Source organism: Schistocerca nitens, chromosome 2, assembly GCF_023898315.1.
Source record: "Schistocerca nitens isolate TAMUIC-IGC-003100 chromosome 2, iqSchNite1.1, whole genome shotgun sequence".
NCBI classification, from domain to species: domain Eukaryota; kingdom Metazoa; phylum Arthropoda; class Insecta; order Orthoptera; family Acrididae; genus Schistocerca; species Schistocerca nitens.
The window spans coordinates 881219955-881292043 of NC_064615.1; the positions used below are offsets into that span (position 1 = coordinate 881219955).

General features: G+C 41.9%; 1 protein-coding gene across 1 annotated transcript; it reads left to right on the top strand.

Moving 5' to 3' along the window:
- The first annotated feature begins 25642 nt into the window (after positions 1 to 25642).
- On the top strand, positions 25643 to 41497 carry LOC126237184 (dehydrogenase/reductase SDR family member 11-like). The gene is made up of 6 exons (XM_049947060.1): positions 25643 to 25826; positions 29973 to 30135; positions 32926 to 33055; positions 37185 to 37314; positions 39772 to 39915; positions 41387 to 41497. Exons 1-6 carry the CDS (start codon positions 25689 to 25691, stop codon positions 41429 to 41431), a joined length of 750 nt encoding a protein of 249 aa, XP_049803017.1. The 5' UTR covers positions 25643 to 25688; the 3' UTR covers positions 41432 to 41497.
- Positions 41498 to 72089: the final 30592 nt, after the last annotated feature.

The window sequence follows — 72089 nt, forward strand, 5'->3', positions numbered from 1 at the left end:
GTTCGTAGGTGTGTTTCAACATCTGAAAGATGATGTCTACTAAAATCTCGTGCCTATCTCATAACAGTGGAGCTAGTCACCTTTGAGATGGGACATGGTAAGTTGTTGATAGTTAAGAATGCCCTTAAGACGTCAAAGATGTCATTGTCAATATCTCACTGAGTTTGAACGAAGGCGGGAAATAGGGCTACGAGAACCTCTATGTTCATTCTGCGTTATTGCAGAGAACTTGACAAGAATATAGCCACTGCACACGATTGTTGGCAGCGGTGGTCACGAGAAGGTACGGTCGCAAGAAGATCGGACTCCACACGGCCACGTGCTACCAATGAGAGGATAGATTATCATGTTCGCATGATGGCGCATCGTGCATTCCACTGTCTTGAACTACTGGCGTTTACGGCTTCAGTAGTGTCAAGCGAGAGCTCATTGGAGGGCAGGGTGGAGGTCTGCTGTGTTTTCTGTTGAAAGCTGGTTCTTCCTTGGCGCCAATGATGGCCGTGTATTGATTGTGAGGTCAGTTGAGGCCCCATAACCAACCTCTCTGCATAGTACACACAAAATCTACACCTGGTGGTATGATCTGGACTGCGATTTCCTGTGACACTGGAGCACTCTAAAGGTTATCCTATGCACTTTGACTGCAAAACTGAATAGCATTCCAAGGGGTAAAGGGCACGACAAGACGAAATGTGTCTGGAATATGGTAGCTCAAAAGTTAGCGGATGTACTGGTGAACCATGCACGATGTCTGTTGAAGTGAGAGAGGAGACTCCCTCCTCACAAGTGCCATCATGTTCCACACCACACAAGGTACTGCGTTGGATATGATGCATTCTCAGCTGGTAATGAGGCGCTGATCTGTTTAGAGTCGTAACTTACAAGACAAAGGGCCTGGATGGGGACTTGGAGTTGTTGCTTGTGTGTGTGAAATCTTATGGGACTTAACTGCTAAGGTCATCAGTCCCTAAGCTTACACACTGCTTAACCTGAATTATCCTAAGGACAAACACACGCACACATGCCCGAGGGAGGACTCGAACCTCCGCCGGGACCAGCCGCACAGTCCATGACTGCAGCGCCTGACACCGCTCGGCTAATCCCGCTCGGCGAATTGTTGCTTATGTGGGACCATGTATCGTTATGCGATGAGCTATGAGTGATACTGGCGCTGAGTTACATGTGATCAGCCAGCCTGGGCAGATGCCTTGGGCGCATGAACAGAAGCAGAGGCTACAGAATTACGAGTCATGGTGCATGATCAGGTGTTGGCAGTAGCAGGTGGGCTGCTGGGGAGACAAACATCTTTTCTCTCAGGTGAGTGTCGTCATGGGAAAACACAGTGCTCGTCTTGGATTGTACGCTTACCACAAGTACTTATTTTTGTTCACATGGAAATGGACCATATTGTATTTCCTGCCAATTTATACTTACTACAACACCCCTACTTCCACAGTGGTATCATACGAGTGGGGAATGGGGGGAAAGACCACTAGCACTACTGGTCTATTTTGTGTTTCCTGCTATTTTATACAGAGGGAAATTTGGCCTATTGGGAGAAATCTCACAACAATGTATGACGTCATAGGGTATTGGGAATCTAATGACATCATTAATAATGTAATAGAGGAAGTGGGTGGTGGCATTCTTTGCTCCAAAATTCTCCTAGACAACCTACTCTTGGCTTCTAAGTCGAGCGTCGCCTTTCGACAGCCAAAGAGTTTAGAGTTCAGGTTAAGGTGGAGTAGTTGTAGAAAATGTACTTTGGGAAGAATCATTTTCATCTGTTGTGAACAAATTGGAGGAAGTCAGGAGGAGGCTGAAGAGAATGAAAATGATGACAGATGTGGCACAGCTAGTTGCTGGGGTTTGACAGCTCTTTGTACGGCGTTTATGATTACAGTGTATCGATAACAGAAAACGCCTACTGTCTACAGAGAATGTGCTTTCCTGTCGTCAATAATTTTTCATTTGACCTTCCATATGCTGTAATTATTAATCTGAGACAGTACTGTAACTATATCAAAATCTGATGGCCGAAGAATGGTTGTGGCCTGGTAGAAAAGTCTGTTTTTGTGACATCTCGTGCTTGATACATTATATGCCATGATTCAAATATCCCAACCAGTAGCGAACATTACAACCATGCCTGTCCATCTAGGTTTCGTGAAATCTCCAGAACTAGTTTCAAACTATCCACTCATTGGTTGTTTGGGACCTTGTATGGCACTCACTTGCTGGTGAATTTCTTCTGTATTATGACCATATGTTTGAATAGAAAAAATAACATCTCGAAGTCCACACCAAGCTTTCCAAGCAACTGAAAAAAGGCACACGTCATCCCCATTTCCTACCCATTTCCTAGAGGGTCAGCCGGCCGCGGTGGCCGAGCGGTTCTAGGCGCTTCAGTCCGGAACCGAGCGACTGCTACGGTCGTAGGTTCGAATCCTGCCTCGGGCATGGATGCGTGTGATGTCCGTAGGTTAGTTAGGTTTAAGTAGTTCTAAGTTCTAGGGGACTGATGACTTCAGATGTGAAGTCCCATAGTGTTCATTTGAACCACTTTTTTGAACCCAGAGGGGCCGTCTCACAGATGCACAGTCTGCTGTAGAATTATGAAACTCATTTCATGCTAGCCTGTTATGAGCTCTTTTTGTAATGAATATCTCTATAGGAGTCCACTTGTTTTCCATAGACAGAGATCTTGTGAAAATCAGATAGCTGTGTTCGTCCATAAGGTCAAGATGGACGCAAATAACAATGCTATGTTACTTGGCTTCGCGAAGGCAAGTAGTACGATTTCACCCTGTTACTTAGGCAACAAAACACCAGCTTACCGATTATTGACCAACTTAATAAATATCCAGCAGATACAAAGTGTAAACTTCTTTTTAATGGGACAAAATCGTCAGATGTAACAGTAAGATTGTTTTAATGGGTTTTACTGCAGGGTAGGAGTGGATGAATGGTTCTCTGCTGGAGGCTGGCGTTGGAGCGGGCGAAGGAGGCAGCCAGTCAGTTGATAGAAAACTTTATTGAGGAACACAGACAGACATGGTTCAATGGTTCAGCAGACGTCGGGGGGGGGGGGGGGGGGTGACCCTCGAACCCCAGCACTGAGGTACGGGCGTGTCGATGCAGGTGTCTTCCTAGCGCAGTAGCGGCGACCCGGCTGCCACAGCATTCTGGCGGATGGTGCCTGCAGGGTGGCGAGGCAATGTCTCTGTGGACAATCTGACCAGTGCCACCAACACAGACGACCCAGCTGAGACGATTGCCGACAGACGGGTCATCGAGGTTTAAATCATGTCTCACACACTGATAGTTGCAGAGGACCCCCGGTATTGAGGCCACTTCGAGACATCTGAAGCGGGGTGATGCCGTGATGTGGCGTAGCTCACGGGACAGGAGTCCGCGTGACGTGCCTCACGTGGAAGCGCTTGTTGAGGAAGCCATGTCTGCTGACAATGGTGAGCTGGTAAGGCTTTGGCTGGTAACTGCGGCCTGGTTTTGGCTGCTTGGCTGCAGTCCCGGTTGCTAGAGTCTTGGCTGTTACATTATCGAGGTCTCCCAGGGCTGAAACTTTTCGTTTTATAAATAAATAATGTGCTGTATTGTGTTGGAAATTCCAGGAAGCTTTTAGTGGGAGATTCTGTTTTCCAGGTCTAACTAGGTCCCCACCGACAGATTATTCAATTTTCTTCAGGGATGTAGTCTGCATTTTTCGGTACAAGGATGCGTGGACTACTGAGGCCCCTGAAAGACTAATGATAGAACTGTTACCAAAATTAATTTATTTCTGGTAAAGTGATCTTCAGAACAGTTAAAAGTACTGTAATGGGTAATCATCAAAATCTTCAACACCAAACGCTGATTTATGTAGAACCCACAGATAAACCGAAAATACAGCGATGGGGTTGTCGTTGCTGTCAGGACAGCTAGGCATAGTGGTGTGCTGTGTCAAGTGACACATTTGTTTTGCCTTTGGCCAGAGAGTTTCCGCGGCTTTTCGTGGCAGTGTGCCGTCAGAGGGTAGACTGTCTGCGTAGATACTGATGTGAGAGCTGCTGGGGTCGAGGTGCAAAGACTGAGGAGTCAATGGTATCAGCTGATTGGACTGCAAAGGAGCACAGAGCCTGCTACAAGCTGGTGTGCCGAGAGCTGGGACTGGGGCTCCACTAACAGTTGACGTGAGGTGCTTTGCTGAGTGTAGGCAGAAGGGCAGTTGGTGTCTTTTCCAGGTGAGAGGACAGACATTCCTTAGCATACTCAAACAGGGGCTTCCATACTACACGAGGAGCATTAACAATGCGCTTTGATGACTGACTGTGGGATATTGGAAGGATAAGTTAATTAAAGCAGTTTTAGTACACAGTACAAACGGTGTGCACTGAATGTAAAAAATGACGAGCCATGTTCCACACACAAGGACTGTGTGCAAACTGTGATCTTGAGGTCGCTGTGTTTGCTTTCATGTTAGGTTTGTTTCTTTTCCTGAAATGAGAGCTGTGTTCATCTCGTCTGTTATTATTACACTGTGAGCGTAACTAGAATTGCATATGCTATTGAACGAAGAATAGTTTACTAGCTTTACGAAACGGACATCTCGGAATGCACGAGGGATTCATATGAATGGGTATCGACGGAGATATATGGCAATGGTGGGAGCATGCAAAAAAAAAGGCAAGCATTGCTAGCTCCTAAAACGTTAGAATCTCCACTGGAGATACTATACATCGATTTAGTGGGTCCATTTCCCAGGTCAAGGACAGGAAACACGTGGATACTGGCTGAAGAGAATTTTCGGTCGTTGCAGAGTGTTAGATTCTGCTGCAGCATTTACCTCGAGAGTCTTCAAGGAGCCTGTTCTTGGATTGGCAATCAGGTGTTCTATAGCATGGCGTAAAACATAAACCCATCGTCTGTGGAAAGAGCGAACCAAAATTTAAGGGTGATCTTGATTGCTTATCATCATTCTGACCAAACACGTTGGGACAAATTTTAATATTTGCTTTAACACAGCCAGGCACGAAACTCGTAAGGACTGCTTGCGGCATTAATGTTTTCATTCAGAACTAGCTCCCCATTGTCTATGTTGTGGTCGATTGAGGATTTATCGCACAGTAAGTTATCCCCTAAGGAGACAAGGAAAAGGTGGTGTAGGGCCTGAAAAAATATTTTTGCGGCCCATGAGCAAGGCTAAGGATTACGATCGCAGAAAGCGCCCTAAACCGTTTAGAGTGGGGGATTGGGTATCTGCGAGGAAGATGCATCTGATGGGAAAGCTCCTGCCATGCATTACGGGACCTTTTGAAATTTTTAGGGCTCTGATTTCAGTCTCTGTTTTAATTAAGGACACTTCTATGACTGGGAATGTATGGCTCAGAGCCCACGACTTAAAGCGGGTTATTTAATTTACGTTGCAATATGTGCAGCTCTGTGATATTACCACAGCTTGTTTATATAGTTTGTACTGTTTCAATATATGGGTGCTCCCTTCAGCCAATTGGTGTACTACAACACAAGAGTTTCGGAGGACAAATGGCATGTTAATGACTCTCCTGGTTGAGAGAATGACGATTCCATGCTAAAAATGGACAGCGGCTGCAATATTACAAGAGGAGCACTAATGGTGTGCTTTCGTGACTAGCTATGGAATATTGATTCATATGCTGTTCATATATTACTTAGTGTAGAGTGAAAGGCGCAGGCGATGGGCATAGAGTATAACGATTTGTCAGGCATTTGGCACACAGGACAATGTGTACAGTGTGTTGCTTAGAGACTGGGTGAGAGTTTCTCTCGAAGTGAGAGCTATGTTAACTTGTCATTATTATCATTACCATTATTATTTCTTTCCTTTCTCAGACGTTATGTCTGGTTAAAAATGGAAAGTGACGCGGACCTTGATGAAGCGTCAGTTCCTTTTAACTGTACGGAATATCTTACATTGCATTTAGGGACTTTCGGGTAATTGAACACGTATCAATAATTACAGATTTCTGTAGTTGTATATATACGTTGGGATGTAGCTGTATTGCGTTGATGTACTGGTGGATATAGTGTGGTATGACTCCTGTAGTTGATAGTATAATTGGTATAATGTCAACTTTATCCTGATGCCACATGTCCTTAACTTCCTCAGCCAGCTGGATGTATTTTCAACTTTTTCTCCTGTTTTCTTCTGTATATTTGTATGGGGTATTGGGTATACTTGTATATTGGGTATGGATATTTCGATTAGTTGTGTTGATTTCTTCTTTTTATTGGTGAGTATGATGTCAGCTTTGTTATGTGGTGTTGTTTTATGTGTTATTATGGTTCTGTTCCAGTATAATTTGTATTCATCATTCTCCAGTACATTTTGTGGTGCATACTTGTATGTGGGAACGTGTTGTTTTATTAGTTTATGTTGTTTGGCAAGTTGTTGATGTGATATTTTTGCTACATTGTCATGTCTTCTGGTGTATTCTGTATTTGCTACTATTGTACATCCGCTTGTGATGTGATCTACTGTTTCTATTTGTTGTTTCCAAAGTCTGCATTTATCTGTTGTGGTATTGGGATCTTTAATAATATGCTTGCTGTAATATCCAGAGTTTATTGTTTGATCCTGTATTGCAATCATGAATCCTTCCATCTCACCGTATATATTTCCGTTTCTTAGCCATGTGTTGGATGCGTCTCGATCGATGTGTGGCTGTGTTAGATGATACGGGTGCTTGCCATGTAGTGTTTTCTTTTTCCAATTTACTTTCTTTGTATTTGTTGATGTTATGTGATCTAAAGGGTTGTAGGAGTGATTATGAAATTGCAGTGGTGTAGCCGATGTATTTATATGAGTGATTGCTTTGTGTATTTTGCTAGTTTCTGCACGTTCTAGAAAGAATTTCCTTAAATTGTCTACCTGTCCATAATGTAGGTTTTTTATGTCGATAAATCCCCTTCCTCCTTCCTTTCTGCTTAATGTGAATCTTTCTGTTGCTGAATGTATGTGATGTATTCTATATTTGTGGCATTATGATCGTGTAAGTGTATTGAGTGCTTCTAGGTCTGTGTTACTCCATTTCACTAGTCCAAATGAATAGGTCAATATTGGTATAGCATACGTATTTATAGCTTTTGTCTTGTTTCTTGCTGTCAATTCTGTTTTCAGTATTTTTGTTAGTCTTTATCTATATTTTTTTTAGTTCTTCTTTGATATTTGTATTATCTATTCCTATTATTTGTCTGTATCCTAGATATTTATAGGCATCTGTTTTTTCCATCGCTTCTATGTAGTCGCTGTGGTTATCCAATATGTAATCTTCCTGTTTAGTGTATTTTCCCTTAACTATGCTATTTTTCTTACATTTGTCTGTTCCAAAAGCCATATTTATATCATTGCTGAATACTTCTGTTATCTTTAGTAATTGGTTGAGTTGTTGATTTGTTGCTGCCAGTAGTTTGAGATCATGTTCCAGTAATATTATATCCATAATTTGTATTATTTAGCATGTTGGATAGTGGGTTAAGAGCAAGGCAGAACCAGAAAGGACTTAAAGAGTGTCCTTGCTATATTCCATGCTTAATCTGTATTGGCTGTGATGTGATATTATTTGAATTTGTTTGGATAGTACGTGTGGTTTTCCAATTTTTCATTACTATGTTTAGGTACTGTATCAATTTAGGATCTACTTTGTATATTTCCAATATTTGTAGTAACCATGAGTGGGATACACTATCAAATGCCTTTTGGTAATCAATGTATGTGTAGTGTAGCGACCTTCGTTTAGTTTTAGCTTGATATGTCACTTCCGCATCTATTGTCAGTTGCTCTTTGCAACCTCGTGCTCCTTTGCAACAGCATTTTTGTTCTTCATTTATAATTTTGTTCTGTGTTGTATGTGTCATTAATTTGTGTGTAATGACTGAAGTTAATATTTTGTATATTGTTGGTAGGCATGTTATGGGGCGATATTTAGCTGGGTTTGCTGTGTCTGCTTGATCTTTGGGTTCCAGATAAGTTATTCCATGTGTAAGTGTATCAGGGAATGTGTATGGGTCAGCTATGTAAATGTTCAATAATTTAGTTAGATGTGAAAGTGTTGAGGTGAACTTCTTTAGCCAGAAATTTGCTATTTTATCTTTTCCAGGGGCTTTCCAATTGTGAGTAGAATTAATTGCTTGGGTGACTTCAGGTTACAAAATTATCACTTCAGGCATTTGTGGTATCATCTTGTATGTGTCTGTTTCTGCTTGTATCCAGCGTGCATGCCTGTTATGGTGTACCGGGTTTGAGCATATGTTGCTCCAGAAGTGTTCCATGTCTGTTATGTTTGGTGGATTGTCTATTTTAATGTGTGTGTTATCTATTGTCTGGTAAAATTTCTTTTGGTTTTTTTGAATGTTTGGTTTTGTTTCCTTCTATTTTCACTTTTCTTGTATCTTCTAAGTCGTTTGGCCAATGCTTGTAGTTTCTGCTTCTTTTCATCTAATTGCTCTATCACTTCTTGTTGTGAGATTTTACCTAACGTTTTTCGTTTTTTTGTCTGATATTTCATTTCTTATAAATTGTGTTAGCTGTCTGATGTCTTTTCTCAGTTTTTCTATTCTGATCTGTAGCCTGTGTTGCCATGCTGGTTTTGTGGGTTTCTTCTGTGTGTTGGTTGGTTCTCATCTCTGCCTAGTGTGTATATTTAGTGTAGTGAGTGCTCCTGTATAAATCAGTAGTTGTAACTCTTCCATAGTTGTATTTTCATTTATTTTGTTGTGTATGATTGTGTTGATAGTTGTTATTGTTGTTTCGACTTGTGGGTTATTTGGTGGTCTATGCAAGAATGGTCTAATGTCTGTATTTGTGTCTTTGTATTTTATATGTCACTTGAAATTTTTCTTCTATATCTAACATGTGTGTCACTTCGTGTTCTATTTGTGCTTGTTCTGGTGGCTGTCTTAAGATTTCGTTTTCCTCTGATTCTTTAATTGATGCATGTTGTTCTTTGTTTGTTTGCTCTGGGATGTTTGAGTCCATTACTGAATTTTCTTCTTCTGATTGCACATTATTTTGTTCTAGTATTTGTTGCACTTGTTGTTTGATGTTTTCTAATTCTGACTGGGGTATCCTATTATTTTTGATTATTACACGGATCTGATTAGCTAGTCGTTGTTCTGTTAAAAATTTTAATTATGGGTACCTGGTAATAAATGTTGTGTGTATCCAGTTGTGTTGGTTCCTAGGCTTGGTGCTTGGTAATAACACAACGTGAGGTGTTGGTTAACTTCATCTGACCATCTCATCCTCTGTCTTTGTTTTCCTTCTAGAGTGGTTGCAGGAAGCATATCCTGCAAAACACCTCTATTTGGATTTAAATCATTTTGCATGTGGCTAGCAGTGTCGTTACCATTGTGGACAGGCATAGGGCTCAAGTGTCGTCCCCAACCATGACAGCGCTTGTCCGAGGCTTCCTTAGTTCTGTCCTGAACCAACTAATCACACTAAAAGGGGGGTTAGCCCTATTAGTGGTTTGTTCATTTCGTCGCCTTTTACGACCAGCAGAACATACCGGAAGCATCTTCTTTTCCCGGGCCTCCACGGATTTCATTATTATTATTATTATTTTCCTTTCTCAGACGTTATGTCTGGTTAAAAATAGAAAGTGACACGGACCTTGATCAAGCGTCACTTCCTTTTAACTGTGCGGTATATGTTACATTGCATTTAGGAACTTTCGGGTAATTGAACATGTATCAATAATTACAGATTTCTGTAGTTGTATATATACATTTGGATGTAGCTGTATTGCGTTGATGTACTGGTGGATATAGTGTGGTATGACTCCTGTAGTTGATAGTATAATTGGTATAATGTCAACTTTATCCTGATGCCACATGTCCTTGACTTCCTCAGCCAGATGGATGTATTTTTCAATTTTTTCTGCTGTTTTATTCTGTATATTTGTTGTATTGGGTATGGATATTTCGATTAGTTGTGTTGATTTCTTCTTTTTATTGGTGAGTATGATGTCAGCTTTGTTATGTGGTGTTGTTTTATGTGTTATTATGGTTCTGTTCCAGTGTAATTTGTATTCATAATTCTCCAGTACATTTTGTGGTGCATACTTGTATGTGGGAACATGTTGTTTTATTAGTTTATGTTGTAGGGCAAGTTGTTGATGTATTATTTTTGCTACATTGTCATGTCTTCTGGGGTATTCTGTATTTGCTAGTATTGTACATCCGCTTGTTATGTGATCTACTGTTTCTATTTGTTGTTTGCCAAGTCTGCATTTATCTGTTGTGGTTTTGGGATCTTTAATAATATGCTTGCTGTAATATCTGGTGTTTACTGTTTGATCCTGTATTGCAATCATGAATCATTCCGTCTCACTGTATATATTGCCTTTTGTTAGCCATGTGTTGGACGCGTCTTGATCGATGTGTGACTATGTTAGATGATATGGGTGCTTGCCATGTAGTGTTTTCTTTTTCCTATTTACTTTCTTCATATCTGTTGATGTTATGTGATCTAAAGGGTTGTAGGAGTGGTTATGAAATTGCAGTGGTGTAGCTGATGTATTTATATGAGTGATTGCTTTGTGTATTTTGCTAGTTTCTGCACGTTCTAGAAAGAATTTTCTTAAATTGTCTACCTGTCCATAATGTAGGTTTTTTATGTCGATAAATCCCATTCCTCCTTCCTTTCTGCTTAATGTGAATCTTTCTGTTGTTGAATGTATGTGATGTATTCCATATTTGTGGCATTATGATCGTGTAAGTGTATTGAGTGCTTCTAGGTCTGTGTTACCCCATTTCACTATTCCAAATGAGTAGGTCAATATTGGTATAGCATAAGTATTTATAGCTTTTGTCTTGTTTCTTGCTGTCAATTCTGTTTTCAGTATTTTTGTTAGTCTTTGTCTACATTTTTCTTTTAGTTCTTCTTTAATATTTATATTATCTATTCCTATTATTTGTCTGTATCCTAGATATTTATAGGCATCTGTTTTTTCCATCGCTTCTATGTAGTCGCTGTGGTTATCCAATATGTAATCTTCCTGTTTAGTGTGTTTTCCCTTAACTATGCTATTTTTCTTACATTTGTCTGTTCCAAAAGCCATATTTATATCATTGCTGAATACTTCTGTTATCTTTAGTAGTTGGTTGAGTTGTTGATTTGTTGCTGCCAGTAGTTTTAGATCATCCATGTATAGCAAATGTGTGATTTTGTGTTGGTATGTTCCAGTAATATTGTATCCATAATTTGTATTGTTTAGCATGTTGGATAGTGGGTTCAGAGCAGGGCAGTACCAGAAAGGACTTAAAGAGTGTCCTTGCTATATTCCATGCTTAAATCTGTATTGGCTGTGATGTGATATTATTTGAATTTGTTTGGATATTACATGTGGTTTTCCAATTTTTCATTACTATGTTTAGGTACTGTATCAATTTAGGATCTACTTTGTATATTTCCAATATTTGTAGTAACCATGAGTGGGATACACTATCAAATGCCTTTTGGTAATCAATGTATGTGTAGCGTAGCGACCTTTGTTTAGTTTTAGCTTGATATGTCACTTCCGCATCTATTATCAGTTGCTCTTTGCATCCTCGTGCTCCTTTACAACAGCATTTTTGTTCTTCATTTATAATTTTGTTCTGTGTTGTATGTGTCATTAATTTGTGTGTAATGACTGAAGTTAATATTTTGTATATTGTTGGTAGGCATGTTATGGGGCGATATTTAGCTGGGTTTGCTGTGTCTGCTTGATCTTTGGGTTCCAGATAAGTTATTCCATGTGTAAGTGTATCAGGGGATGTGTATGGGTCTGCAATGTAACTGTTCAATAATTTAGTTAGATGTGAATGTGTTGAGGTGAACTTCTTTAGCCAGAAATTTGCTATTTTATCTTTTCCAGGGGCTTCCAATTGTGAGTAGAATTAATTGCTTAGGTGAATTCAGGTTGTAAAATTACCACTTCAGGCATTTGTTGTATCATCTTGTATGTGTCTGTTTCTGCTTGTATCCACCGTGCATGTCTGTTATGCTGTACCGGGTTTGAGCATATGTTGCTCTAGAAGTGTTCCATGTCTGTTATGTTTGGTGGATTGTCTATTTTAATGTGTGTGTTATCTATTGTCTAGTAATTTTTTTTTGTTTTTGTTGTATGTTTGGTTTTGTTTCCTTCTATTTTCAATTTTTTTGCATCTTCTAAGTCGTTTGGCTAATGCTTGTAGTTTCTGCTTCTTTTCATCTAATTGCTCTAATGCTTTTTGTTGTGAGATTTTACCTAACCTTTTTTGTTTTTTGTCTGATATTTCAGTTAATTGTGTTAGCTGTCCGATGTCTTTTCTCAGTTTTTCTATTCTGATCTGTAGCCTGTGTTGCCATGCTGGTTTTGTGGGTTTCTTCTGTGGGTTGGTTGGTTCTCATCTCTGCCTAGTGTGTATATTTACTGTGGTGAGTGCTCCTATATAAACCAGTAGTTGTAACTCTTCCATAGTTGTATTTTCATTTATTTTGTTGTATATGATTGTGTTGATAGTTGTTATTGTTGTTTCGACTTGTGGGTTATTTGGTGGTGTATGCAAGAATGGTTTAATGTCTGTATTTGTGTCTTTGTATTTTATATGTCACCTGAAATTTTTCTTCTATATCTAACATGTGTGTCACTTCGTGTTCTATTTGTGCTTGTTCTGGTGGCTGTCTTAAGATTTCGATTTCCTCTGATTGTTTAATTGATGCATGTTGTTCTTTGTTTGTTTGCTCTGGGATGTTTGAGTCCGTTACTGTATTTTCTTCTTCTTCTGACTGTACATTATTTTGTTCCAGTATTTGTTGTACTTGTTGTTTGATGTTTTCTAATTCTGACTGGGGTATCCTGTTATTTTTGATTATTACGCGGATCTGATTAGCTAGTCGTTGTTCTGTTAAAAATTTTAATTCTGGGTATCTGGTAATAAATGTTGTGTATACTTGTGATCTGTATCCAGTTGTGTTGGTTCCTAAGTTTGTTGCTTGGTAATAACAGAACATCAGGTGTCGGTTAACTTCATCAGACCATCTCATTCTCTCTCTGTCTTTGTTTTCCTTCGAGGGTGGTTGCAGGAAGCATGTCCTGCAAAACACCTCTATTTGGATTTAAATCTTTTTTCCGTGTGGCTAGCAGTGTCATTACCATTATGGACGGGCATAGGGTTCAAGCGTCGTCCCCGACCATGACAGCGCTTGTCCGAGGCTTCATTAGTTCTGTCCTGAACCAACTAATCACACTAAAAGGGGGGTTAGCCCTATTAGTGGTTTGTTCTTTTCGTCGCCTTTTACGACTGGCAGAACATACCGGAGGCCTATTCTTTTCCCGGGCCTCCACTGGTTATTATTATTATTATTATTATTATTGTACAGAGAGTAGTATAGTAGTTTTCTGTAGTTAGTATTTTAGTTGGTTAGTGTTGCTAATAGTGAGGAGCTGGTGAAGGTAGCTAGTATTTAGTTTAAATGTAAGTCTATGAACCCCTGAAACTTCCTTGCAGATTAAAACTTCGTGCCGGACCGAGACTCGAACTCGGACACCTTCGCTTTCGCAGGCAAGTACTCTACCAGTACCCTTTCTTCCAGGAGTGCTAGTTCTAAAAGTTTTGCCGGAGAGCTTCTGTGAAGTTTGGAAGATTGGAGCCAGGTACTGGCGGAAGTAAAGCTGTGAGATGGGTCGTGAGTCGTGCTTTTTGAGGGCTGATGTTCTGATTTATTGTTTATAGTAGGTTTCCTATTTGCAAGCTATTTTCATTTTGTGGTTATTGTGTATTCTGACCTGTTCGTGTTCATTTTCTTGCCCCAAATTTAGTGTTACTGGGGCGCTGTTAATTTCATATTTTTTATTATTCTGAAATATTCGTTTATTGTCTCGTTCTGATGCCCATATTTCAGAAACTATAGCTGGATTACATATTTAAATACAGTTTGTCAAACTGCTATGTTGTGAATTGTGTTGTCGGTTTCATAAAAATTGTTTGTCACAGTAAGCCCGTACCTGTACAACCCCCATCTGAATTCCACTCCCCCTTTCACTCAAAACTTACGCTGCAGTGGCATTGTGTTCCTCCTCCACTGCATTCAATGAACCCATACACGAGGCCAATTCCTAATTAGTAACCCTATCCATAGCGTTGGTTATAACTGTTAATATGTAACTATCACCGACGGGAAAACAAAACCGGGACGGAACCGAGATGTACTGAATGCAGGTAGAGGGCGAAGAATAAAGTGAGAGTAACTGCTGTCAACAGAAAATACCGCGAGTGAATTGATTTGGTGCCTTCCGTGGTTACTCTTCCATATTCCTGAAATATGAAGTTTAAGTGGTGCATCATGTGTGACTCTAAACTTACTTGCATATGTATTAAAAGAGGACAGAGCGTGGTTGGAATGATCGGTTGAAATGGAGTTGTAACAAGGTAACAGTGATCGCGTGCATGGCAGCAATGTGGGGAATCAATCAAATGGAACACAGCGCCATCAGCTACCACGTTACTGTGAATGATGAGTTTAAATGTAGAGGTCGTCAGTCACCTTCGGACAGCAGTTTGGAAATGCTCCACAACGCCTTAAACTCTTCCAGTTTCCTTATTTTGTGACTGTCTTTTATTTCAAGTACTGAGTGTGTATGTGTCGTGGAAGCAGCAGCAACAACATGATTTATACCGTACGATATCTAGTTTTCTGTGAGAGCCAGTGGATCAAAACGTGTTAATGTCAGTTTAGAACCTGACACACACCTCGAAGTTGTGGCAGAAAAAAAACAAAATCTATGGCTGTGTACAAAGCGTGCTACAGCAGAGAAAGCGGTATATCAAACAACAAGACAGGGACCCTCTCTTGCGACTGATAATCTGTGAGAGATGGTCCTCGTACAGTACAGGTGATGAAACTTTATCTGTGAAAGCGACGTCGATCACTAGCCGCCTGTTGCTATGGATAAATACCTGCATATTTGATAGGATCGCCACATATGCTCGATGCTGGCACACAGACGGTATTTGTTTTCGATATATCAGAAGAGAGAGTTGTGGTAAGAATCTTTCGGATGAAGTTAGCGAAGCTTTTATTGTTCGTAATTTTTCTCTGTTGGACGGTACAGGATAACAGCGATAGAATGTTTGGGTGTTAGATGAGAATGGATCCTGAGGGACTCGGATCTGCTTCGGACTGCAGTACCTGTATGATGTTGAGTCTTCCAAATTTTCGCAATAAGAGACACCACATCACTGTTGGTACTATCTACCTCGTGTTGTATGAACAGGCTTCGTTTGGCGCTGACCTTACACATCGTACACGGTTGGCGTAGCTACGACAACATGTTCCCGTTTCCAACCAGCATTAACTCAGCTATCTTTGTTTCTACACAGTTTGCACCATGTGGTAGATACAGCTCTCTCCGACTTCTTGGTTAAATTTATCTCACTATCAACTGCGGTGTGTATTACAGTACATCATCTGATATCAACGGTGTCTTTCCCATCCAGACCGTTCACTGGGTATGCTGATGATTACCACATAATGACTGACTGACACCATTCAGTTGAGATGGAGGAGCCTTGGTGGAACGCCAGTTATCTGCTACTTGTCACTGGGATTAAATATAGAGGTCATCACCTTCTTACAGTTGTCTTGTAGCGTTCATCAATGCTACAGACTCGTCCTATTTCCATATGCTGCGATGCCCTCCACATTTCTTTATTTTTATAATTTTTTTTTGCCAATAAGATAAGAGTACCTCTTTTTGTTTGTACTACCTCACGCGTGTTGTGAATAGCACATTCTGACAATGGTCAACACCGGAACAGTAATCATGTACATGACTGCATAATGAAGGAAAAATGCTTTTCGAAATGGAACACCGGGACATCCGCTGCCCTGTCGATGGGGAAGTTCATATTAACTGTACAGGTCATCACACCTCGCAGTTGAGCGCCCCACAAACCAATCATCACAGGTCATCCCCTTCGAAAAGCTGTTGGAAGCGCTCTACAATACCGCAAACTCTTCCAGTTTCCATATGTTGCTATGTGTTCCACATTTTTTGTCAATGAGAAACATCGCCTCTGTGTTTTATTTCTACCAGGCTCTGTTGTGGTAGTTGTAAGTTCATACCATGCAATGTTCAATTTTCTGTGAGAGCCAGAGGATCAGAATGTGTTAATGCCAGTTTAACAGCAGCTGACACGGACCTCTAAGTCATGGTAGAAAAAAACAAAGTGTATGGCGGTTAGCACTGATTGGGTGTGTTACAGCCGAAAAAACAATGTATTAAACTGCTTATGAAGGGTCAATACAGGAACCCTCTTGTGTGACTGATAGTCTGTTGGATATGGTCCTCCTACAGTACAGGTGATGAAACATTACACTGGTCTGTGAAAGCAACTTCGATCACGAACCACCTGCTCCAGTGAACCAATACCTGTATATTTAATAAGATAGCTTCTTATGGTCAACGCGGGAAAGCAGACTGTATTTGTTTCAGATGTATCAAAAGACAGGGACGTGGTAATAGGGACGTGGTAATATCTTATCGAGTTCTCTAACACATGACGTTAGCAAAGTTTTTATAGTTCACAGGTATTCTCTTTCAGCTGGCAAAAAATACTGAGGTGGGTGAGAATGTTTAGGTGATAGACATGAATGCACCTTGAAAGACGCATATCTCCTTCAGACTGCAGTACCTGTATGTGGTTTAGAGATGTGTTGCAATGCAGTAGCAAAATCCCCGTCCTTGCTCCATGCCATATATGATGTGCAGTCTGCCTAATTTTCCCGACAAGAAACACCACCGTAACTGCTCGTACTATCATTTCTGTTACCTCGTATTGCTGGAGAAAGCTTCATTTGGCGCTGGCCTTACATACTGTACAGGTCGGCGGAGCATATTCTCATTTCCACCAAGTAGTCAAAACGCTCTCCTGTGGCATTAACTTAGCTTGTCCTGTTTCTCCACGAGATGCCGAAGGTCTTAGATACATCGCTCTCTGACTTCGTTCAGGTCCGACTTAAACTGGGACGATCATGTGGACGAAACTGCAGGAATGGTGGGGTAGAGACTACGGAGCAGTTACAAGATGCACAGGGGCTGTCTAAAAAACAGTGCTGGAGTTTTTGCTATACGGGATCGTTAGCAGATAGGTTCGAAAAAGGTGACTCATTTCAACATATGAAAGTGGCATGAGCATGATTCACCAATGGCTGTAATCATTAAAAGACGTCTCTACAGAATCAAACGCAAGTATGTGGTAGAATGGGTAGACTTGGTTTCAAATCCCAGACAACATTTCTACCTGAAAGCATAACGCTATCAGCGACTTGCGTGTGCGCCTTAGAGTCAAGACCACTTTCTATGGAGGGTGACAGTAGCATAGTTGCTACGATTGTGTTTTTAATAGTGCAGTCCTCACGTGAAATACATGGTGTGGGCTGTAGAATGCCTCTGCGGCAGCTTCCAATGTCGGTTCTCAATAGTGTTCCTTGAAAAGAACATCGTCTTTCCTCCACGGATTCCCATTTGACCTACCTGGTGAGTGTAATCCGACAACCGAAAAAAAAAAAATAGTCGCCTTGGAAACTGACTCATGAGCAATTTAATTACTTAGCCTATCAAATTTATTTCAATGACATGCCACCTGGTGGGTGGAGGAGATGGCTAGGGCACAACAGAAATTCTTGACAGGCATTTCTTTTTTTCTGTTAACGAAATTTCAATCTCCCACCTACACAGGACGAGACAGGCTCTCACGATTTTTATCGTAAATGCTAGTATGATATAGCATCGCATTGGTAAAACGGGACCTGACAGACTGTAGAAAACAGCTACATCCTCTTGAATTATAGCTTGTTGTCTAATGTAAAATGAATGTGTTTGTTCAGACATGTGAGCCAATGGCATGAAAGATTGTCTGAAATGTTTGTAAGACACACATGCATGACAGTTTACTTACAGACACTGAACACGAGAGATGCTCTCAGGCTGTGAAATATGCTCAACAAGCTGAAAGAAATTGCTTAATATAGATTTCTTTTTTTTTTCTTTGTGGTTTAAATTCTCGCTTTTTCTTTACGCTGGTGATGGTTGCGAGATAACGAGTACATTCTGCGGTGATCGGTAATTTTCGCAGCAAAATAGTCGAAGCACTTTCTTTTTAATTTTACGCGGCGCGGACATGTCTCTGCTGATCATTTGTGATCGAAGGCAGTGCATTTCGTTGAACGTCACAAAACAATGAGACGTTAATTGTATGCTGCAGTCGAACATAACAACTATACCTTTTTTGCTCATAAAACTAAAAGAAAATGGACTACCTATTTTCATGGAAAAAAGACATTTTAAGTCGTTATAACTGTGCTTTCCTCTTTTAATGGTTGTTTTATTATAGGAGTCGTGTTGATGCTACTGTTCAGTGCTTGGAATAGCTTGGCGGGAGTTCTCTAAGAGGTCGCGGCTGGCCCTTTAGATAAACAACCTGTGGTCGGGATAGCCCCTATTTATCACAGTTTTGCTCTGAGGGATGCCGTCATTGTACTCTATTGTATGTGTAGCTGACTGCCTGCAGTGTACTCGCCAGAGCAGATTGTTCAGATAGCTCTGAGCACTATGGAGCGGTCACGCGGTTCCAGACTGAAGCGCCTAGAACCGCACGGCCACGCCGGCCGGCTTTAAACGTCTTATAGCCCTTTTTGCAGCCTGGTGGACACAGCACTAGATATCCAATAGTAAACCGTCCAAGAGCGAGGCTGTAACTCGGTTTTGTTTTTTGGTCACATAGCCGCGTTCGCACATGAGTCACTGACTTGGTATCTGATGATGGCTGCCTGCTGAAACGTATTGTGTCCTTGGAAGCAAATTAGTTAAAGATGAAACTTAGACGGAAGTTGTAATAAAAGATACATATTTATACTCCAATAATTGAGGTAACAGTACAACATAGGAAAGTGTAATGATGAGCCCTCCTTACGAACGGTATTGCAGCAGCTGACTGATCCAACATCATAATGACTACATATTGATATTAAAGCTCCAGTTAGCGTAGCACTCTAAAGCTAACGAGAGGATGAGTAGAAAAACAAATAAGATAGCATGTATAAGATAAAGAAGGCTGTCTTGATCGTACTCTAGATAAAGCCGCTCACATCAAGACCTTACAAAATATTGTGCAAGGTACTGCATGTAATACCATTGTCCGATATATTAAAATCAGAATGATCACTTTTATTTTTAACCTAGTAGGTTAAACTTGACCCTGATCGTATTTCCGGGACTGAGCCAAGTCAGAAATGTATTTCAAAGAAAAGTGACTGAATTGAACGTTCTTCTGGCCTCAAGGGAAACTTAGAAGGAAAATTGAACATCTGGATAAAGCTAGGAAAAGGCTAAATAAACATTGCATTGAGATTAGTGAAGTGAGTCGTAAGACACAAAATATTCGTGCTCGTAACAGTGAATGACAACGTCGTTAACTGAAGACGAAAAGGAGTGTAAAGCAGATATAAACACAAAGTATGTTAGTACAAGGTGCTTTGTGACACAACTGTTCTTGTGGGAACCATCACTGCACCGTGTAGGATGTCTAAAGATAATGTCGTTAAAGGTAGAGAAAATATACCGTTGTCGAGGAATCGAATAGCTATTAAAATACTATAAAATTTGTTTCTTGGGAAAGTGGATTAGATATTGTTTCTCCGATCAACAAGCATAGAGATTGTTGAATGCAGCTCTCTATTGCCGTTGGTACTCAGCCGCCTTTTTCATTTTAGCATAACTGCTACATCGCACGTCAAAAATGGTTCAATGGCTCTGAGCACTATGGGACTTAACATCTGAGGTCATCAGTCCCCTAGAACTTAGAACTACTTAAACTTAACTAACTTAAGGACATCACACACTTCCATGCCCGAGGCGGGATTCGAACCTGCGACCGTAGCGGTCGCTCGGTGCCAGACTGAAGCGCCTAGAACCGCTCGCCCACAGCGGTCGGCCATCGCCGGTAACGAATCTGCCTTATATTGTGTGTTTACACAGAACCGCCCCTTATTCTTATAGGAGACAGTAGGGGTCAAAATTAGAAAAAAAAATCAACAGTAGAGAATATGTCCGGAAACAATGCTTGCTGACACGCAAAGCACTGTACTTGTGTCCAGAGCGGCCCTCACTCATTAAGCGCCCTGTTTTCTTGTACGATCTTAAGGCGAGTGTCAAGAACTGCATTTGACAATGGAATGCGAAGCAATTCTCAGAAAACTCGTATATTAAACATAAATCCATTGACATGGATATCTTGGAATAAAGTTTCTGTTAATTCCGTATTTGTTAACAAATAGAAATATTAATTAATACATACGAATAGCAATTTTTCATAAATATAACATCTATTGATTTTTTAGTTAGCTACTAACCGTGGAATGGTATGGATTTTTGTTCGGAGAGTGACAAAATACTGAGTCAACACTTTAAAAAAAATAATAATAAATTTGCATTTTAAAAATGTCAAAAGACAAGTCACAAGACAACAAAATCGATAGTAATTACTACAATGAAAATGGCAACATTTACCAAAATCTTTGAAGTTTGTAGACAACCCCTTCATGTAAGAAAACCAATGTTAGCGAGCGATCTTGATTTTAAAAAATTACTGTAGCATTTAAAGGAAGATCAACGATGGAAAACGTATGGCAGTCTTCACTCGTCAGGTGTAAAATAAAAGCACGTTAATTCAAAAAATTAGTTTCTTTTAAATGGGTGAATACAGAAATGACAATTTTTCAGAACTCTCAGCATTAAAATATAAAATTCCTTTTGCCCTTTGCAAACAGGTTCATAATTTTTACAGTTAGGCTTAAAACACTTTGACATGAACTGTTAACACCGAATGCTAATCCACATAAAAATCTACGGCAAATTAAACGCTCAACGGAGGAAGGTAAGCAGCGTTAAATGCGAGAACACAAATTGAATTTTGGTCAGCGAAGATGACATTTCGCCGGCCGGGGTGGCCGAGCGGTTCTAGGCGCTACAGTCTGGAGCCGCGCGACCGCTACGGTCGCAGTTTCGAATCCTGCCTCGGGCATGGATGTGTGTGATGTCCTTAGGTTAGTTAGGTTTAAGTAGTTCTAAGTTCTAGGGGACTGATGACCTCAGCAGTTAAGTCCCATAGTGCTCAGAGCCATTTGAACCATTTGCAGATGACATTTCGTGAATGGCAACAGCCTTTTACGTTCTTTAGCTACGCGTAACAAAGCTGCTGGTCGTTTTCTCTCTACACTTTTGTTTAGCTGCAAGTTCGTCCCAAAAGCACGGCATCCACGACAAAGGAAGCAAAAATGTAAGAAAGGCTCCGTAGAGACAAACGCACGACCGTGAAGGCAGATGGAAGCAATGACTCTTCAGCTGTCGCATGGACACTGTTTCCTTTGTACGCCCATCCGTAGCTGCATATAAATACTGGCGCAGCAGCATCCACAAGCAAGGCAGCCAAAAGGAGAAGCGTGCCGTTTTCGAAGTCGCAAACTCACGATTGTATAAGCTGAAGAAAGCAATAATTCTCCAACTGTCGTATGCCCTCTTTTTCCACATCCACCGATAACACGACGAATTGGACTTCCGTATTCGATGAGCGACCACAGTTTCTAAACAGAATGCCCGACCCATGTGGACCAGAAAGGGCGCGAGTTGTTAAGTGAGATCGGCGAGCGACTCCGCAGCCTCTGGTGATACGCCGAGCAAACTGTCTCTTGGAAACGCCGAGCAAAGAAGTTTTATATTCTGGAAGAATAAACACGTGCACGGCCTAAATTGCACGAAAATAAATTCCAATTTGATAGACGCGCAAAATACTTTATTGAGAAAAATGAAAAATTTGTATACTTCAGTAACACTTATCAATCTCCAAAAATACCTCAAGTGTCACTTGACGGAGCCGGCCGAAGTGGCCGTGCGGTTAAAGGCGCTGCAGTCTGGAACCGCAAGACCGCTACGGTCGCAGGTTCGAATCCTGCCTCGGGCATGGATGTTTGTGATGTCCTTAGGTTAGTTAGGTTTAACTAGTTCTAAGTTCTAGGGGACTAATGACCTCAGCAGTTGAGTCCCATAGTGCTCAGAGCCATTTGAACCAAGCCATTTGTCACTTGACACTGATGCAGAAATGTGTGGGTTACGAGGAGCTGTTCTGCCACTGTGCCCCCATTCTTTATAGCTCTCTATGCATAGACATTGTGCTAGCTGGACTCATGGTAGGGTTTTGGAACCTACGAAAGATTCCTTCCTTTGATTTAGTGCTATTGTTTACAACAACCTTCCGTATTCCTCGACGGTCACTGTCCATCTGAACATGAGGTTTTGCCAGATCGTGGTTTAGCTGTCTGTTATTCCTTCGAGTTATCACTTCAGTCACATTACCAACAGTCGACTTGGGCACCTTAAGAGTGGTTGAACTGTTTCTGATGGCTTTATTACCCATGTGAAATCCAGTAACTAGTTCACTTTCGAAGTGACTGAGTTCTGCTGACCGACCGACTCTGCTGTCACTGCGTCTCTGCCGACAACACAGCACTCCACTCCTTCTTTTATAATGGCGGGTCTAACTCTCATGACATCCAGTGGTCAGTTTTTCGTTGATTGTGGTGTCCGTATTCTTTTGATCACGTAGCATAGTATTCTATTCTACGACGTTAATCGACTGCACGCCGGATTACATCCTGAGGTGCAGAGGTTGAACCAGCGACTTGCTGATCGTGGTAGACCTCGCATAGTTCGCAGGGTTGCCGAGCGACTGTTGCAACGAGCTGAAGATGATCTTGAGACAAGTGTGCGGTGATTTGCAGCTGTTCAAGGCATAAAACGCGCTCTTGCGTGGCCCTTTCTGCACAAAGAGTTAATTTATTGATATCAGTTACAACGTTTTTGGGCTTCTAGGCTACAAGACCATTGCGCTAGATTACAATTCTGTCAATGTACTGTAAGAAATGTGGTGCTACAGAAGAATGCTGAAGATTAGATGGGTAGATTATATAACTAATTAGGAGGTATTGAATAGGATTGGGGAGAAGAGAAGTTTGTGGCACAACTTGACTAGAAGAAGGGATCGGTTGGTAGGACATGTTCTGAGGCATCAAGGGATCACCAATTTAGTACTGGAGGGCAGCAATTAGGGTAAAAATCGTAGAGGGAGGGTAAAAATCGTAGAGGGAGACCAAGAGATGAATACACTAAACAGATTCAGAAGGATGTAGGTTGCAGTAGGTACTGGGAGATGAAGAAGTTTGCACGGGATAGAGTAGCATGGAGAGCTGCATCAAACCAGTCTCAGGACTGAAGACCACAACAACAATAACAACTGTAAGAAGAAGCGATGGACAACCAGTACACAGCTGATATTTTGCGTATAAGGTGGATTTCGAACAGAGTGGGACATTATAGTTGCACAAAAGCCACATGTAGTCACATAATAATCCCCTTGCGATCGTGGAAGGAAGACACCAGCTTACCCTTAGTATCAACGTGTGTACAGCAATGGTGTCTTTGCAGAAAGAGAAGTTGTGTAGTTTATTCACGACTGGGTAACAATCCAATTTCTAAGCCTCGTAGACGGCACTCGCAACAACGCTTAACGAGTTGCAGATATCTCGAGAATGAATGTCCAGCAGCATGAACGTCCTAAAACATCCGACCTCGTTCATAGGGCTAAGACTTTAAGGACAGTGACGTATGACACTCCCAATGACAAAATGAAGACGTTACCGGAGCTTGTTGCTCCATGTGTATCGAACAGAATCTGAGGCCAGACACAGTGTAAGCTTTCTATGACATTTATATACATTTGAAATACTGAATATTGTTTTTGAAAAACTTTCTGCTTGTTTGCCACATCCTTAAGATATCGCATTCAGCTGCTGAGCAACACTGACTGTTGGATGGCCCTGTATTGCCCTAGCGATCAGCGACGTGAAACAAAACTTTAATCATATGCTAAAACTGAAATAATGACAATCAATGTAATTAAATCTCAAAATAGACTAATTGTGCATTCAGTGAACTTTAACCCAAACTAACTGCTGAAGTACGTTATGAAAATGACTACACGAAGTGCTACGTCTCATTTGAAATATCCACCAAATAAAATATTGCTCAGCTCGATAGAACAAAAAACTCTTTAAGACTACCTATAGTGTTACCCGTAAATTAACCTCCTTACTTAGCACAACACCTGAAAATTCTACGTACTGTTTGCACATAAGAATGCAAAGTGAGATCTGCCCTGAAAAAAAAGTGACTTGCCCCATGATGAGCATGCTGTTTTGTGTCTAGTGTAATGACGTTCTCGAAAGCAAAGTGAAATCCGCGAATGTATCAGCTAAAGAAAAATGATCTACTCCTTAGCAAATTTTTCTTTCCTTGTCAAAAACAGCCGGAGCTGCGTGTGGTGTAAAGTGCAATGCACACACGTCAAAATGTTTAAAACTTTACTAAGAATGATGGAGAAGGGTTTACTTTAAAGAAAAGCATTTTTGAAAAGTTAGACTCTCATTATTGCCCAAAAAGACTCTGCAACAGTTTCAAAATTCACTCATAACAAGAATTACAGACATTTGCGTTATTTGTGACAGAATGAAAACAAAGTGATGAAATTAGCACTAATCATGAATATTATTGGTTATTTAAGGGACAAAGATTTCCTTCAATCAATAGTTCCGACAAACAGACATTTCATTGTTGTGCGTGAAATGGTTACCTTGAAATATTACTACAAAAATCTTCTCCATCCATACAGTCAAGAAAACAGCTTTATAAACAAGTTTTCAATTCTATAATAAAGTATTGAAGACAATTTCTCCCAGACTCACGAACACCAGATCTTCTTCTCTCAAACTCATCTGTTCGATACTGTGCCAGTAATAAGAATGTCCTAACGATGTACAACTGACTAGCGACAAAGCGACATTGAACACAGTCAAGGATCTTATAGAGTACCCATCCAGTGCACTCATGCATGTTTCTCCCACTACAGTAGAGGGGAAATATTTACAACGGCTGAAAATGTATGGAAGCCTTACAAGGTGTTTTCATGCGAATTCAAGGTACTTTGATACAGCGAGCTGCAGGACGTCTGCACCACGCGTAGTGTCAATAGAAGGTTATTATAGGACAGAATGGCCCATTCAACAAGTATTGCTTTCGAGTCTCATTTTTATAGGACTTTTGCTCGTATTTTCGATATTACACTACAAAAACTGTTTGTTTGTTGTTTTATTTTCCAATAGAAAATTAGCAAAATAAATACCAGAAGAATTCCGGGTTTGCCAGCTAGTAAGATATATAAGTTCAGCACAAATTTAGTTTAGAAAGAAACTATTGATCACACGGAAGTAGCTTGCTGACTTGTGTAAATAACTGAGCGCCGTAACTCCTTTAGTTGCCAAGAGCAATTACTTTGTCGATAAAGGCAAATGATGCAAACTTCAGTTATTATGTCAGGCGGCGGTACCGATGGACTTCGCACCTGGCTTATCTTACTACGTGGTCACGTGACGGCGGCGTAATCTGCTGTAGTGGGAGCCGTAGTAGTGTGAAGCGTCTGCGCTCCGCCGCCAGCCCTATAAATAGCATCCGTTGATGCTAGAGGAAACACTCAGCACCAGACAGCAGTAGCAGCAGTAGACACCAGCATCAGACATGGGCATCGAGAAGTACGCTGGCCGCGTGGCCCTGGTTACTGGCGCCAGTTCCGGCATGGGCGCCGCTATCGCTCAGGAGCTGCTCAAGCACGGCATCCACGTGGTCGGCCTCGCCAGGAGGGTGGAACTGATCAAGGTCGGTCTGTGAAACACTCCTAACTAGATTTAGGCCCTTCCTGCAGAATACGAGGGACAGTTCAGCAGATCCTTTCGGAAGGCATTCTCACATATTTTTGGATAGGAGGGGCTATTACTGTATAGACAAATTTCCGTATATTGTCACGGTAAATCCACAGCTTATTCTCCAGCGTTTCAGGAAAAGACGCGACAGTTCATCACTCTCAAGAAGCGTGTAGCATACACTTTACACAGAGTCGACAGTAATGGACGATCACCCACCGCAAGGTCCAGAAAATGTGTTGACATGGTGCATGTGACAGTTTTACAAAATGGCTCTGAGCACTATGGGACTCAACTGCTGAGGTCATCAGTCCCCTAGAACTTAGAACTAGTTAAACCTAACTAACCTAAGGACATCACAAACATCCATGCCCGAGGCAGGATTCGAACCTGCGACCGTAGCGGTCTTGCGGTTCCAGACTGCAGCGCCTTTAACCGCACGGCCACTTCGGCCGGCGTGACAGTTTTACAGCTTCCCCAGAGAGGACCAGTTACTGTTTATATTATCACTACCTTAACTCAGTAGGAGGAAGGCTGCGCTAATGAGTTGCATATGCGCTCTCCCACCGTGCCACTGTAGAAGATATTGTTACTGATAACCCAGACAAATTTAGACACTTCATCACCACAAATAGATATTTATTCCTTTAGCTATTCGGCAAGAGACTTGGCAACTCATTATTCCTGAGACTTGTATAGCAAATACGAGCACGCTGTCCTCGGCACTGAACGATCGCCGAATCTTGCCTGTGTTGTCATGTCGCATCTACCTAATGTTCTAGTTCCTCGAGAGATGCCTATTTACCTAAATGTTTGTATTTACAGTACCTTACGTTTCTCACATGAAAAGAAATAAAATTTATCTATGTTGTGTAGTCAGATAAAATAAACTTAACCTTTTATAAACTCACTGTAACATTAGTTTCAATTCCTAGAAAATAACGTTTTTAGTTTCCATTTAGAAGTAAGATTAAATAACCGCTTGCATACACTCACTCTTCAGTAAGCAACTTAAAATTACCTGGGGGAGTAACATGGCGGTCTCTGACCCACTCTTCTTGAGCATCCAAAACGTACACCAGATCCCAGAAAATCAGGCTACCGATCTTAACAACCATGTATGGCGGGGAGAAATTGCTCCAATAATTCGTGTTACACTAACTCCTGACTACACTCAAGTTATCACTTAATCTAAATTCTCGACATGTAACTGACGAGGAACTTCAATACTGCAACGTTCATCGGACCGTTATCTGTTTAAAATGTGTATAAATGATCTACTAGAATGCGTCAGATGCAATTCAAGACTAGTTGCAGGCGATTTGATTGTCTCTAACAAAGTTACAGCGCCAGAGAACAGTAGCGATTTGCAGAAGGACTTGCAACAGGACTGATCGATGTTACCGGGTCCGGCAGTTGATCCTGAACATAAATAAATGTAGCACTTCGCGCATACACAGGAAAAGAAAGCCACTAACGTACAACTACACTATTGATGAGAAACTGCTAGAAAATGTAGCTACCGTAAAATAACTAGGAGTAACTATCCAGAGCGATGTTTAGTGGAATGATAGCATAAAACAAATAAAAGATACCATACTGACATTCATAGGAAGCATCTTAGGGAAATATAGGTCGTCCACGAAGGAAATCTTCGACCTATTCTTGAGTATTGTTCATCAATATATGGTCCTTACCAGGTAGGACTGATAGAAGACATGGAGATGATGGAACGGAGAGCTGACCGTTTCGTCGTGGGATCGTTAAGTCGGGGCGAGAGGGCTACTGGGATGCTAAACAGTTGGCAGACGTTAGAAGAGAGATGTTGTGAATTACGGAGAAGTTCAGGTAAAAATATAGATAAAGCGCTTTCCGGGAAGACTTGGACGACATATACATCTCGCATGATGACCACGGCGAGAAAATTCGAGAAATTAGAGCTAATTTAGAGGCTTACCGACAACCATTCTTCCTTTGCGCCATTCGCGGTAGCAGAATGTGACTTGGTTAACGGACACACTACTGTTACTTCGCCAGGTTTCTGTTTGAATTCCTGAACAGCGCAGAGGCAACTGCCACAGCAGTACGGAGAGTTGAACAGCCCAACGATTTACCCATTGTTCTTTCCAAGGCCACTCTACATCTACATCTACATCTACATTCATACTCCGCAAGCCACCCAACGGTGTGTGGCGGAGGGCACTTTACGTGCCACTGTCATTACCTCCCTTTCCTATTCCAGTCGCGTATGGTTCGCGGGAAGAACGACTGTCTGAAAGCCTCCGTGCGCGCTCTAATCTCTCTAATTTTACATTCGTGATCTCCTCGGGAGGTATAAGTAGGGGGAAGCAATATACTCGATACCTCATCCAGAAACGCACCCTCTCGAAACCTGGCGAGCAAGCTACACCGCGATGCAGAGCGCCTCTCTTGCAGAGTCTGCCACTTGAGTTTGCTAAACATCTCCGTAACGCTATCACGGTTACCAAATAACCCTGTGACGAAACGCGCCGCTCTTCTTTGGATCTTCTCTATCTCCTCCGTCAACCCGATCTGGTACGGATCCCACACTGATGAGCAATACTCAAGTATAGGTCGAACGAGTGTTTTGTAAGCCACCTCCTTTGTTGATGGACTACATTTTCTAAGCACTCTCCCAATGAATCTCAACCTGGCACCTGCCTTACCAACAATTAATTTTATATGATCATTCCACTTCAAATCGTTCCGCACGCATACTCCCAGATATTTTACAGAAGTAACTGCTACCAGTGTTTGTTCCGCTATCATATAATCATACAATAAAGGATCCTTCTTTCTATGTATTCGCAATACATTACATTTGTCTATGTTAAGGGACAGTTGCCACTCCCTGCACCAAGTGCCTATCCGCTGCAGATCTTCCTGCATTTCGCTACAATTTTCTAATGCTGCAACTTCTCTGTATACTACAGCATCATCCGCGAAAAGCCGCATGGAACTTCCGACACTATCTACTAGGTCATTTATATATATTGTGAAAAGCAATGGTCCCATAACACTCCCCTGTGGCACGCCAGAGGTTACCTTAACGTCTGTAGATGTCTCTCAATTGATAACAACATGCTGTGTTCTGTTTGCTAAAAACTCTTCAATCCAGCCACACAGCTGGTCTGATATTCCGTAGGCTCTTACTTTGTTTATCAGGCGACAGTGCGGAACTGTATCGAACGCCTTCCGGAAGTCAAGAAAAATAGCATCTACCTGGGAGCCTGTATCTAATATTTTCTGGATCTCATGAACAAATAACGCGAGTTGGGTCTCACACGATCGCTGTTTCCGGAATCCATGTTGATTCCTACATAGTAGATTCTGGGTTTCCAAAAACGACATGATACTCGAGCAAAAAACATGTTCTAAAATTCTACAACAGATCGACGTCAGAGATATAGGTCTATAGTTTTGCGCATCTGATCGACGACCCTTCTTGAAGACTGGGACTACCTGTGCTCTTTTCCAATCATTTGGAACCCTCCGTTCCTCTAGAGACTTGCGGTACACGGCTGTTAGAAGGGGGGCAAGTTCTTTCGCGTACTCTGTGTAGAATCGAATTGGTATCCCGTCAGGTCCAGTGGACTTTCCTCTGTTGAGTGATTTCAGTTGCTTTTCTATTCCTTGGACACTTATTTCGATGTCAGCCATTTTTTCGTTTGTGCGAGGATTTAGAGAAGACGCTCTTCAGGGAGACGTGGGAAAAGAAGAAAGCATCCTCGCAGCTTTCAAATGGATTAGGGAGAACCTCAAAGGTGTCGACATCCTCGTCAACAGCGCCGGTGCCGACTACGACACTGATTTTATATGTATGTATGCAAACGGAAAATCAAATATCTCACATTCCTATTCGTCTACTTGATTCTCAGTTAAAATCGGGACCCCACGCAGCTGCAGACAGCCTGCAGTGGTACTGATTCCCTCGCAACAACGGACCAACGCTCGTGCCGTACATGAAACAACCTGTCTAACCATTCTGTGATAGAGCAACATATCGGTGTCGAGTTTCATATCGCTGTTGACATTATTATCTTATGAAGCACTTAAAAGCATTCTTTCTGTTTTTCCTTAGGCTCTTGAAGTGAAGGGGGCGCCGGGCAAACTGTACGCTCTTCAGGGAGACGTGGGAAAAGAAGAAAGCATCCTCGCAGCTTTCAAATGGATTAGGGAGAACCTCAAAGGTGTCGACATCCTCGTCAACAGCGCCGGTGCCGACTACGACACTGATTTTATATGTATGTATGCAAACGGAAAATCAAATATCTCACATTTTAATGAATTTACGTTGAATTAACGTGTAAATGATCAGAAATGTGAAGGAATGCATTATCGAACGTTCTGGAACATAAAACTGTTGCCGGATCAAGCCTCGAAGTCGGGACCTTCGCCTCTCGCGCGCAAGTGCTCTACAAACTGTGCTACATAGATTTACCTACGACACCTGATTCTATCTTGGGTAGCTAATTAACAAGGCACTTGCCCCAGAAAAGCGAACGTCCCGAGTTCAAATCTGGGTCGGGCATATAGTTTTAACCCGCCAGGATGTTTCATATTAGCGCACATACAACCACAGTGTGAAAATTCTTTCTCAACTGATTATCAGCTAGAGTAAAAATTTACTGAAATTACAGCACATCTGTACATTTTGCTGTCAACAAAGAAATTCAGCGAAATACTTCAAGACAAAGCAGCCGAGTCACACTTGCGTAGGTACTGCGACCAGAATTAATGCCTACTGGTCCGGCACTTTGGCTGTGGTGAGTGCAGCCTGAAGGTCTCTCGACCACACGCATGTGGCAAATGGTGGGCTACCTTTCTGAGCTGTTATTCCACAAGAACACAATAGATGTTTGATACAATTTACTTGATTAACAGGACAATTTCCTCTATTGTGGTGTTTGACAACTGTGATGACAGTCACATTCTCATACGTGTTTGAAATAAAAGTTGCTGGCGAGCTATAAATTATAAATGGGAGATTGAGCATCCTTAATGATATCTACCAAAGATGGCACAAAGGCCAAAAAGAAGATAGGACTCTGTTAGTTTCAGGAGATTACTGCACGTTGACATCAAACATTGGAGGTGGTCACAGTAATGTGACTGGACCGTGTATAAATGTCAACTTTTTACCTTGGTTACAGTGTCAATATTTTTATGATGTCGTCATAAAATAAAAATAGCGTAAGCAGTTGAATATCCTTTCCTAAAGCCCATTTGTTCTTCAGAAACGATTATTTACGTACAGTCTACGGTGTGTAGCTCTGGTGTACAGCATTTAAGGTGTGTCAGTTAACTTGTTCCCGTGTAGTTTTGTTATAGAGTGACATTACTTTCTCATTTACCCAGAAATGAGGATACTCTGTGCATCTAGCAGAGATTAAAAATATGAAGTAACGTTACCCCCTAGTTAATTATACATTAATTCCATCTGTAACAATTTATTTCCACTTTATGTGACATATATCGGCCGTAAATTCTCCTTTATTAATTTTATTCAGCCATTTTGATTCCCCATACGTTTTCCCTTGAATCACTTGTACGTTTTCATCATGCCGTAAAGAAGCACGCTGATGAACCAAAACGTTATGGCCACTGGCCACAGCGTGACTGAATGCAGCCCCGTGAGGTTCCGAGGATGAAGGAGAGTAGATAAATGGAACAGCGGAGATCGCACAATCATTCTAGCGACGAGACAGGCCGCAAATGTAGAAACCCAGACTGTGAGGTGGGGCAGGTTGCTACGGCGAGGCGCGTGGGAATGAGCTTCTCGGAAACGGCGGAACTGGTCGGCTGCTGGTATGGTACTGTCGTGAACCCTGTGGAAGGCGGCTGGAGGACGGCGAAACCACGAGCAGGCGACGGGATACTGCAGGTTCACGCCTCGTCACAGACAGCGGACGTCGGAGGCTTGCTCGCCCCGAATAGGACAGGCGGCGATTTGCAGAAGATCTGACAACAGAGTACAATGCTGGTCTGGAACAAGTGTTTTGTTATACACCATTCATGGTACATTTCTGAACATGACGCTTCACAGCAGACGCCCCATACAGATTGCCATTGACCTAAAGACGTCGTCAGTTTGGACTACAGTGGGCACAGGAACGCCGAGATTCGATCATGAGTCTCTGGAAACGTGAGACCTGGCCAGACGATTCACATTTCTTGTTACACCAGATCCATGTTCATGTCCAGTCAAGTCATCATCTAGGCGTACGTCAGTTCGAGACCTATGTAGGTAATCTAAGACACAGTGACAGCTGGACCACGCAAACGTTATTGCGCATCATCTGCATCCGTTCATGCTTGATGCCTTCTTTTAAGGCGAAGGCGTTTTCCAGCAGGATAACAGTCCTTATAAAAAGACCAGATTCGTGCTACAGTGGTTCGAGGAGCCTAGGACTGAAGTAAATACGGCAAGAGGTATTTAGTGCTATTAAATTTACACTGAGTATTTAAACAACACTTAAGTAATTGTAATAATAAATGAACAATAATTGTAAAAATAAATGAACAATTTCAGAATATTTGGGCCTTAAATCACTGTTTAAACGTAGGGTCCCAGAGACTCCACATTATACGTTACAGAAAAGTTGCCTCGAGAATTAAGGGCTAATTTTTATTACATTTACGCTGTCGAAATCTATCATAAATGTAGATATTGAGTAAAAAAATATGGTAGCATTTGTATTAACGAAAACGCCTTCATTGTTTACAGTTACAAAGCGAAACTGTGGTTAATATACAGTATAAATTTCATATCGCTGTTCTAAACAGCCTCTGAGGTAACGAATCATGGTCAACGTAAAATCAAAGTGGGCACGACACGTACCAGGTCTCCTCTTAACTTATTTTCTTGATCGATTTATTTTTAAGCATAAATCCCCATATTATCATCTGTGAAAGGTGAAATGTATTTTTATTACCTGTCTCTTTCTCTAAAACTGCTGCGTCAAAATTGCACTTTAAGTTGTCTAACTATATTTAGAAAATTGACTGATGCTCATCTGTGTTGACTTACACAGCCGGTAAAACGGAACACTGGAGGCAGATGTTTGAGGTGAACGAGCTTGGTCTGGCCATCTGCAGCAGGGAGGCGGTCCAGGACATGATGAGGAGGGGCGTCGACGACGGCTTCATCATCCACATCAGCAGGTAGGAGCCAGCGCCTACGTGGCGAGGCTTGTAAAGGCGACAACAGACACATGTACAAACTTCTGTGAATAATTCAGTAAGTAGGTACTGTACTAGTGATTGTTGTGGGACTGACTCTAATAGTGATTCATCTGTCACTCCATCAGTCCTTTACGCCGTTGTTGACATTTAGAGATGTACTATTTCCCTTCTCTTAATGGCAGCTCTCTTGGACATTAACGTTTTCCAAAATTCTTGGTAGCTACAGAACGAATGTTTACTGATGTAGTCACTTCGCACCCTCGATAATGATTATAAACATTGCTACACTCTTTGTTTCTCATATGACGTTGGCGTACGTGGCATTATACATTTTGACATACAGTACCGCTGTCAATTACATGGTATGATATTTCACACAAGGAAAAAGATCTTTTTCGACCACATTTATTTATTGACGCCAAATTTAATTGCTTTCGATTTCAGTGCCAAGTGGTTCGAACTTCAGGCTCCTTACACGGATGCAAAACCTGTCACAAGTTCTACGACTCGCTACCCACACGATGATTACATTAGAAAACGTAGTTACCACGACTTCCTGATCGCTCGAACAACATTTTAGGCCGAGAAGGTCTGCTGTTATTTCCTGGACTTATTCTTCGTTTCCAGGAAGTAAAAATACACTGTTTGACAATAGCTAAGAAACAACCTCACTTGCTAAGAAATAACTGTCTGTTCCTACAGCACAACCGACCAATGACAGTAAAAGGAAACGTGGACGTGTTAACTGTATGCGAAGCCTGTGTACGAGCGCTCTGTATGCATTCGACAGTTGTTGTGGAGAAGGCTTCTCAGGAAACGATCAGTGCGACGTTCCGCGGTACGGCAACACATCTGCAGGATACCATCTGAGTGCTTACGATCGTGAACGAACAGTCGGACAGCTCGAAGCCGGTCACAGATTTACTATAATAATGGGTATGTCAAAAAGTGTCATCCCGCGATTGAAAAACTGGCCAAATGACAGAAGGTCTCGCACACTGAAGGTTCCGTTCGATCTTAATTATGTATATGGACAGTCCATCAGTTCCGTGAATCGAGAATCTCTACCATTTTTGCCTGTTATCGACATTGATATTGGCAGGATATCTGTGGCAGATATTCGAGAATGTTTGAAATTCAATAATATGGATGTCACCTAAAGTCATGCGACAGGCAGACGACCTTTACTACAATAATCAGTAGTTTTCCGTTCAGGCTTACTGCGTCGCAATTATAAATGTTAGATATCAGGCTAGGAATGACTTTACTGCTCGTATAACTCCTTTCGGCATTTATCCATCATCAGATATTCTGTAGCGATTAGTGCCCGTAGATATAGCGTTTCAAATTGTATGTGGAAGAAATATTCGGAGAGTAGCCAGAAATCGTCAAAAATGGACAAGGTCTTGGGACCATGGGATCCTTGAGAGTTTACCTACATATTTTGGGTTTGGGTGAGCCCCTCGTTCAACCATAATATACCGCAAATCTCTCGAACTAATAACTTTGACCGGTGACTGGGTTAAAGGAGAGATGATACACCAAATTAGGGTCAAACATCAGTGACATCCAAGTGTTGCAGAATATGAGAGCATATTTAGCACATCATTGTGTTTCTATTATGGTAGTTATAAGGCTGTATTTCAGAATATGAACTTTATTTCTGTGTCACAATTATCTATGAACTTTTGCTTAAAAAATAAGGGACATGACAGTCAGTCTTCCTTCTTCTTCCTCGAGCCTCACTGTTAGAATGGTATACCATTCTGGTATCATGATTTCTGTTTTAAGTCATTTACAACATTATTTTGATAGATGAGTGCACTACCCTGTCATTTCCTTAAAATGATATATTTCGTATAATTTTTGGCATTTTAAATTAGTTGGGGGGGGGGGTATAGTTAGTTTGGTGACGCAATAATCACTCGCCATAAGTGAGTTATCGTTTTCACATTTCGACATTTGTATGTTGAACCTGCAGTCTATACTTTCAACGAAGTCTAAATGTAATTATTATTATTATTATTATTATTATTATTATTATTACTCCTACTACTGTAGAGACTACTGCTTTGCATTGACAACCATGAAATGGTCTTGTGCTGAGGACTTTTGGGCCTATAGCAAAACCCACGTGAGTAAAGAAATAATATTTTGCAAATTCATTTTATACCTCAAAAACAATGTAAGCTTCAATACCTTCTTCCTAATTTTTATAACAGTACGTTTTGATTTCTTGTTGGCAATGTGATTTGTGAAACTTCCTGGCAGATTAAAACTGTGTGCGCGACCGAGACTCGAACTCGGGACCTTTGCCTTTCGCGGGCAAGTGCTCTACCATCTGAGCTACCGAAGCACGACTCATGGCCGGTACTCACAGCTTTATTTCTGCCAGTATCTCGTCTCCTACGTTCCAAACTTTACAGAAGCTCTCCTGCGAACCTTGCAGAACTAGCACTCCTGAAAGAAAGGATACTGCGGGGACATTGCTTAGCCACAGCCTGGGGGATGTTTCCAGAATGAGATTTTCACTCTGCAGCGGAGTGTGCGCTGATATGAAACTTCCTGGCAGATTAAAACTGTGTGCCCGACCGAGACTCGAACTCGGGACCTTTGCCTTTCGCGGGCAAGTGCTCTACCATCTGAGCTACCGAAGCACAATTCACGCCCGGTACTCACAGCTTTACTTCTGCCAGTATCTCGTCTCCTACGTTCCAAACTAGCTAAGCCATGTCTCCGCAGTATCCTTTCTTTCAGGAGTGCTAGTTCTGCAAGGTTCGCAGGAGAGCTTCTGTAAAGTTTGGAACGTAGGAGACGAGATACTGGCAGAAGTAAAGCTGTGAGTACCGGGCGTGAGTCGAGCTTCGGTAGCTCAGATGGTAGAGCACTTGCCCGCGAAGGGCAAAGGTCCCGAGTTCGAGTCTCGGTCGGGCACACAGTTTTAATCTGCCAGGAAGTTTCATATCAGCGCACACTCCGCTGCAGAGTGAAAATCTCATTCTGGACATGTGATTTGTATTTCCATCTTTAGCAGTGTACCTTCTTATTTAAAATTAATATCACAAAAATGCGCACTGGAGGGAGAGGATACATTAAAGTTCTGATATCAAACGTTACGAGGTATCAAGAACAGAATGACTTCCTCCGTTCTAATCATCATGGACTCCGGAACATCGGTCATGAGAACCCAACTCGCACTTTGGTCATACGGCATCGCGGAAATCAAGGATCGAGACGACGAGAGGGGTGCTATTTTTACTGTCTTCTGGAATGTATTTCACTTTGTATCACACCAACGCTTATTAAAGGAAGGACGATAACATGGAGTATCGAAAGGCATTTGTGTTTGGATTTATAATATTTAGGTAAGGAGGTTCAACATGTTGGGTCGAGAGTCATCGACAGATTTCAGTAACTTCAGACTTGCCCAGAATAGTGTATTAAGATCCTTGCTATTCGTGTTATTTATTGATGATCTGGGAGACGTTATGATAAACAAGTACTTTCTGCAGATGAGGTAGTTATCTGCAATGAAGTACTATCTGAAAAGAAACTGCAGAAATGTCTAGACAGATATCGATAAGATATCAAAGAAATATCATGAATGGTTACTTGCCTTAAATATTCAAAAATATGAAACTGTGCGCTTTATAAAACACAAAATCAAAGTATCCTATGAGTACAATTACTACGAGTCACAGCTGGAAATGTCAACTCATACAAATAGTTTGTCGTAGCATTTTGTCACGATATGAAGAGTAGCAGATAAAGCACGTGGCAGACTTCGGTTTCTTGGTAGGACGATGAAGCAACGGAATTGTTAGGCACGTGAAGACAGACACAAACTGTCCCGCGAAAGCCTGTCTACAATATTTCAAGAGCCAGTGTTGAGGAGTCTAGGGATACATTAACACCCTCGACGTATTGTTCTTTTAGGGACTGCTAGGACAAGGTTCAATTAATTACAGCTCGTGTAGAGACAGTTTAGTAGTCAATCTTGCCGCCCTCCTTTGCTCTGCCATTAATTTCACAGCACTTTGCAGAATTTGAATTTGATACGGAGCAACTTGAGCTTCGGCGACGCTGTATGAGTGACTTTCCTTTCCAGCATTTCGGCCCATGAACCGACGCTGAGTGACGGCCTCGGGATGCACTCAGCTAACAAGTCAGCTGTGAGGGTCATGGCTGAAGGACTCAGGAAGGACCTCGTCGCCAGAAAGAGCAACATTCGTGTTGGGGTAAGACAACATATCTCATCCTGTCAGTGACATATACGTATGTAGGAATCCTTTGATTAATGTGTTGTTACTGTGCTTTTCAGTCCGAGGATTGGTTCTGTGCAGTTATCCACGCTAACCTATCCTGAGCACTTCTCTGAATAACTACTGCAACCAGCATCCATCTGAGGACTATTGTTGCAATCAATCTTTGCTCTCCCTCTACAATTTTTACCAACACACACTTTCCTCCATAATGCGTCTGAGGATGTTTCTGACCAATCATTCCGTTCTTTTAGTCAACCTGTCATACATTTCGTTTTTCCCAATTCGAAGGACTGGTTACTTCCGTATTAGTTATCAGATCCATCCATCTAATTTTCAACTTACTACCGTACCATCACATCTAAAAAGCGTCGTTCTTACTGTTTAATATACACGTATCGCTTCCATAAAGAGCCATATTCCAGAAACGCCTTCCTTACTTTTGGCAAATCCGCATTTTGCATCCTCTCTACTTCGGTAATCGTCATCATTTCGGGGCTCAAATAACAAAACTCATCTACTGCTTTCAGTGTCTCATTTCCTAACCCAATTCCTTCAACATCGCCTGATATAATTTGACAACATTAAATGTCTTTGTTTTAATTTTCCGCACTATTTCTGACAGAATTACGATCTCATCGCCAAACGTCGAAGTTTTTATTCATTTACTCTGAAGTTTGGCTTCATTTCTTTCACAAACCCTTTTTAACTTCTACTTCCTTTTCGTGTCCTTCCACTCTTATAACTCCAGTCTGTAAAGTTGTACATAATCTTTGTAAAGTTGTAAATAATCTTTTGCTACTTTTATCCCTACTACTCTCAGTGTTTCAAATAGTGGATTCCAGTAAATATTGTCAAAATAGTTGCCTAATTCTATGAATGCTATATGAGAAGACTTGTCTTTCTTCAGGCTATCTTGTAGGATATGTCGTAGGGTCAGTACTACCACGCGTGTTACTCCATCTTTCCGGAACTCAATCTGACCTTCCACGACGGTGGCGTTTACCAGGTTTTCCATTCTCCCACAAATAATTTGGACCCGCATTTTGCAACAATGACTTATTGAACTGATGGTTCGGTAATCTTTGCTGCTGTCAGTTACTGCTTTCTTTGGCTTTGGAATCATTGCATTATTCTGGAAGGCTGAGGGTATTCCGACTGCCTCATACGTCTATGTCTACCATACTAGGTGGAATAGTTTTGTTATATTCTCCCAAAGGTCTCATTAATTATTATGAGGGAGAATTTTCTTCTCCAGGTGCCTTGTTTACCCGCGTCATCTTCATCTACTTTCTTTTCCCTTTCTACAATATTGTCTTCAAGTTCGTCTCCCTTGGGCAACCCAGCTATATATTTCAGCCTTCCGTTCTTTGCTTAGTAATGGCTTGCCGTCTTAATTCTTGATATCCATACAGCTGCTTCTCTTTTCTCCAAAGGTCTCTTTAATTTTCCAACAGGAGGCATACATATTTCCCATAGTTATGCATGCTACTACAGCTTTTCATTTCTCCTCCAGCCATTCTTGCTTTGCCATACTGCACTTCATGTCACGCTTATTTTTTTAGACTTCCGTATCCCTTTTGTCTGTTTCATTTGCTGTATTTTTATATTTTCTCCTTCTGTGTTATGCAAGAAGTTCGAACTGGGACTTACCCTTTGGCTCTATGATTCTCTGCTGCCGTCACTATTTCATGTATGTGTGCTACTCATTCATCTTCCTTTCCCTTGTTTCAGTCGATTGTCGCATAATGCTACCTTTGAAACTCTCAACGCGCACTGGTTCTTTTCATTATGCAGGCCCTTCTCTTTAATTTCGCACCTTTGTGTAATTTATTATTTTATTCTGGAATTCATGGCCAATAAATTAAGGTCGTAAGCCACAAACACGTGTAGTTTCAAAATATTTGTCTTATCATTACATATCCTGTACTCTATAGTCAAGTAATATATCGGATGTAAAATAAACACAATAACACAATTTTGAAAATTGGAAGTTTTGCAGACGGCTTTACAATCGAACAATGACAAATATATTTTTAAAGTAGTAAACAAGTATATATGTAACAAAACTGTGTGCTATATTGAGACTCTAAGCCACATATTTACGTTCCCACGGGAAAGGCGACTTCGAGTCTCCGTCTCAGATTTAATTTTGTAAAAATCACTAAGCATAGATATTACTCTGGTTTAGAAGAAAAGTTCTCAGTTCAAGTATACGTACGTTTAGTAAGAAGGTACATTTCCAACGGTAGGTATAATAACAAACCTTACTGTTGCCCTGAGACCAAATTACGTTGGCTCGAATTTAAAAAAAAAAATTGCAATATTTGTAACAACAAATAACAAAATTCCTACATATACAAAACAGAATTACAAACATCATCTTATCACTGTACAGATACGGAAAACTAAGAATTAATTCCTCTGTTGCAGCAAATTTCTCCAGGGGTCGTGTTAACCAATGCGATGAACCAGTCTGAAAGGTGGGCACAGACTTTCAAGTCAATGCCTTACTTGGAAGCGGAAGATATAGCAAAAGCCGTAATCTATATGCTTTCCCAGCACCCAAGAGTTCAGGTAAGTTTTCTTCTTCTACCGCAAGTTACCTTATTCCAGGGATGTTCGAAAATTTTCATTTAAATTTTTATTAATAGTGCAGGTATGTGTAGTTTAAAGATTACTTAGAAAACAGGTAGCTACGGAGATGGTAATCGTCCACAACTGCAAATATATTTACCCAACAAGTAAACGAATTCAGTGTCTGCCAAGCGAAATCGACAGTGATTTATCGACGACAGTGTGAGAAGAGGCGACACATTCTCTGGCCACTTCAGTTTTATACCAGATTATGAGCGACTGCGAGATGTCCGGCGCCCTTTTAACTCACCATACCTCTCCTTCATGGAAACTCCCAGAATCTACATCGCTTGATGTGTTGAACATTCAACAGCCTGATTCACAACTTTTAATGCACATACGATACCTAAAATATGACTGCGCCATTAGCTGTGGACTAAAATTCTAAGGAGGACTGAAACGTTACACTTTATTTTACGTGCATTTGTTCACCCAAAATTTAAAGCTATAAATGCAATGTTTTGTTGCAGTGTTAAAAATCAGGTCATAACCTATTTGCTGTAACTTATTATGGTAAATATGTATATGGCGCCATCTTCTTATGGGATTTTTCCTCCTCTTTCCTTTGCACTACTTACAATTATGATATGTATTAGCGTTTCTAGCTTACGGGTGAAACTATGCAAATTAATAAACAGCAAATTAAAAAAATACGTATCTTACGGACTAAATGTTGGACGTAGTGTGTCATTATGTCTACCAATACATACCATCTTGCTAATGGTGTATGTATCTTGCATTAAATTATCTCCAGATTTCAGTTAAACTTCAATTAAAAAGTGTCTCACAACTTCATCAATTATGATATGTTACACGTGCGTAGTTCGATGGAGTTGCAATAAGAGCCACAATCATTAACAACTTCTATGATATGCTGAAGTTCAGGTACATAAATCTTCTCGGAGCTGCATTTTCTCATATATATTAATCACAAATCTTGGTTGCATACTGCCAGAATCACTTTGATCTCCTCTTTAATTTGACGTAGAGTAAGTCAGTGTTAGTCAACCTGGTGCCTGCTGCCCGCTAGTGGTCGTTCTAGCATTCATGGTGGGCAGTAGGCGGAATGGCTGTCAAAAGCATTTTCGTTAGGTTTTCACAAAAATTTCACATAAAGTTATTGGTAAGTAATAATAATTTTGCGGTTTTACTTGCTGTACTACGGCTCACAGTTTTCATAAAGTAACGTTACTTCCCTATTTTATAAATCACCATTACTGTGCTGCCGGTGGGCAGTTAGAAAATTTTGTTGCTGTTAGAGATACGAAAGTGGGAAGTAACTTAAAAAAGGATGACCACTCCTTCTCGAAGTCAATGAAAGAAACACGCGCTATGGAAACCGAATTATTAGCATGTTCTGTAATGTTCTTCCCTACTTCTCCTCTTAACTAATGTGTTTAACTTGTTTCAGGTTCACGACATCATTATCCGACCAACAGGAGAATTTTACGGGTGATTTTGCACTGAATGTTGCCGTCAGTGTCTTGTAATTTCCAAGGTTAATAAAACATCTATTTTAAAACTGCATGTGTGCCAATTCCTTAATATACGTATGCCGTGAAAGCTGCCAAAGATACCCTTCATCCTCTCAGGCGTATTACGCAATATGAAGTCCTTTCCTAGATCAATGTGTTCTGCTACCTTCCCAAGCCAATGAGTACTACAGTCATGCTGATGGCCAATGTGTGGTCCTTTTATAATTTCTGGAGTGGAATGAAGCTAACCATGTGTGTCCTAGGGACTTTCCTAAACAGTGACCAACACCACGACGAGCTACAGTCTGAGAAATGTACGTTTGAGATACCTGGCAGCTGCTGAATGTTACTCAAAGGAAATAATGGAGCTAACGTGTAATGGGCTGAACCTCTCATACAGCATCCCCTCGTGAAGTAATAACCACATAAATATTCTATATGTTATTTGAGCTAATGAAACATCTAACCACCATCAAAACATTATCAGGCAAATACAGGGCTATTACAAATGATTGAAGCGATTTCATAAATTCACTGTAGCTCCATTCATTGACATATGGTCACGACACACTACAGATACCTAGAAAAACTCATAAAGTTTTGTTCGGCTGAAGCCGCACTTCAGGTTTCTGCCGCCAGAGCGCTCGAGAGCGCAGTGAGACAAAATGGCGGCAGGAGCCGAGAAAGCGTATGTCGTGCTTGAAATGCACTCACATCAGTCAGTCATAACAGTGCAACGACACTTCAGGACGAAGTTCAACAAAGATCCACCAACTGCTAACTCCATTCGGCGATGGTATGAGCAGTTTAAAGCTTCTGGATGCCTCTGTAAGGGGAAATCAACGGGTCGGCCTGCAGTGAGCGAAGAAACGGTTGAACGCGTGCGGGCAAGTTTCACGCGTAGCCCGCGAATGTCGACGAATAAAGCAAGCAGGGAGCTAAACGTACCACAGCCGACGGTTTGGAAAATCTTACGGAAAAGGCTAAAGCAGAAGCCTTACCGTTTACAATTGCTACAAGCCCTGACATCCGATGACAAAGTCAAACGCTTTGAATTTTCGGCGCGGTTGCAACAGCTCATGGAAGAGGATGCGTTCAGTGCGAAACTTGTTTTCAGTGATGAAGCAACATTTTTTTCTTGATGGTGAAGTGAACAGACACAATGTGCGAATCTGGGCGGTAGAGAATCCTCACGCATTCGTACAGCAAATTCGCAATTCACCAAAAGTTAACGTGTTTTGTGAAATCTCACAGTTTAAAGTTTACGGCCCCTTTTTCTTCTGCGAAAAAAAACGATACAGGACACGTGTATCTGGACATGCTGGAAAATTGGCTCATGCCACAACTGGAGACCGACAGCGCCGACTTCATCTTTCAACAGGATGGTGCTCCACCGCACTTCCATCATGATGTTCGGCATTTCTTAAACAGGAGATTGGAAAACCGATGGATCGGTCGTGGTGGAGATCATGATCAGCAATTCATGTCATGGCCTCCACGCTCTCCCGACTTAACCCCATGCGATTTCTTTCTGTGGGGTTATGTCAAAGATTCAGTGTTTAAACCTCCTCTACCAAGAAACGTGCCAGAACTGCGAGCTCGCATCAACGATGCTTTCGAACTCATTGATGGGGACATGCTGCGCCGAGTGTGGGAGGAACTTGATTATCGGCCTGATGTCTGCCGAATCACTAAAGTGGCACATATCGAACATTTGTGAATGCCTAAAAAAACTTTTTGAGTTTTTGTATGTGTGTGCAAAGCATTGTGAAAATATCTCGAATAATAAAGTTATTGTAGAGCTGTGAAATCGCTTCAATCATTTGTAATAACCCTGTATATCCAATCACGAACATCCACTTCAGGACAGTACAGCCTTAGCAAAGTGTAACTCAAACAGGGTAAGTTCAGTATATGTTTCCTGATATAAATGAGATTGGTAATACATAGACAAAATAACCGTCGAGACAGCACTGAAGATACTTGACTAAATAATGTTAAATAAATAACTGAAATGTACAGAATCCTCCGCTTCAACTGATGATTGCAGGCGACTGCGAGAAGTAATTCTCAGTACTTGGCATTCCAAAAACTTCTACAGTTGTTCACTTATGATTTTGTTTCACCCTATGGCTAGTTACAAATGATATATTCTCTCGAACTTGATAGCTCTTTAACCCTTTGATTCTGCTTCATCTTGAGTAGTTGTAAAGTTCACAAATATTGACACAACTCAGGATTGCATAGCCTCCATGTGGCTGCAACAAAGTCTGCGATGCTAACACAAAATAGACTATCTACCAACAAAGCTTTAAACAGCAGATAAAATTCAGCATGTTGGAGTTCTATGCTGCCAATACATCATTCGATATTATGAAAATTTTAATAACTTAGTACACACATAAATAATATTGGCAATAAACAAATGCATCACAGCACACACACGTGGAGAGTGTCATTGATTGCTAAGTGAGAGTGTCTCTGACCTGTGCCTCAAGGAAACAAAGCTTTTAACTTTGCTGATGAAATGTTTGTCAGAGGAAAAACAATTTCAAACGACTTCATTTTTCGAATGTTAATTCCCAGTATTAAGGAGATATAACGTTAGAGACATTCAGGATACCTGGCCAAACTACCAGCACAATTTGTGATTCTCCTGCCATGGAAACATTACGTTAGCATGATGGAGACACCTGGAAGTGAAAGATTGACAGGCTAGAGCAACTGACTGTGACGTGTGTCCCAACACACATTACGCTCTGTGTAAGAGCTTGGAATCATATGCTAATGAAATGGTTAGCAAAGAAAACGTTAAGTTAGCTGACGAAATTATCCACCACATTCGTACTGACTATGACATGGGATACCCGAAGAGGAAATACTATTTTATGAGATCGGTTAATGAGCTACTGCAGAGACTGTGTGATGAGCTGTTAACTGACAGTATTTCCACAGCGTAAAAATATTACGATCGCAAACAGTATTTGACAGCAAATTCTGAATACTTGCTGTTGATTCGTAACACAGACTGGACTGGACGCATTTGTTTCACACTTTTAAAATTAAACGAGGGCACATCGCATTTCTTACAGTTTGTGGTATGTTCCGCACATTGCAAGTAGTCAATGTAAACATACACACACTGAAAAAAGCATTCCGGCTGCGTATGAGGTAGTGCACTCCCATTCATGAAAGCAGACCAGCGAAAAGAAAATCCTCATGCATGTATTTACATTAGATTATTAACGTATGTGTATGTGTAAGATCATAGGTCGTCGTGGTCAGGTAACATAATTGTGTATCGACTGTTCAAGCTCTCAGTGTCATTTTTCAACGCAACGAACGCTTTAAGTGTCAGTGAGCACAAACGAGATATTGTGAGGATGACGAAAGAATGTAAGTTCAGCCGGGTACAAATATTCGTAATTTCTCGATACTATAGCAATAAAGTGACATTATCTAACAATGAGTGATTTCATCTGTGCAGAAATCCGATGCTTATCGCAGCAATAATCAGCAGAATTATTCAGACTGCTGCAGTATTATTAGATGAGCGTATAATGCAAATGACAGTCGATGTATGCATTTGCAACAACATAACATTTATCATTTTATGCAGTCTATGCAATCCAGTGTGCTATTGATGAATGCATCATCTGGCAGCTACACATATATAACTTCTATGAGAAATTATGGAAGTAATTGATGAAGCTTGCCCTTCAGAATGTACAGCCGACAGAAGAGATTGTCGCTAACCATTTTATGCATGTCGTTCTTCGTGGAAATATACTTGAGTCTGCCATACCAGATGTAGGCACCGAACTAAGCAAGTCTATATTTCAAGATAAATACAAAATCTTATGATGTACCAAGTGCAGCAAATAAAACAACATAAAAAGTGAAAGTTGTGTATTTTTTTCTATAAAACCGACCACTTGTTAAGAAGTCACATAGTTATTAACATGGCTCAGTAATTGAAACAACTTCTTCATAATAAACGTGTAGTAGATGACTGGACAGGCTGTGATAATACTTTGGCAATGAAAGGCTGGATGGACTGCTATTGCCTGTAAATATAAGAGTGATTGTGGTGAATAATTCAAACTGCAGTAAGATTAACGTTGACATGTCGTTACTTACACAAACTGATGGAGTTCACTTTGAACATGTATAGGTATTTTCAAAAACATTATTTCAGTTCAAGTACTAGCTACTACAAGGCATATTTTCATAAACTGCCGCGCGGAGTGGCAGCCCGGTTTGAGGCGCCAAGTCACGGATTGCGCGGCCTCTCCCGCCGGAGGTTCGAGTCCTCCCTCGGGCATGCCTAGGTGTGTTGTTGTAAGCATAAGTTAAAGTTAGTTTCAGTAAGCAAAACTTAGTTTAAGTAGTGTGTAACTAAGGACCGATGACCTCAGCAGTGTGGTCCCTTAGGAATTCACTGACATTTGAACATTCCAAAAACTGACGATGTAACATACCACACATTCCACTTAAATTATACGTACAATACCAGACCAGGCAGTAATTTGTCGGATATCACTACTGAAAATCAGCAGCAGTTACATAATTATTTCTGTCTGACCACCTCATGAGTATTTGACTCTAACGAACTCTAGCATTCCAAAGCAGATGGAGCAGGATAACACAGGTCTCATCACTTTCAAACAATATAATATGAATTTAAAACATGTGCATAAGGCAGACATAGGAACATACTTGATGTTCAACGAATTTAGATGCAGATTGCTGGAACCACAGACAATACGGGTTTTTGGTCATAGTTAAAACACAACGTTTGAAGAAAAGACAGTACTATCGAAAATTCCAGGAGTTTTTCTTAATAAAATGCAATGCGACAACATATAAGCGCATTATTATATAACAAATACGGTTGTCTGACCCAGAGTCACAAGAGAATGTACAGAACTCCTAGAGCTGAAATAAAACTGCAGGGACGGATTCCTCACTGGAAATAGAGGAGAAGATGTCATGAACGTGTGTCCGCAAATGGGTCATTGCGACAGTAGATGATGTTGGCGAATGACAGTTCCTGTGTGTTCCTAGTGTGTTGTAGGCTGTGCAATTGACGCAGCGTGATGTAAGTAGCACAATGTTCCGGTATTCACACCGGGAACAAGTCGAGATGGTTTTTGTTTATGGCCAGGCAGATGGAAGCGGTCGAGAGGCAGCACGGTTATACCAAAACAAGTCTCTCAGAGACACCAACCACACCACCCAACGTTTCAAGTGCTTTCTGGGCGTTTTATGATCTTGGTTCCCTTCAGACGGGCTAAAGTGCAGGGAAGCGGCGGTCTGTATGCACACTAGATTCAAAAGATCGTATTCTACAGGATATTGAGACGAACACAAGTACAAGCTCCAGGGAAGAGGCCCTCCAACATAGCGTACGCCAAAGTGGGCTTATGTGTATCCTGCAGTCCATCGAGGCCATTCTGAACACCTTTTGCAACTTGGATGCGCTGATACACTTTGCTGTGTTCCGGGACAATTTGTTGTTGTCAGACGCACGACGTACATTTCTGGACACATTGCATAGGACCTTTTTCCCCCATTTCCAGTCAGAAATCCATCCTTGCAATTTGTCGGTTTTATTAATGTTCACCCTGTACATATGAAACACCAAGGAAGGAATGTGGAAATGAAATGAAACTTTGGGGGTAATAGTGCATGTGGTGTACGTGCAGTGATTGCAAAACCGAGTCAAATTCAGAAAGAACTTGGTCGTACGAGCACGTTTATCTCTGATATGGATACATGCGTTGGTTTTTGTAACTCATTTTCCACATCCCAGCTACTGGACAGAGCTGGTGTCCAAGGTGGTCCCACACGTTCTGTTGGGACAGATTTGGGTATCTTGGTGGCCCTGGAAATATTACATCACCATACAAATAGCTCATAGAGGTATGTGCCATGTCTGAATGAGCACTGTCCTATTGCAAAGTGGCACATGAGAGGTAATCTGTAATGTACCATTGTGTCTTAAGAGCTTCCTCACTCATTATCACGCTCAACTTGAGATCATACCAATAGTTCCCCACACTTCCATATCCGTCCAAAGTATTCGAAGAAGGGGATCTCTTCTCAGGTCGCCACCATACTCTTTTATGGTAGTAATCTGGCGTAATGCAGAACCACAAATCATCGCTAAACACAATGACTCCCTTTACTAGCAACCCACACGACCCTGTCGTGGCAATACTCCAAACACAACTGTTTGTGTTGTTTTGTTAGCAGTAGCCTCATGTGTAGGATGGGAATTCTGTAGTCCATCTACTGCTAGTCTCCAACCAAGGGAGAATAAGTCCATAACTTTTCGTCAGATCACATGCGCAGGTGTGAAAGGATTACGATGTGTTTGGTACACAATACGGCGATCCTCCATTGGGTAGTCAGATGTGATCGATGGGAACCTTGACAACGAGAATGCCTACATCCACGTTCCTCTGCAGTCCAACGTAGAGCGACTGTCGCATACAAATGCCCCATAAATCTAGGTACTGGACGACTTGACCAGCTGACCAAATGGAGACTTGCAATGTGGCAACTTTCAAGCTCCCTCAGGTGTCGATAGCGCTGTCTCCCACGAAAACGTTACAAATCCATGTACTTCACAGTAATGACACAACAAAAGTGGTTCAAATGGCTCTGAGCACTGTGGAACTTAACATCTTAGGTCATCAGTCCACTAGAACTTAGAACTACTTAAACCTAACTAACCTAAGGACATCACACACATCCATGCCCGAGGCAGGATTCGAACCTGCGACCGTAGCAGTCCCGCGGTTCCGGACTGCAGCGCCTAGAACCGCACGGCCACCGCGGCCGGCAATGACACAACAGCTGGCGCCATTCCTATCTCTCGTGTGCCCTGCCAGCCCCGCTAACAACCCTAAACACGAACAGTACTGAAATACTGGGGTGGCCATTCTGCCTGTCACAAGGAATTCAGATCTAAACATTTACATAACTACCAGTGGTGTACAAAGTTATATTGACTTCTCGCCATGTCTTCTGGATACTTCATCTTTTTGACAAGCATAATATATACAGTCTGAGCACCCAGCATGTCATGGTTATATATTTAATCCAATTTTCTATTAATCCATCTCCTCCTACCCCTTCTCCCTGTCAATCTTCTCCTCTTTCCTTTCTTTGACCATCGTCTCCTCTCCCGTCTCTCCGTTCATTTCCCTCTTTCCCTTTATGTGTATGTGTTCTCCCACTATCGCCTCTTACCAATGTTCATGTCTTCCTTCCCTCTCTCTCTGGATATACATCGCCTCCTCCCACCTTCTCTCTCCACGTTATCATACTCACCTTCAACAGGAATCTGACGGTTCTAACACCCACAGTATTTCTTTCCAGATCGTAACTGATGTGTGTACAAACTTTGGTTGAAATCGTTCAACAGGTTTAGGATGGACTTTCTACACGTAGATTTGCAGCGTAGGCTCATATCAAGTATACTTCACATGTTCTTAACATATTTCGCACATATTCGTACACATATTTCACATGAACCTCTTGCGAATTTCGCTGTGTAGTTTTATTTTCACGCAGTCCAGTATTTATGTCGTCGTATCTCCTGAACTATGGTCGTACAATAATATAATTTTGTAGCTACATTCAATGACATATGTGGATACTGTCTGCGAAATGTGTTGCGAAAATAGTTAGTACTAACGAAGTAATAAATTAACCCGCCATGCATGCTGTGATAGTTATTGAAGCACTGCAGTATTTATGGCATTATTTCTGATGAACCGTGTGTCGTACAACGATATACTTTGGATGTACATTTAGCAGCATATGTCGATACTGTCTGCGAATTCTTTTTTGCGAATAGAGTTAGCAACAGAAAAATAATAAATTTGACCGCCATGCATGAGATGCTGCAGTACTTCACATATCTCAGTGTTTACGACCTCATATTTCCTGAACTTTGTGTCGTACAATAATGTTTTGCAAGTAAATTCGGTGGTATGTCTGAATACCGTGTACGGAATGCGTCGTCAATTAAGTTAGTAATAAAGAAGTAATAATTTAATGTGCCGCGCTTAATGCAGCACATTTACTGCATGAACAGAAATATGCAATCAGCGATGAACTTTTTTCCTTTCATAATTTTATCGGGGTTGTCAGCGAGGAACAGTCTCACATAGTTTGAAATTACCTGCAAACTTTGTTGCAAGTCATTAAATGCTCTCATTCTCAAATACCGGATGAAGAAAGTTTGCAAATTCGCACGTCGTGAGCTGTACTACTCTTTCATCCCCACCCCGCCCCTTTGATACGTACGAGGATTTTAGCCTGAAAGCGATTCTCTCAAAACAGTGACATGTCTACCAAGTTCAGTTGAAATTGGTTCAGTGTTTTAGGAGCAGATGTGAAACATACATACATAAACATATACGATACACTGTCTCATCAAAGGCATCGAGAGACCCCTGTGAATTACAGAATTGATCACTAGCTGTCACGAGCAGCAGCCCTGTCAGTAGAAAAGGAGGTGGGCAGTGTTGTCAGTAGAGAGACAGTAACAGTCCGCAGCCCGTGGTCGTGCGGTAGCGTTCTCGCTTCCCGCGCCCGGGTTCCCGGTTTCGATTCCCGGCGGGGTCAGGGATTTTCTCTGCCTCGTGATGACTGGGTGTTGTGTGATGTCCTTAGGTTAGTTAGGTTTAAGTAGTTCTAAGTTCTAGGGGACTGATGCCCATAGATGTTAAGTCCCATAGTGCTCAGAGCCATTTGAACCATTTTGAAGACAGTAACAGCAAAATGCGTCGGTCGAGAGAGCTTTGTTATTACGATTGTGGGTTAGTTGTGGGACGTCGCCTGAGTAAAAGGTTATCGCGGACATTTCAGCCTTTCTACATCTACCCGAGTCTACTGCAGGTGATGTGTATGTGAAGTGGAAATGCGAGGGGACAACCTCAGCAAAACCACGACCAGGCAGGCGATCCGGGACCGCCGAGTATTGCGGAGGGTGGTTATAAAAATCATACGAAATTAGCGAAAGGAAACAGAAGCCCACCCATCACAACAACGGTGCATAGGGAGCTAAAAATATGGGGCAGAATATTCGACTAACTCCTCTTAAGCCACACTATTTTGAGATCACAGCTAAGCGACGCATGAAGTGGCGTACAGAGCGAGGCCACTGGACAACGGATGACCGGAAATGAGTGTTTCGAAGCGATAATCACGCTATGCCTTGTGGCAATCCGATGGAAGTTTTTGGCCTTGGAAGTTGCCTGGAGAACGTTCTGGACAACGTTAACTGTCATAATCTATAGTATCAACAGTGAAGTACGGAGGAGGTGGGTGGTGTTACGGTATGTTGGTGTTTCTCGCCGTTAGTGTGTGGTCACCATATTGCGCATACGAAAACGGTAAATGCCAAAGGATATGAACACATTTTACAACACTACGCTCTCTGTCCAGTACTGGAACAGTTCGGAGGTAATGACTGTATAACTGTGTACCTTTTCATAAAGGCCTGGCATGGACTTGACTGCTCTGAGGCTCGATCTCAACACCTTTTGGATGAATTAGAACGACGACTTTACCGCAAACCTCAGCATCCTACGTGACTACTGTCTTAGGTCTGTTGGTTGATGTTGGAATAACGGGGCTGGGAGGCAGCCCAACAGCTAACATAAAGAGTATGAATCGGCATGAAATTTACGTAATGAGAAAAAAAATGGTTCAAATAGCTCTGAACACTATGGGACTTACCTTCTAAGGTCATCAGTCCTCTAGAACTTAGAACTAATTAAACCTAACTAACCTAAGGACATCACACACATCCATGCCCGAGGCAGGATTCGAACCTGCGACCGTAGCGCCTAGAAACGCTCGGCCACCCCGGCCGGCTTACGCAATGAGAGATAATTACTACTTGCAGTACTGCAATTAAAGCATGAATTCTTTTTGAAACTAAATTGGTACCGTGAACAGTCATCCTCGCCATACGTGCTTGCTGGCGATTCTCAACAAAAGACTTCTAATAAACACATGCCCTTTTCTTAACCGTCTCCAGGTAAACCAATGAAAACAGCTAGGAAAGGGAAAGGTGCAGATGACGATAAATTAAGATATGTTATGGTTTGTTTACTTCTGTACGTTTCAAATGGTTCAAATGGCTCTGAGCACTATGCGACTTAACTTCTGAGGTCATCAGTCGCCTAGAACTTAGAACTAATTAAGGGGCTCCGGAACGCCCTATACTTGCAATGTTAAAATAACGCTTATAAATTACATCTTTCCTCACAAAGTATTTGAGGTAGGAAGTTGAACTTTTTACAGATTATTTATTGGAATATGGGCTACAACTTAACACAGGGATTTTACAAAATTTTAGTTCAGTTATTAAAGATGATTTTTTTCAATTGTAATCAAAATTCACAACATTTTTTTTTGCAATTTTTTATTTATATATTCAAAAATATACAGTTTTTTGTAAAAAGGCTGTGTTAAATTATGCAGAAGGTACTGTGTAACATTTACTGAAAGTTTGAAACAAATATGTTTGGAAGATCCTTAGAAAACATGTAATTAGTATGAGAAAATAAAAGTTTTGGAAATCGAGCGACAAAGATTGGATTAACTTTTTAGTGCATTCCAGGTCCATAGGATGGATTATCTTCATCCTCTCAAACTCCTCCTCCAGCTTCCTCTTGTTCCTCCTCCTGTTTACTCTTGCTTGTATTTCTAGACTCTTTACAGCCCTGTCTGCAGCCCGAAGGCGTTCCTTGTCTAAAGCAAGCATCGCTCGTACCATGTTAGAACCTATCTTCATTCCCATATTTCTAAATACCTTTGGCTTTCCAACATTTCTCCTTTTCTTAAAAGCCTTCAGAGGATTTCTAATAACTTTACTTTTACTCATTATTATACTTCAACAAAACAGAGACTCAAGAAACAGAATTAATTACGAATATTTTCGAGATAACGACAGAGTAAATAAACATGAAACAATCAACAATCACACCAGCGATATATATTGAACCATCACAGGTTAGCCACAACACATACTTTATCTCACATCACTAAAATGTACCTGATGAACACGGACGTTAATAATAACACCATTTGACAGCAGTTTAACAGCGCCACAGTGGGTCACGCCCATGTAGAACACATTTCCAAAAAAATTTAAAAATAGTTGTAGTCTTCGTAATTGAATAAATTATATATCTATTAAAAGGTAATAGTCTGCAGATTCAGAAAACGCAAAAAAGTAAAAATTGAACTTTTCATGATTTTGAGCCTTTCCGGAGCCTCTTAAACCTAACTAACCTAAGGACATCACACACATCCACGCCCGAGGCAGGATTCGAACCTGCGGCCGTAGCGGTCGCTCGGTTCCAGACTGTAGCGCCTAGTACCGCACGGCCACTCCGGCCGGCCTGTACGTTTCCTCACAGAAGATGTTCAAACAGTCCACAGACAACTTCTGTGCATGTTGGTGCTCTTGTAAACAGGTGTTGTGTCGCCGATCGGAGCTCAGTTTTGCATTCCTTTACCTGGACACAAGCATGTAAAATACGAGCGAGAAGTTCCTCTCTTGTGTCCAGTCTGCGCTTGTAGACGTCGCTCTTCAGCCACACCCACAAACAGTAATCCAATGGGGTAAGATCGGGTGACCTCGGTGGCCAAGCAATGACTCCACGGCGACCGATCCAACAACCAGGATACGTTGTGTTGAGATACTGTGCCACTGGGCGTATAGAATGTGCAGGAGCTTCGCCATGCTGAAAGTACATACGAGCTCTTGTTGCCAACGGGATATCTTCCAAGTATTCTGGTAACACATTTTGAAGGAACTCAAGACACCGTGTATCAGTAAGACGGTTATCTAAAAGAACTGGACCGATGAGTTGGTCATCAATAATACAGCACCACACGTTGACTGAGAAACGTCACTGAAAATTCGTTTCCACGCTAGCGTGCACATTTCCATTTGCCCATAGATGAGAGCTGCGCGTGTTGTTGATTCTGTTGCACACTCTGCCGATGAAAGGGATTTGTGGAATACAAAGTTGGGTAGCAATTCTCCTAGAGCTAGTAGTAGGGTTGCGTTCCACTACTTGAAGAATGTTCTCAACTTCATTGAGAGTTTGCTGTAAGGGACGTTCAGAGACAACATTTACGCTTGGAATCGTACCACGCTCATGCAATCCGTGACACACCCTGCTAAACACCCTGCTATCTGGCACTCTGCGATTCGGAAATCGTTTCTGGTATTCTCACACAGCAGCTCTGGAATTCGCATTGGACAAAACATAGACAAACACCATGTCAGCATACTCTGCATGTGTGAAGGTCCGTGGCATTTTCACTGCACAAAACTGTATTCGTTGTTCACGTAACTACACTGTAGTACTGTGCACTACGACAAACACTGTCGGACTGAGACTTGAGGTAAACAACTGCACCATGCGCAAGTGAACTGCGTACTGACACGGTTAATAAGGTCGACGCTACACGTACCCCGTTCCTAGTTGTTTTCATTGGTTTACCCGGAAACAGTTATGAAAAGGGCATACGTTTATTAGGAGTTTTTTTAAATTCAGAATCATCACTATTATCACCCCTCCTAGCGTGTACCTTTCCTCCTGGCTCACCCTGTATATATGACAGAAGTCACAATTAAGCTACACTGACATCACTGACTAATTTTTTGTGGTTGCCGATCATACAGTCCATCCACTAAATCTTGATGATTAGTACCGATGAAATTCCCTGAATGCTTTTTCTGCAGGCGATGCCTCGGGGTGGAATCTTGATACTAAGATGTGTTTTATAACCTGTGATGTCAGAAATTGCTTCTATTTCTGTCCTATAAAGTATGAGGCATTATCAGTATGTGTTACTCGTGGCTTTCCTGTCCTCGTCAAGTAATCTTCTTCGATCCTTTTCCTGATGGAGGTCGCTGTTGCACTACATACAGCGTACATCTTAATATGCTTTGTAAAAACATCAAATATTGCTACTACGTATTTTACTCCACCCTTGCCTTTGGGATAGGGACCAGCCAGATCCAGAGACACGGAATCTACAGGTTTCTCAGTTAAAATCGGGTGAAGCTCGGTATGTTTAGAAGAGTCAGAATCATTCTGCGTGGTGTCTGTTTGTTCTATATCGTGTCTCCCTACCACTTTCGCGCAATGACGCTCTGAGCGTGTTTTTTTAGGGAATTGGCTAGTTTGAACCTGGGACCTGTTGCTGGTAAGGAGACGTCAAACCACACATGACATGTAGAGTTCAGAAGAGTTCAGTGAGACTAGCGATGATATAACCAAATACTTAATGATTTCAGCGTCAGCTCCACCGCACTCCATGTAAAAGAATCTTAATATTAACTAAATTTAGTGGAAGGGGTTCAAGGCTTTCCTATTTTTAGTTAGCTGGTAAAATAACGTCGAAAAAGCAGTTAAGTTTACCATTGGAAATTTTATTCTACTCACAAAACATTGTTTATAAATTGCACTATTGATAAAAGGAAATGTTTTAATACAGGATGATAAAAACCAACTGCGCTCAATAAAAATGTGAACGAATATTCCCTGAGTGGGTTTCCAAGTTCTGCAATGGATCGAAGGATGACCTATGCCATATCACATCTATAATCTAGGTTTAAATTAAGTTTCACAAAAGAGAAAACTATCAAAAAGGTCTACAGTGACCCTTAATTATCTTTAATTACTTAACTAACTTGTCGTAAATTACCGTGGCTGATGTGGCTTCTCAATAACTATATAATAGAAAAATGATCGCGATTCAAATTTTTACTTCAAGTGGCAAATGTGAACACCATGAGCATTAATTGACGATCGACACTAGTATTACGCAAAAAGGGGGTGTAACACATGAGACTTCTGCAGTTCTGAGTGAAGCTTTATGCGCTGTTATGCGGCATCGCGTGCGTTCATTACCTTGTCGGTGTTCGTCAGGGGGCGGCAGGCAGCACAGCTCCACTCACCTCGCCGTCTCGGAAGCAACTCTTTCCTAACTTCTCCTTACTACAATTTACCGAAGTTGGTTTAAAAAAACTATCTGGCTGTGTTTTGATCTGACCAATCAGGGTCTCAATGTTAACCTTAAGCTCCGCCTACAAGAATTCTGTCTATCCAATGAGAAACGTTATACTTTTCGTGGTGGGGCAGTGTTTTTAAAGTTTGCAACGTAACAGAGACGCGAAAAAGTCTCACGCTAAAACTTGCAGCTGGTGTGGTCCTTTTAGTGTTATCGTAAGATCTATACTGTTCTTCTGGAGGGCTCTATCTTTTAACATGGGCTGGGGGGTGGTCCTGACGTAACAGAGACGCGAAAAAGTCTCACGCTAAAACTTGCGGCTGGGGTAGCCCTTTTTGTGTTATCGTAAGATCTATACTGTTCTTCTGGAGGGCTCTAGCTTTTAACATGGGCTGGGGGGTGGTCCTAGCCGTTAGCTGGCGACGTGGGTGTCCGTCCCTTATCGTAAGGCCTTCCAGCTTAACACGGTTCTGCTCACGGCTTCTGTTCTCGTTTCTCTCCTCGGAACTGCGTCTGTCTCACGGTGGGAAGGTATGACATGCATTTAGGCATTCTTGTGTTAGTCTGTGGTATTCCATTTGCTCACTCGTTACTCGTATTACTTTGGTTAATTTAATGTCACGATTTATTCGGAGCTATGTGACATACTACTGTATTCGCTTATCATGTCAGGGTTTCATGGAAGGTTCAAATGGTTCAAATGGCTCTGAGCACTATGGGACTCAACTGCTGAGGTCATGAGTCCCCTAGAACTTAGAACTAGTTAAACCTAACTAACCTAAGGACATCACAAATATCCATGCCCGAGGCAGGATTCGAACCTGCGACCGCAGCGGTCTTGCGGTTCCAGACTGCAGCGCCTTTAACCGCACGGCCACTCCGGCCGGCTTCATGGAAGGTGTTGGATTTGCCTGACACCTTACAGAGTCAGAATGTTTCACCTTCTGACACACTATACATTTTTGTAGAACTTGAAGTAATCGTCGTCTCAAATTTGGAAAACAGCAATGTTTATCTATCTTTTCGATACATTTACTTACCCCATAGTATCCTCACACTTCATAAGTGTACGCTATGAATTTCTCAATGCACATTGTTCTGAGGCAGGATGTTAGCGATGGAATAAAACATCTTTATATCCCCTGCACCACATTTTTACCTGTTCATTGCTTTCCTGTGGTTGGTTTTATATGACCTTGCTCCATCTTAGGTCCCGTTGTTGCACGTTTTTCATTTGTCTGCAAAATTTACTCTTGTCAGACTGTTGTATTTTACTTTGCATACGCAACGATCTTATCTCAGAATCACTGTTCCAAAAACTCACTAAATTTATCTAGACATTGAGGTAACCTTGATAGAGCATCGGAAATGACGTTCTGACTGCCCTTGATATAAATAATTTCGAAGTTAAATTCTTGCAGATATAGACACCACCTTGCCAATCTCCTGTGCACTAATCTGCAGGTCAACAAAAATGAAAGGGACTGCTGTTCACAATATACTTTTGTACCCTTATCCCATAAAAAAGTACTCAGATTTTTTGAATGTCCAGACTACTGCCTGACTTTCTAATTCTGATACAGAGTATGATCTTTCTGCCTCAGTTAATGTGCGGCTAGCAAAATTAATTACCTTTGGAAATATCTTACCGTCTTCCTCTCTCATATGGAACAGGCATGCCCCCAGACGCTGCGATAAGGCATCTGTACACAGACAGAAGTCCTCCATATCGGGGTTAATAAGTCTATTTGCATTCACTAATGCTTCTTTAATATTATCGAAATCATCCTGGCACTTGTCATTGTAGTGAGTGTTTATAAATAATGCAGCAGGAAATACAAACTGGACTGTCAAACTGTCACATCAGACCCCTGCTTCTGCTTGACCTTCTGACGTTTTTATTAAATCGACAGAAAATGCCTTTTCATTTACATTGACGTAACATTTACCACTTACTATGTCAACTTGCGTCTTACAAGTCCTAAACGTGTCCATTCCAATCAAACAATTTACTATTAATATGTCAATGATGAGGAAATTACATTTGACAGTAAAGAACCTGCTCTTCGTACAAGTTTTCCTGAACTCCTTCCTCATGTGAGTATAAATCATCTTTCATGTCTCCTTGTTCGTCGTATCACTCAAAACATGCGTTTATAAGTGTATTGCCCCCACTCACTACCTGGTCAGCAGTGTGGGGCCTCACTGCGACCGGTTGGAGTTTTCTGCACTGATCTCAGTGACCGGAGTAATTTCAGCGAGCTGTACAGTGTGAGTGGTGTTACGCCAATTCGTGTCATTGGCTGTACATGGCCCATCTTCAGGCGAATTCGTGTTGGTAGTTGCGAAATTATAGTTCACGCTATTGTGCTGTCCAAATGTTAGCTGCAGCACAGCGCGCAGGATTTGATTCTTACCGACCGCTTGCCAATGCATCGGCCGGCTGTTACCACTTACGGGCGGCGGAAAGCCTTGTACTGGCGGAATGTTGTTCGATTGTCTGTTGTAATTGTTCCTGTTCGTTTGACAACCTCGCTTAAATCTTTTGTTTTCCCATTTCCATTACCATATCCATCCCCTTTTTGAACGTACTGTGTCGAAACTGGTTGCCATGTTTGTTGTGTAGTAACATTATTACACTACTGGCCATTAAAATTGCTACACCACGAAGATGACGTGCTACAGACGCGAAATTTAACCGACAGGAAGAAGATGCTGTGATATGCAAATGATTAGCTTTTCAGAGCAACCACACAAGGTTTGCGCCGGTGGCGATACCTACAACGCGCTGACATGAGGAAAGTTTCCAACCGATTTCTCATACACAAACAGCAGTTGACCGGCGTTGCCTGGTGAAACGTTCTTGTGATGCCTCGTGTAAGGAGGAGAAATGCGTACCATCACGTTTCCGACTTTGATAAAAGTCGGATTGTAGCCTACCGCGATTGCGGTTTATCGGATCGCGACATTGCTGCTCGCGTTGGTCGAGATCCAATGACTGTTTGCAGAATATGGAATCGGTGGGTTCAGGAGGGTAATACGGAACGCCGAGCTGGATCCCAACGGCCTCTCATCACTAGCAGTCGAGCTGACAGGCATCTTATTCGCATGGCTGTAACGGATCATGCAGCCACGTCTCGATCCCTAACAGATGGCGACGTTTGCAAGACAACCATCTGCACGAACAGTTCGACGACGTTTGCAGTAGCAAGGACTATCAGCTCAGAGACCATGGCTGCGGTTACCCTTGACGCTGCATGACAGACAGGAGCGCCTGCGATGGTGTACTCAACGACGAACCCGGGTGCACGAATGGCAAAACGTCATTTTTTCGGATGAATCCAGGTTATGTGTACAGCATCATGATGGTCGCATTCGTGTTTGGCGACATCGCGGTGAACGCACATTGGAAGCGTGTATTCGTCATCGCCATATTGGCCTATTACCCGGCGTGATGGTATGGGGTGCCATTGGTTACACGTCTCGGTCAGCTCTTGTTCGTATTGACGGCGCTTTGAAACAGTGAACGTTACATTTCGGATGTGTTACGACCCGTGGCTCTACCCTTCATTCGATACCTGCGAATCCCTACATTTCAGCAGGATAATGCACGACCGCATGTTGCAAATCCTGTACGAGCCTTTCTGAATACAGAAAATGTTGACTGCTGCCCTGGCCAGCACATTCTCCAGATCTCTGACCAATTGAAAACGTCTGGTCAATGGTGGCCGAGCAACTGGCTCGTCACAATACGCCAGTCACTACTCTTGATGAACTGTGGTATCGTGTTGAAGCTGCATGGGCAGCTGCACCTGTACACTCCATCCAAGCTCTGTTTGACTCAATGCCCAGGTGTTTCAAGTCCGTTATTACGGCCAGAGGTGGTTGTTCTGGGTTCTGATTTCTCAGGATCTATGCACCCAAATTGCGTGAAAACGTAAACACATGTCAGTTCTAGTATAATATATTCGTCCAATGAATACCCGTTTATCATCTGCATTTCTTCTTGGTGTAGCAATTTTAATGGCCAGTAGTGTATTTACACGTTGATTTCCAAAGATGGGTTGAGGTGTTTGTTTAACTGCTGCTTTATGTCACCATGGTGCCTCTTGATAAATCGGGACACTGGAATCCAAAACTGACAAAAAGTACTCAGTGTCGTGTTGGTGTGTGGTTACTAATTTTTCCCTTATTCGTGGTGGAAGTCGGCTCTTTAATATCTTCAATAAATCCACCTGTGATATGGGAACGGTCAAAATTCTGGTCTTATTTAAATACTTTTGGAAAACCCTACAAGCTTCCGTTATTGCTATTAAATGGAGCCGGGTTAACGGCTTCCGACCAGTACTTGTCTAAGAAAGCATGTTAAAATTGCTCGTAACTATGACGATGTTCTGTCATTTGAGTGGCCCACAAAAGAACGTCGCCTTGGGTGCAACCAACAACAAATACACTCCTGGAAATGGAAAAAAGAACACATTGACACCGGTGTGTCAGACCCACCATACTTGCTCCGGACACTGCGAGAGGGCTGTACAAGCAATGATCACACGCACGGCACAGCGGACACACCAGGAACCGCGGTGTTGGCCGTCGAATGGCGCTAGCTGCGCAGCATTTGTGCACCGCCGCCGTCAGTGTCAGCCAGTTTGCCGTGGCATACGGAGCTCCATCGCAGTCTTTAACACTGGTAGCATGCCGCGACAGCGTGGAAGTGAACCGTATGTGCAGTTGACGGACTTTGAGCGAGGGCGTATAGTGGGCATGCGGGAGGCCGGGTGGACGTACCGCCGAATTGCTCAACACGTGGGGCGTGAGGTCTCTACAGTACATCGATGTTGTCGCCAGTGGTCGGCGGAAGGTGCACGTGCCCGTCGACCTGGGACCGGACCGCAGCGACGCACGGATGCACGCCAAGACCGTAGGATCCTACGCAGTGCCGTAGGGGACCACACCGCCACTTCCCAGCAAATTAGGGACACTGTTGCTCCTGGGGTATCGGCGAGGACCATTCGCAACCGTCTCCATGAAGCTGGGCTACGGTCCCTCACACCGTTAGGCCGTCTTCCGCTCACGCCCCAACATCGTGCAGCCCGCCTCCAGTGGTGTCGCGACAGGCGTGAATGGAGGGACGAATGGAGACGTGTCGTCTTCAGCGATGAGAGTCGCTTCTGCCTTGGTGCCAATGATGGTCGTATGCGTGTTTGGCGCCGTGCAGGTGAGCGCCACAATCAGGACTGCATACGACCGAGGCACACAGGGCCAACACCCGGCATCATGGTGTGGGGAGCGATCTCCTACACTGGCCGTACACCACTGGTGATCGTCGAGGGGACACTGAATAGTGCACGGTACATCCAAACCGTCATCGAACCCATCGTTCTACCATTCCTAGACCGGCAAGGGAACTTGCTGTTCCAACAGGACAATGCACGTCCGCATGTATCCCGTGCCACCCAACGTGCTCTAGAAGGTGTACGTCAACTACCCTGGCCAGCAAGATCTCCGGATCTGTCCCCCATTGAGCATGTTTGGGACTGGATGAAGCGTCGTCTCACGCGGTCTGCACGTCCAGCACGAACGCTGGTCCAACTGAGGCGCCAGGTGGAAATGGCATGGCAAGCCGTTCCACAGGACTACATCCAGCATCTCTACGATCGTCTCCATGGGAGAATAGCAGCCTGCATTGCTGCGAAAGGTGGATATACACTGTACTAGTGCCGACATTGTGCATGCTCTGTTGCCTGTGTCTATGTGCCTGTGGTTCTGCCAGCGTGATCATGTGATGTATCTGACCCCAGGAATGTGTCAATAAAGTTTCCCCTTCCTGGGACAATGAATTCACGGTGTTCTTATTTCAATTTCCAGGAGTGTATTACCTTTTGAGCTTCTGTCCAGTTACGCAGAAATACGTTGCGGAACACATTGATATAAACTACCGGGTTCATCTGTTTTCCATCTGTCGAATATGTGGGGAACTGCCTAATTCTAAGCAACTCTTCATCAGCGAAGATGGATGCGGCGTTACCTGACATCGGTGTGTTGTTACAAGCTTGCGGAACACTGCGTGGCAATTGCGCATTTATTGTAGATACTGCCGTAGGTAAGTCGAATTTTACAGCCTTCACGTGCGCTCGCTATCGGGCTTGTGACTGGAAGTTGATAACTATTACACGCATCCGTCTTGTGTGACAGGTAGTTGAATATTACCAGCCTGACCTTCATTTGATTATTCGGTTTCCCTTTTCTTCATGCCCTCTTCTACCACGTCTACATATACTTTCCATTCAGATACTGCCTTCTACACTAATGTACTACTTTGATCTAAGGTACCTGTTTATGCTCTTTTGGTGATATCGTCAAAATTTTTCCTTTATGCCGGCCGCCGAGGCCGAGCAGTTCTAGGCGCTTCAGTCCGGAACCGCGCTGCTGCTACGGTCGCAGGTTTGAATCCTGCCTCGGGCATTGATGTGTGTGATGTCCTTAGGTTAGGTGGGTTTAAGTAGTTCTAAGTCTAGGGGACTGATGACACAAGATGTTAAGTCCCATAGTGCTTAGAGCCTTTTCTTTCTTTTATGAGTTCTTACTCTTCTGGCACATTCTCTAATTCCAAGCTTTCCACTCTTAATGTTAGCTCCTCTGCTGCCAATGGTAAACGTTCATAGTCCTTCTGTAGCTTATTGACAGTAGTGGTCACTTTATGATATCACGCATTCGGTTTTGATTTGCTCTTATACTATTATTCACCTCCGTGATTTTCTTTAATTCAATTTCTAGGTGTTCTTGATTGTCACTAACTGAACCTATCTTTTCGTTCAAAACATCAATACTTTCTTTAACGTCAGAAATAACCTCATGTTTCAATTATTTTTTCATTTCTTTGAAATTTTCAGATATCTGTGGGTAGACTTTCTGTCAGATCACTGTATTTTTGTGTGACACTGTTTTGGAAATCTTCCAACACCTGTTCTTGGCCGGCCGGTGTGACCGATCGGTTCTAGGCGCTTCAGTCTGGAACCGCGCGACCGCTACGGTTGCAGGTTCGAATCCTGCCTCGGGCATGAATGTGTGTGATGTCCGTAGGTTGGTTAGGTTTAAGTACTTCTAAGTTCTAGGGGACTGATGACCTCAGATGTTATGTCCCATAGTGCTCAAAGCTATTTGAACCATTTGAACCTGTTCTTGTTCTGCTTTGAAAACAGAAAAACCTTGTGACAAATCGCTACATGTTGAGTTCAAGTTACTAAGCTGTTGTGTAACTGTATTGAATTTCGCGTTCATAGTCGTGAGTAATTGCTGTAACAGCACCTTGGCTATACAATTATCGTTGTAGTAACCCGTACTTTGCATGTTAATATACGGGTTACCGATAATCGGTGTCCGTTCTATCTTGTCAAAACACGTTACTCTTATACGTTCCTCTGTTTCGTTCAGCAGCGACATATCACTTCGGGAGATGCGTGAAACAGTCTCATCGATAGTCATCATGGTATCGTCGTAGTTTGTCCGTGTATCTGTGCTTTCATTTATTACATCTGTGATACCTATCTCTGATTATGTCGGCTTGTTGCTCATCTTCTCCGATTGCACGTTCTGTATTACAATCAACAATGGGTAATTTCTAGTCAGCCATTTTGATCGTGCTAGCAATTACCAAAAAATTAATAAAAAGCACTAGAAAAAATTTTATGTAAATAAATCTTGCATCTGAAACCTGCAATTTCCTGTGAAATCGCGTTTCGATAACTCCTATCAATTTGTCGAAAAGTATTATGACACAAATGATTGAAATTTTCGTAATAATTTACAGTATACTGTTGAGTCAAAGTTTGGTATGATGCTTGAATCCTTTCGGTTAGTAAATTTTCTTCCAGGGAAACTGCGAGGAAAAAGAAAAGAAAGCTAAATGCGACAAAAGAAGCGCTACTAAGCTTAATCATGCAAGGTATAGCGCAAATTTCCTACTTTCTCTGTGCGGCCAAGAAGCTCACTTACATCTCCTGTTGGTGTATAAATTGGTTTTTTTAATTCTATGCTCCTCATTTTCATATAATATGGTTTTTGTTGCACTCGTATCCAATTCAATAAGAAAAAAAGACAAATTTAGTTTTTCTTTTACACAAAATGACAAAATTGTTTCGTATGTTCGTTTAGCATTCGCTAGGAAATTCTGTTCATATTTAGTTGTGCTGGAAAATCGGTCGCCAATTGTGTTAGTTCTGTTGGTCGATGTTGGGATAACCGTACTGGGAGGCAGCCCTACAACTAACACAAAAAGTATGGATCAGCATGAAATTAACGTAATTAGAAATAATTACAATTTGCAGTACTGGAATTAAAGCATGAATTCTTGTTGAAACTAAATTGGTGCCATGAACAGTCTTCCTCGCAACGTAAGAAAAATTAAATGCAGCGTACCAATACTGAAGTCACACAAACCGTATTTTGCAGCAACCTTAGTGCTTAACAAAATGTTAGTTGTTCAGTTATTGCACACACACACACACACACACACACACATACACACACACACACACACACACACACACACACACACACATATATATATATATATATATATATATATATATATATATATATATATATATATATATTCAGGACTGACAGGAAAACAAGGTCAATTATTCAACAGGCATTAACAGATACAACTTCCAAAGTTAAATTCATGGGAGAAACATCAGAGGCATTTCGTATCCATACTGGTGTTCCCCAAGGAGATGGAATGTCTCCCGCTTTCTGTTTATCATGATTGTGGAAAAAATTGTGAGGACATGGGAAAAGGAAACAAAAGGAATTCAGCTTGGGATTAAAAAGAGCAGAGAATTAGGTTGAAGTGTCTGGCTTGCGCGACGATCTTGCCATTCTAAAGACCAATAGAGAAGAAGCCAAATCTTGCATTGGAAAAACTACACGAAATCTCACAGAAAACTGGGCTACAAATCTCCTACGAGGAAACACAGTGTATAGAAAACAAACCTGTGGATAATCTCCCCATTACTACTCAATACGGCAAAGTGGTACAAGTTGCCCATTTCAGATATCTGGGAGAGATAATCCAACCATCAGGACTGAACTCAATAGCCAATAAAGATAGAATCTCCAGATTACAAAAAGCAAATAAGCTTACTTTGGATAACTATAATAAGAAATCTATTTCTGTCAATGCGAAACTAAGGCATTACAACATAGTAGTCCTACCAGAAGCACTTTATGCTGCAGCAACTACAGTGATTCATGGTCATACGAAGACCAGAGAGATTGAAAAGCAGGAAAGAAAAATTCTGAGGAAAATATATGGACCAGTGTTTTGGGAAGTGATTTGGATGAAGAGGCCAACTAGAGAGATTTACAAAGACATAGAAATAATAACAGACACCATTAGAAACAGAAGGATGAAATTTTTTGAACATATCAGCAGCATCAATAAAAGCAGGCACACAAGACAAATCTTTGCGATAGTAAACAAGAGCAAAAACAAGACAAAATGGATCACTGAAGCAGAAGAAGACATTACAGAATTGGGGATCACACAAGATAACATAAACAATAGAGAATAGTTTAGAAACATCATAAAGAAACACACACTTAAACAAGAACATACGGAGAACAGAACGGGAAAAAGATGGTCGGAAGAACGCAAGAGAGAACACAGCGAACGTATGAAGAGAATGTGGGAAGAACGAAGAAAGAAGAAGAAATCATGACTGCTCAAGTTCACTCGCCCTCTCAAAAGGGGATAATCGAAAATAATATATATAGATGAGTTGCGGGATGGAAGAAATTACTGCCTCTTCTTATGATTGCTGGCAAAAATGCTTGCGAGCGAATATTGGCGTAATAAATAAAAATTTTCTTTTGTCTATGATAACTCCTAAAATATATGTTTTCTTGCATTTTTATCACACATAGCACTTACTACACGCATTGGTAATGCATGAGTAAAAATTACACGTCCTTTTTGTGTGAGATCTAAAGCATAAGCGAGATTGAAGCAAAAGTTGTTAAAAATAATCTTTTGTTACACAGATAATTTTAAAAGCCTATCTTTGCCGTCTTCTGCGACAATGTACAAATATCTTATTACTAATGAGAAAAAGAAAATATTCATATAAATTGAGAAAAAAATAAAAGGTATGATACTGGGAGCTAGTTGTTTTGGTATTACGCAGTATCTTCTACGGTTTCGGCTCGTGAGGAATACTGGCTATTGTTCCTATGAAGACACGTCATTCAAAGTGTCGCCAGCAAGGTTTAAGCTGTCATAAGGCGAAGAGTGGTGGACCTACCTCGGGTAGATATGTGGTCGAATTGGTCTCCAGATACGTTTGATCTGGTAATGTACATATCTCTTTCTTTCTCAAGAGGCGAAAGCAGACAAGGTAGCAATGTCGCACGCTAGGGCTGGATCTATTTCAACATTCGCAGAGGGTCCATGTTGGGGCTCTTCGCAGGCCTTCCAGTTCTGGCAAGTTACTATCCACGAACAATTTCCTTACAGATGCTGCTTTGTGACAGGTTGCATTGGCATGCTGATACAATAATCGCTTCCGAGCGAATTGGTCTCCAGATACGTTTGATCTGGCAATGTACATATCCCTTTCTTTCTCAAGAGGCGAAAGCAGACAAGGTAGCAATGTCGCACGCTAGGGCTGGATCTATTTCAACATTCGCAGAGGGTCCATGTTGGGGCTCTTCGCAGGCCTTCCAGTTCTGGCAAGTTACTATCCACGAACAATTTCCTTACAGATGCTGTTTTGTGACAGGTTGCATTGGCATGCTGATACAATAATCGCTTCCGAGCTGTTCCTCTAATATAGGCATTCGGAATCCTATAAACTGTGTTCATATCCTGCTGCATTTAACGTTTTCTTAAGCACAATAAGGGGACCACACCCTAACTAAAAATACACCGCAAATCATAACACCATTTCCTCCATACTTCACTGTTGGCACTACACGAGACGACGTGTAACTTCCTCCAGACTACTGCCATGCCCAAACCATTCCGTCGGTTTGCCACAGGGTATAGCGTGGTCCATCACACCACATCCCTTGTTTCCAGTCATTCTCTACCCACTGGTGTCTCTCCTAACACTGACACAAGCGTCGCTTAGCACTGAATACAGAAATATGTAGCTTAAGCGGAGCTGCACATTCCTTGTAATTCCATACTGACAGTCATTGCGACAGCTGGACTTCTGGTAGCTCTTTAGACCTCTCGAGTATTCTTACCGCTGATTCCACATGATTTCTTGCAGTCACCCTCCACAACTGTCGAGACTCCCTGTATGATAGTACATGAGTTCTGCCGGGTGTTGTTTTAGTTTTGGTTATACCTTCCCATTTCCCTTCACAAACACTATACTAGACGGTTCAGGAGGTTGAAATGCCCTAGGTGGATTTGTTATTCGGGTGACATCGCATAACTTGTCTACGTTCAAAGTCATGAATTCTGCTCGATCGATCCATTCTGCTATTACTGCTTCAATATTGCCTCACTTTACACTGGTTGGTCCGCGTCTCACGACATCTGGTCAATTCCGCTTTACATAGGCGTGTTTTGATACTGGTAAGATAGCGTATATACGTAGTAAAGAGCAGTAATTACATCATTATACATTACACTATGCATAAATTCTCACGCATGCCACATATTCAGACGGAATATCTGTATGTAAGTCAGTGCACAACCTGGAATGATCATGCAAATCTCAAGGATATGAGTGCTCAAGGAGAAACACATGTTGCAGATTTAACAAAAAACGAGCATTCAACAGATTAACACGAAATCTGAATTTCTGGAATGGAGTTAATATGCTAGTTACGTTGGAAATACCCTAACAGATACAATTAGGAAATTTAAACACAGATGAGGAAAAACAGTCTGATAATAGAAAAGTTGTATTCTATCTAAAGTTCTGCTTACTATGGAACAAGTAAAGCACATTGACAGAATGTGAAGTCTTTGATGTACATAACTCAATTCGGAAGAAACTACGGTTGCTAAGAACAGAATAGGTGCATAGGTACCATTCTCTCACAGAAGCGTTTACACCTAGAAGTAAGACGTCAAAGCAATTCAGAGGTGGGCTGTTAGATTTGTTACTGGAAGTTTTGAACAACATGCAAGTATTACTGACATGAATTTTATAACAAATATTTGAAGCTGGTACTGGGGTTCTACGGTATACACCACTATTCAGCACTCCCAGACGAAAGCAAGTATTGTGGAACATCTGAATAAAGTGATAAAAACCTAGATGTGGATGTGTACGAAGCTTTGTAGTTCATAGAACTAAACTGATATACCCACACGAAGAACTGAGCTTTATAACGGAACTGTACCTTGAACAATAAAGATGAGGCCAATTCACATTCATCATAATGGACTTATACACATGATATCCAGTCATACTGAAATACTGGACTATTCCAAACAGAAATTTAATATAGGTGATTTCCTCCATATGTCCGACTAGAAGACTGCACTCGAGAAATACCTACTAAACTGTTCGGCTGAGATTTTCATGGTATCTGAGGTGCAGTAGACGAATCAGCGACCACTAGTCTTAAAGGATAGCAAAAGTAACAAGTACTGATAAGCAAAAGTTCAGGATACTCGTATTTGAATGTAGGGTTCTGCACAAAATCTATGATGCAGTTCAGGATAACAGTGATTTCTGGAGAGCTAGAACGAATGTAGGGTTGGATTGCCCTGTACAAGGAGATGATATTAACAAAAAGTAAGAGAAGAGCCTATCCTCTATATGTTCTTGGGATGGATACTATTAAGAGTGGTCCAGAAGGACTTTGGTTGAAGAGCAGTTGGAAGAAGTAAAGTGGGAGGCAACAAAAGCAGTGGATAGATGATGCAAAAGAAGATATAAAATCTCTCAGGGGATTGCACAGAACCACTCTGGTGAGGGCACAATGGAAGTAAATTGTTGAACATACTAAAACCCACGCTACAGTTGTAATGCCAGGAGAAGAAGAAGTGGTAGTTCTTACACTTAAGAGTTACAGAGAAGCTGTTTTACGTCTGTTTCTCGTAGTGTGTGGCATGAGACATTAGGGAAACTGTTCGATGGCTTCGGTTTCCACCCACACAACAGCTTGTTGGATATCGAAGACTTGCTATATAACAATGCTTGTAAATATGTAAATAACCAGACTTTGCAGTATCATAACATGCCTGGCAAGGTAACTGTAGTCTTCCAAACAAACTATCAGTAGAATTGTACATTGCATCTTATAATCATCGAGGGCTGAGAACAAAGTTTGAAAAACGATTAGCATGTTGCGATAAAAGATGGAGATTGGTAGGACCACAATATTAGATGCACCACAAGGAAAGATGAAGTTGACCGTCACACTGTAAATCGAATTTTAGCCGATGAAGTTTTGTCTCTACGTGGAAGAAGAGACATTGGTACCAGACAGTTCATTGCTACATTCATCACTGATTAAGCAATGCATACCAAACTTAAATTTTGTTCTGGGATGAAGCTTTTGCGATAAGTTACGAAAGCTACTTATCAAGCGGTAGAGAACATATCCCAAGGTGATTTAGAAACACGCATTCAGTTATTACTTTCAGTCAGAAAATATGCCCTGAAGCAGAAAAGGATAAAAAGAAGACAAGCTAAAATTCCACGGTTTCTACCAATGCTTCGGACATCATCAGATGGAATTCTTGCATTTACAATTCTTACAATGCCTAAACTTTGCACTATAGCGTCATTAGTGAAAAGAGCAGGAGCCATGCCCTGACTATACTCTTCATTCTCATTGTGTAATGAGCGCTATTGACAGGATACCTCCGACTGATTCCATATTGATAGATTTCCAGAACGCGTTTGACATCGCTTCTCACAAGCGACTTCCAATCAAATTGCATGCCAGAGGGGTATCATGTCAGTCGTGCAACTGGGTTCGTAATTTCGTGTCAGAAAGATTAAATTTTGTAGTAACTGATGGAAAGGCACGGAATAAAACAGAAGTGATATTTTGTGTTCTCCAGGGAACTATTATACGCTGTCTGCTGTACTTAATCTACGTAAACTGTTTAGGTGACAATGTGAGCAACCCTCTTAGATTGTTGATGATGCTCTCATTTACCGTCTAGTAGAGTCATCAAAGGATCAAAACCAATTGGAAAGTGATTTAGACAAGATACTGCATCGTGCGAAAAGTGACAGTTGATTCTAAAAAATGGAATGTGTGAAACCATCGATTTGAGTAATGAAAAGAATATGTCAGATTTCATTTATAAGATAAATTACACAAGTCTGTAGGCTGCCAACTCAACTAAGCACTTAGCTGTTACAAGTATGAAGAACTTAAATGGGAACTGTTACAACGCCTGAGCTGGGGGGTTGTAATATGTCAGAACAACTGAGAGATATTTTGGAAGAGGGGGATGACCCACGCCGAAGCGTCCAGAGGAACACCAGCAAGCGTGTCATTGACTTTGTTGCATCGAAATTACACGGCAGGCCTCCCTCTGATCCAATTGATGGTAAACGGAAATAATCGTTTGGCGTCATAGGCCGGGAGGCACATTGTGCGGCAGGTTCGGCCGCCTTGGTGCAGGTCTTATTACATTTGACGCCACACTGGGCGACCTGCGCGCCGGATGGAGATGAAATGATGATGAAGGCAGCACAACACACAGTCCCTGAGCGGAGAAAATCCCCGACCCTGCAGGGGATCGAACCCGGGCCCGTAGGACGGCAATCCGTCACGCTGACCACTCAGGTATCGGGGCGGACATCCAAGTGATGGTGCCACGCAGCGCGTGTGTGTGGGTCAGCGCCAGTGCCAACGCCGGAATTGCTGAGTTGGCGTCCGGCCGCCCAGCCTTACAGACGTAGCGTTGTTACTCACGCAACGACTAAGTGGCTGCCGTGTGTGTTGGCTTCACCGGTAGGCCAGGACACGGCTGGCTGCTCCCTCAACCGCAACTCGTGGACCCCTTGTAGAGAGCTGAAGGGAAACGGCCGACCGCCGTCGTTGTAGTGAGTCTTAGCAGCTCCGGTCGCCCGCCCAGTGCATCTCGGTCAGTGATCGCAAACAGTTCTGCACCCAGGAGGCCGCGAGTTCGCGCCTCGTCCCCGCCCCTGCAAACAGCAAATCGCAGTCCGCCGGACGATGTCACCCAGAGAGCGGAGGCTAGCAGCCCTCTCGCTCCTGGAACTGATGCAGCTCCAAGGTGTGGCCCACCACGCCACAGCTATGGCGCCTCCGTGTAGGAAGGTTGGTTGTAGTTTCAGATGGCCACTGCAACTTAAAAAACGGACATTCTCTACGGTTCTAGATGCTGACAGAAAGACGACATGACTGCCATCTTTTGATCCTCTGCGCTCGCTTATTTATACGTCTTTTCCATACATCTCTGACGTAGCTCCTCTGGAGGGGACAAGTGGAGTGCTCTGTAATAATTACAAAGTCCGCTTTTCTCAGCCTGGCTTAGCCCCTACACACAGGTCACTGGGCGCTGTTGTAACTACAACGTATGGGTTCTTCACAGCACATCAGTGCCCTGTGATGCCCTGATTATCTCACACTTGTATACAGGACGTGTCTTCTAGTCTGCGTGCGGTATCGTAGACCAGGATTGCTGAATCGTTTACTAAATATCAGCGTTGCCTGTGCGTGCCTTAGCTGCGTGAAATTTACAAGAATTCCCAAAATTCATGACTGTACTTATTCGTGGCATAGCCGAACGATCACGTTGGCAATGTTGTGGAGAAAACTAACCAAAAGATACGTTTTGTTGGCAGAACAACAAGAAGATGCTACAGGTCTACTCAACAGACTACCTACACTATGCTTGTACATCGTCTTGTGCAGTGCTACTGCACAGTATGGGATACGCATCAGATAGGATTGACAAACGACGTCAAAAGAGTTAAAACAAAGCTCGTTTACCGTGAAGTAGGGGAGATAGTGTTTCGGATGTGGTATGCTAGTTAGGGTGACTGTCATTAAATCAAATCGTTTTTCGCTGCACACATTTTAATGTAATTTCAAACACAAACGTCCCCCAAAAAATGTGAAAACAGCTGTTGGTGCCCAAATACAAAGGGAGAAATGATCATCATAACAAAATAGGAGAAATCAAAGCTCACACGGAAACACTTAAGTCTTCGGTATTCCCGGATGCTGTTGAAGAGTGGAACGGTAAGGAAATAGCACGAAGATGGTGCAAAGAACCTTCTGCCAGGCACTTAATTGTGAGTTGCAGAGTAGTCATGTAGATGTAGAAAAATTAACGATATTTACAAGAACAGCTTCATGAAGCAAACAGACAAAACCATGAAGCATGCAATTATGACAAAGGAACTATTTTTAAGCTATACAGATACGAAATATATTTGCCCCGATTGTCGAGTTAGCTAACTCATACCTGTGAAGTGGCGCTTGAACAAAGGTAATCATGTTCGAATCCTGGTCGTGGAAAATTTTCACAGCCATTGTTGCCTTAGCAAGGAGAGGTGAGGTAGTAATGTTAAGTTCCTGAGCACCAGCTCTTACCCCCTTGTCCACGATTAAATC

Excerpts from the sequence above, each read along its gene's own strand:
- LOC126237184 (XM_049947060.1), top strand. The coding sequence starts at position 25,689 with ATGGGCATCGAGAAGTACGCTGGCCGCGTGGCCCTGGTTACTGGCGCC. Across the intron at positions 25,827-29,972 it reads GGAGGGTGGAACTGATCAAG|GCTCTTGAAGTGAAGGGGGC; the intron begins GTCGGTCTGTGA and ends GTTTTTCCTTAG. Across the intron at positions 30,136-32,925 it reads CTACGACACTGATTTTATAT|CCGGTAAAACGGAACACTGG; the intron begins GTATGTATGCAA and ends TGACTTACACAG.